Source organism: Salvelinus namaycush, chromosome 4 (assembly GCF_016432855.1).
Source record: "Salvelinus namaycush isolate Seneca chromosome 4, SaNama_1.0, whole genome shotgun sequence".
NCBI classification, from domain to species: domain Eukaryota; kingdom Metazoa; phylum Chordata; class Actinopteri; order Salmoniformes; family Salmonidae; genus Salvelinus; species Salvelinus namaycush.
Window position 1 is genome coordinate 74,864,953 of NC_052310.1, and position 72,089 is coordinate 74,937,041.

Here is a 72,089-nt window from a genome sequence, read left to right on the forward strand (position 1 = left end):
TTCTAGTTCCTCCCAAACCCGGATCCGGGAGCACCCCCACCAGTAAAAAAGCTGACTAGCATAGCCTAGCATAGCGTCACAAGTAAATACTAGCATCTAAATATCATTAAATCACAAGTCCAAGACACCAGATGAAAGATACACTTCTTGTGAATCTAGCCACCATTTCTGATTTTTAAAATGTTTTACAGGGAAGACACAATATGTAAATCTATTAGCTAACCACGTTAGCAAAAGACACAATTTTTCTTACTCCACCATTTTTTCACTCCATCAGTAGCTATCACCAATTCGACCAAATAAAGATATAAATAGCCACTAACCAAGAAAAACTTCATCAGATGACAGTCTGATAACATATTTATTGTATAGCATATGTTTTGTTAGAAAAATGTGCATATTTCAGGTATAAATCATAGTTTACCATTGCAGCCACCATCACAACTCGACTAGAATAACTACAGAGAGCAACGTGTATTACCTAATTACTCATCATAAAACATTTCTTAAAAATACACAGCGTACAGCAATTGAAAGACACAGATCTTGTGAATCCAGACAATATTTCAGATTTTCTAAGTGTTTTACAGCGAAAACACAATATATCGTTATATTAGCATACCACATGTGCAAACATTACCCCAGCATTGATTCAAGGCAAAAAGAGCGATAACGTTATCACCACCAAAATATATACATTTTTTCACTAACCTTCTCAGAATTCTTCAGATGACAGTCCTGTAACATCATATTACACAATACATATAGAGTTTGTTCGAAAATGTGCATATTTAGCGGCACAAATCGTGCTTATACAATGGGAAAAGTTGCCAAGCTGCCCAGAAAAATGTCGGGCGCCATCTTGGAGAGTCACCTAGTCTAATCAATAAATAATCATAAACTTGACAAAAAAATACAGGGTGGACAGCAATTGAAAGACAAATTAGTTCTTAATGCAATCGCTGAATTACATTTTTAAAATTAACGTTGCTGCGCAATACAGGGTCCGATAACGCAAGGCTACATTGCAAGTAATGGCGTTTTATGCATTTGACTATTTTCAACAGAACAACGATTTATCAGCATAAATAGTTCTTACTATTAGCTGAGCTTCCATCAGAATCTTGGGCAAGGTGTCCTTTCTCCGGTCTAATCGTCTTTTGGTCGAAAGATGTCCTCTTGTCCTGTCGAAATGGCCACTAACGTTCGGCATGTACCGGAAAAGTGTCCAACTCTTGAAAGTGCGTCACAAAGAAATGCCAGAAAATCGCAATAAACTGATATAAATTGCTATAAATCGGTTTAAATTAACTACCTTATGATGTCTTTAACACCTATAACGAATAAAAACATGACCGGGGATATAGAACTGGCTAAACCAAAGCTTGGAAGGAGGCCAGTCCGACGTCCATTCTGCGTCGAGCACAAGGCTGAAAAGAAAGGTACTTCCGCTCCAGGGTCTAATATAAGGTCCCAGATTGCGCAATCGACTCCATTCAAATTGTCACCACTTACTGACATCTAGAGGAAGGCGTATGCAGTGTTTGTAGCCCCACAGCGTTCACAGGGACTTATAAACTGACCTGGGAACAGAGGCCGAGATTTCTGAAATCTCACTCCCTGGCAGGAAAAGTGCTGCAGAATGAGTTCTGTTTCACTCAGAGACATAATTCAAACGGTTTTAGAAACTAGAGAGTGTTTTCTATCCAATAGTAATAATAATATGCATATTGTACGAGCAAGAATTGAGTACGAGGCAGTTTAATTTGGAGACCAATTTTTCCAAGATCGAAATAGCACCCCCCATAGGCTCAAGAGGTTTTAACTGACTTGCCTAGTTAAATAAAGGTTAAAAAAAATATATATAATTGTCACGACTTCCGCCAAAGTCGGTCCCTCTCCTTGTTTGGGCGGTGTTCGGCGGTCGACTTCACCGACCTTCTAGCCATCACTGATCCATTTTCCATTGGTTTTGTCTTGTCTTCCTTCACACCTGGTTCCAATCCCATGAATTACATGTTGTGTATTTAATTAACCCTCTGTTTCCCCTCATGTCCTTGTCGGAGATTGTTTGATTGTATGTATGTGCAAGTTATATTTTGGTGTGCGACGGGTTTTGTACCCACTTTTATTATTTTGTATATTTTGGTTTTCGGAGTTTTGTGAGCACTTATTAAACGACTCCGTTTATACCAAATTCATTCTCCTGCGCCTGACTTCCCTGCCACCGACACGCACCTGTTACAAATAATTAATCAATAGTAGCAACACAATGTGGCAAGAAAAGGACCAGAAGAAACACAGGGAGGAGAGGAGCTCAATAAAAGGGACAACCTGAGAAAAGAGAGGACAAGCCAGTAAAGGAGAAGAGGACAACCAAACAAGGGGATACAACAGAATGTTTTCCTTAACCTTGTCAAACATTACAGGAAAAGGCTCCATGCTGTTATCCTTGCCAGAGGTGCTTGCACTAAGTACTAAATGAGGAGTGCCAATAATTATTAAGAAACCTTGAGTTTGGTGAAATGTATTTTGTATTAAATAATTGTATGATTTTGGTTGGTTCTATTGAAACATTAATAAAGTACAATATTTCTCACGTTGGTATTTTGAGTTTCTCTCTGTAATTATATTGTTTATATTTTGTAAGTATTGTTTGTGCATTGCCAGTCAGGGGTGCCAGTAATTTTGGAGCCCACTGTATATTTCCACAGTATGAGGTTGGAATAATACTGTGAAATTGTGTAAATTATGATCATGCCCTTTTAGTGTTAGGGCTGTTTGAAAAGACTGCCTGAAATCTCTTTTAGTGGGATGGAGCTTTTCGCTAGCTACCATGACAAAGACCAAAGCCGGCGGGAGTACCGTTGATGACAGTGATGTCTCTCTATCACATGTGAAGGATCTTTTAAACAAACAAAAACTGTTCTACAAGCAGTTGTTACAACAACAACAAAATAGCTTCAACTGTTTGATCCAAATACAAATAAAATAAAATGTTATTGGTCACATACACATGGTTAGCAGATGTTAATGTGAGTGTAGTGAAATGCTTGTGCTTCTAGTTCCGACAGTACAGTAATATCTAAAGAGTAATCTAGCAATTCCCCAAAAACTACCTAATGCACACAAATCTAAAGGGATGGAATAAGAATATGTACATATAGAGTGATGACCGAGCAGCATAGGCAAGATGCAATAGATGGTATAAGATACAGTATATACATATGAGATAAATAATGTAAGATATGTCAATATTATTAAAGTGGCATTGTCTAAAGTGACTAGTGAGTCTCTATGGAGACAGCAGTCTCTCTGAGTTAGTGATTTCTGTTTAGCAGTCTGATGGTCTTGAGATAGAAGCTGTTTTCCAGTTTCTTGGTCCCAGCTGTGATGCACCTGTACTGACCCCACCTTCTGGATGGTTGCGGGGTAAACAGGCAGTGGCTCGGGTGGTTGTTGTCCTTGATGATCTTTTTGTCCTTCCTGTGATATCGTGGGCTGTAGGTGTCCTGGAGGGCAGGTCGTTTTTACCCCAGTGATGTGTTGTGCAGACGCACCACCCTCTGGAGAGCCTTGCAGTTGAGGGTGGTGCAGTTGCTGTACTAGGTGGTGATACAGCCCGACAAGATGCTTTCAATTGCGCATCTGTAAAAGTTTGTCAGGGTTTTAGGTGACAAGCCAAATTTCTTCAGCCTCCTGAGGTTGAAGAGGCGCTGTTGCACCTTCTTCACCACACTGTCTGTGTGGGAGGACCATTTCAGTCTGTCTGTGATGTGTATGCCGAGGACATACAACTTTCCACCTTCTCCACTACTGTCCCTTCGATGTGGATAGGGGGTGCTTCCTCTGCTGTTTCCTGAAGTCCACGATCATCTGTTTTGTTGACGTTGAGTGAGAGGTTGTTTTCCTGACACCACACTCTGAGTGGCCTCACCTCCTCCCTGTAGGCTGTCTCATCGTTGTTGGTAATCAAGCCCACTACTGTTGTGTCATCTGCAAACTTGATGATTGAGTTGGAAGTGTGCATGGCCATGCAGTCATGGGTGAATAGGGAGTCCAGAAGGGGGCTCAGCACGCACCCTTGTGGGTCCTCAGTGTTGAGGGTCAGTGAAGTGGAGATGATGTTTCCTACCTTCACCACCTGGGGGAGGCCTGTCAGAAAGTCCAGGAACCAATTGCACAGGGCGAGGTTGAGACCCAGGGCCTCCAGCTTAATGATGAGCTTGGAGGTTACTATGGTGTTGAATGCTGAGCTGTAGTCAATGAACAGCATTCTTACATAGGTATTCCTCTTGTCTAGATGGGATAGGGCAGTGTGCAGTGTGATGGCGATTGCATCGTCTGTGGACCTGTTGAGGGGGTATGCAAACTGAAGTGGACCTAGGTTGGCAAGTAAGATGGATTCAACTAATAAAATAATGGATGATTTGACCAGTGAGGTCCAGGACCTGAAGAGCTGTTCATGTCTATTAATGCTCTGTATTATGTCATGTTTCATGTTTGTGTACCCCAGGAAAAGTAGCTGCTGCTTTTGCAACAGCTAATGGGGATCCCAGCTAATACCCTGCCTTGTGACATCACCAGAAGGTAAATTAGTTAATAGACCAATAAGAAAGAGAGTTCCAAACTTCTCTGCCAATGACAGCTAGTTTTTAGTTTTACCATCCCCACTCAGATCACTCACAGACAGTCCTACTGTAGCAAAATTCTAATTTGAGAAATTGCTCTTTGCTGAGAAGCAATTTTTGTTTCTTTTTGACCATTTTAATTGAAAAGAATCACTGTAAGGTACTTAGCTGTTACCCAGAAATGATTTGATTATTAAGATAAAAACGATTGTGGCCTTCAGTCATTTTGGCTTTGTTAATGTTTGTCTCACTACATGACATATGTAACTGCCAAAATAAAGGAAACACCAATAGGGCGTTGGGTCACCACGAGCCAGAACAGCTTCAATGCACCTTGGGCATAGATTCTACAAGTGTCTGGAACTCTATTGGAGGGATGCAACACCCTTCTTCCACAAGAAATTCCATTGTTTGTTATTTTGTTGATGGTGGTGGAAAACGCTGTCTCAGGCGCGCTCCAGAATCTCCCATAAGTGTTCATTTGGGTTGAGATCTGGTGACTGAGACGGCCATGGCATATGGTTTACATTGGTTTCGTTTTCATCAAACCATTTAGTGACCACTCGTGTCCTGTGGATGGGGGCATTGCAATCCTATGAGGGCATAACCATGGTAGCCAAAATACTGGCCTGCCTAGCATTTTCATACAGTACATGACCCTAATCATGATAGGATGTTAATTGCTTAATTAATTCAGGAACCACACCTGTGTGGATGCACAAACTTTCAATATAATTTGTATCCCTCATGTACTCACGTGTGCCCTGAGAAAGAAAGAAAGAAAAAAAGACAGAAGACAAGAGATAAAGAAAGAAATAAAGAAAGGAAGACAGAAAGAAAGAAAGAAATAAAGACAGAAAGAAATAAAGACAGAAAGAAATAAAGAAAGAAAGACAGAAAGAAAGAAAGAAAGAAAGAAAGAGAGAGAGAGAGAAAGAAAGAAAGAAAGAAAGGAAGAAAGAAAGATATGAGTGTATTGATGTGAGCTCAATCTGTGTGTGTGTGAGAGAGAGAGATGAAAAGAGGGTGAATCAGATGTTTCCTTCATCCTGATCCACTGTGCCAGCTGAAGCGAGACAGGTCCTGTAACTACCGCCCCCATCACAGAACCCAGCCCAGAACCCAGACCTACACAGATGTAATGAGCAGTGCTCTGTTGTGTCGACCTGGAAATGTGTGTGTGTGTGTGTGTGTGTGTGTGTGTGTGTGTGTGTGTGTGTGTGTGTGTGTGTGTGTGTGTGTGTGTGTGTGTGTGTGTGTGTGTGTGTGTGTGTGTGTGTGTGTGTGTGTGTGTGTGTGTGTGTGTGTGTGTGTGTGTGGAGAGTTTTGGGGATGGGGGCCTGAAAAGGTTATGTGAGTGCTGTAGCACAAGAAAGTGAGAGCTACTAATAGGCAGTTGGGTCAAAGCAAAAGTACCCTCTTGCTCATTCTTTCACACGCTCTATCTACCTCACCCTCATTCTCAACCCTCTCTTTTCTCTCCTTCCCCACCTTTCTCTCTCTTCTTTCTCTCCCCTCACTTTGCCCTCTCTCTCTCCAAACTGTGTATATTTGGGGTTGTCTATAGGGAGGTAGGGCTCGTTATTAATCTTGCTGCCTCTCTTAGCTTCAGGCATAACACCAGGGCAGTGTGTGTGTGTGTGTGTGTGTGTGTGTGTGTGTGTGTGTGTGTGTGTGTGTGTGTGTGTGTGTGTGTGTGTGTGTGTGTGTGTGTGTGTGTGTGTGTGTGTGTGTGTGTGTGTGTGTGTGTGTGTGTGTGTGTGCGTGCATGAGCATATGCGTCTGTGTGTCAGTGTACGGGAGAGAGAGAGAGCGAGAGACAGAGAGACAGAATGACAGAGAGAGAGAGAGAGCAAGAGAGAGAGATAAGAGAGTATTTTGTCATGATGGATCAGGAGACACACACATTCTTAATGCTCACTCATACAAGACAGACACCTGTGAAAAATGAAGAGTAGAGAAAGAGATAAAGGATAGGAGGGGTCAGTGGAGGAAGAGGGGGGAGAAGGAGAGCGAGAGAAAGGGGGACAGAGAAAGGGAGGTAGAGAGGAGGGAGAAAGAGATGGAGGGACAGAGAGAGGTAAGAGAGAGAGGAGAGAGAGAGAGTGTGACAGACATAGAGAGAGAGAGCAAGAGAAACAGAGGGGAGAGAGAGAGACAGCGAGAGAGAGAGAGAGAGAGAGAGAGGGGAGAGAGAGAGAGAAAGAGAGAAGGGGACAGAGAGAGAGAGAGAGAGAGAGAGAGAGAGAGAGAGAGAGAGAGAGAGAGAGAGAGAGAGAGAGAGAGAGAGAGAGAGAGAGAGAGAGAGAGAGAGAGGCACTGTTCTTCCACAATGCCGATCACCAACGTGCATCAATAATGCCCGTGACAGCACGAGGGGGACGGGTCAGGCAAGCAACCACCGTCACCCTGGTAACCACCACCACTTCCATTGCCACGACAACAATCGCCGTGACACACAGGGGAGTCTCATTCCTCAGTCCTCACCACTGCAGGCAAGCAGCTCTCTGGGTGGAGGCTGAATAGGTCTCCTAAACCACAGGTCAGATATTTTGTAATCCTCCTAATGGTTAAGGGTAGTAGCGGAGTTGGATTGGATCTGATCCTAGATCTGTGGTTATGGGAAACTCCTACTTTTCTTTAGCCGGGACCCAGGGACTGGAGGAGGAGAGGGTCCCAAGGAAGAGAGCAAACTGACTGAGGGCCACTAAAACTGGGCTCCATCTGCATGGGGAGGATGAAACATGGTCAGTCATAGACGATGACGTTTTTTTAGGTAGACCTACACACACTGTATTTAATTAAGCTTACTTTCATGTTAATATTCATTCATCTATTTAATTAATGAATGAATTAAAGGTCGTTTAAATGTTAACGTCCCCGTTGAGCGTTTGTCAGATCTGTAAGTGCCACACAACGTTTCCTGCATCTCAACGAGGCGCTGTGTCTGCCACACATGAACGGTGTGTGTGTGTGTGTGTATTCCTATCGATGAAGGGGAAATGTAGGCAATTTAATGTCAGATAATACAACTTAAACTGCTTTTAAATAGGCTACCTTTTGAATCCAATGTCCTTTCTTGAATGGGCAAATGACAGCCTATTCTGGCCTACAGTGCATTTTAGGGTGAGCGCAATCTCAGGTAAGAGCAGACTGATCGCTAGCAGACAGACCCAGTGACAGGGTAAGAAGGCTTGATTGATTGTCTGTCCGCGTTGGCTGTTGTGACAAACATTTGATTCCACTGTAAAATGGTTATTGTGTAGCCCTAGTCGCGGGAGTGAGGGAGCTACTACCGTCGGCTTTATAAAGAGAGAAAAAGGAACGAGAGAGAGAAGGGAATATCTCTCAGGCAACAGGCAATAAAACCAAATAACAGCCTCTAGATGACAGATTGTGAAGGCGGCGGCCGTTTGCATCGCACATACCATACGGAGGTAATATCATATCTAATAATCATGTTTTTAAAAGAAATCATATTGCGGTTGTTATGAGGACCGGCGCGAAATGTCAGATCTATGTTCGTTTCACACGCCTCTTGATAGGTGTGAAGGGACGAACAGGGGCTCGGGCCCTTGGAGCTCGGAGAGGGATATTTCAGTTCGAGCTGAAAACAAGGAAAGGAGGAGCGGATTGTGGACGGTTAAACAAATCAAATTGTTGTAAGGGAACGGATCTTCGAATTTAACCAATGAGAAGGCAAGTAGTGGTCTTTGTCCCACGTGGGGGTGTGAGTCCCAAACAACACCGACCATGCATTGAAGCTGGTCTGGCCAATCAGGGAAGAATCAGGTGTTAATCTCAGTACGGATTGGTTCCCAGTTTGTACCATTTGTTAACCCGTTACTACCACAGGAATATAGCATAGTAAGCAAATGGTCTTACAGCCTAAACTGAATTATTAGTAGGCTTAATGAAATCCTCTGAATTAATGTGGTTAACTAAACAAACTTAGACACAACAAAATGTCAAAAAATTAAGACAAATTAAATCTGGCCTTACCTTGGTCAAGTCAAACCCAGATGTTTTTCTCCTTACTAGGAAGGAAAGCAGGTGATGAACAAGTAGCCTAAGCAAGTAGGAAAAGGCAAGTACACCAAGAGAGAAACCTGATAGGTGATGGTACAAAATAAGGAAGTTTGCTAGTATTTGAACAGGTTGCCTAATTGAGTGTGTTTTCGTCTCCTATCAAAACAAAGCCAGATTTAGCTTTTTAGGCTATTTCACTTTATCCCTCGCAGTAATCTGTTCACTGTTAAGGGAAGGGACACATATTGATAGGATGTCATTCAGCTTTCTCTATCTCTCTCTCTATGTGTTGCCATTTAATTGCAGTGATGATTTAAGGCAGATAACGACCACCTGTTGACATCTTTGAGTTCACTTATGTTTCTGACAGGCCCCATTAAGGAAGCAGAGGGCAATAAAACAGCAATTAAAAATAGTTGAGAGATTCCTGCCTTCCCTTCCTGAGCCGCTCAGTCACACAGGCACCAAGTCTGACAATCTTTTTATTTTCTCTAAAAACATATTCTGGTTCCTCAGTCAGGCTCTATGTTAGAATAGCTTAATACTGCCTCTTAGTGGATACAAGTGTAACTACAGCTGTTAGACATGGCTTGAGAGAGAGAGAGAGAGAGAGAGAGAGAGAGAGAGACTATTGATATGGTAAGACTGACAGAGGCGAACACATATCTGCTTTCTTCTATCGTGTCTGTCCCAAAAGTGTATCCCCATGGACAGGAGCAGGGTTTAGGAGAGAGGGATAGAGCGAAAGAGGAGGCAGAGGGATCAGGGAAAAATACAGAAAGAGATGGGCTGCTGTCCGTTGGAAAACAGAGAAAGAGATTGAATGGGGAAGAGAAAGAAGGGGGAGTCTAGAAGGGAGGAAGGAGGGAGAAATCAGAGTGTGAAAAGAAAGGAGAAGAATGACGTAACGATGGAGAGATGGTAATCGGCAGAGAGAAGGAGAGTAAGAGACAGAACAACAGAGGGGTTGTGAGAGAGGCATAAAAGGACTGGAAGAATTGGTAAGACTGATAGAGGGATGGGGTAAGGAAGAGAGGGTGAGGCTGTTGGAGAGAAATCAGGGAGGAGAGGGTGAGGCTGAGAGAGAGATAGAGTTAAGGGAGGGTGAGGCTGAGAAAGGGGAAAGGGGAAAGGGATTGACATAGTATGATAATGATAGGGTTGAGAGAGGGATGTAGGGGTAGGGGACGGGAGCACCCTGCAGAACATGGAAATGGTAGAAGAGCACTTTATAGGCTAGAAAAGACTGGGGGCTGTTAACTCTAAAATTGTATTTTTAAACTCTGTCTCACTCCCCGTCTCTGTCTCACTCCCCGTCTCTGTGTCTCTCTCTCTGTCTCTTTCCCCATCTCTGTCTCTCTCCCTGTCTCTGTCTCTCTTTCTGTCTCTCTCTGTCTGTCTCTGTCTCTCTCTGTCTCTCTCTCTGTCTCCCTGTCTCAGTCTCTCTCTCAGTCTCTCTCTATGTCTCTGTCTCTCTCTATGTCTCTCTGTCTCCCTGTCTCTCTCTCCCCGTCCCCATCTCTCTCCCTGTGTCTCTCTACCCGTCTCTCTCCCCGTCCCCATCTCTCTCCCTGTCTCTCTCCACGTCCCAGTCTCTCTCCCCGTCTCTCTCCCCGTCCCCATCTCTCTCTCTGTCTCTCTCCCCGTCCCCGTCTCTCTCCCCTTCTCTCTCCCCACATCTCTCTCCCCGTCTCTCTCTCCGTCTCTCTCTCCGTCTCTCTCTCCGTCTCTCTCCCCGTCTCTCTCCCCGTCCCCGTATCTCTCCCCGTCCCCATCTCTCTCCCCGTCCCCGTCTCTCTCCCCATCTCTCTCCGTCTCTCTCTCCTTCTCTCTCCCCGTCTCTCTCCCCGTCCCCGTCTCTCTCCCCATCTCTCTCCGTCTCTATCTGCTCTGTTCTTTCCTTTCTCATGTTCTCTCATTTTCTCTCCTTTTTCCCTGTAATTTCTCATATCCTCTCTCACCCTCCCTCTACCTTCTCCCTCCTTTCTCTCCTCCTCTTCCTCCCTACATCATCCTCCCTCCCTCTCTCCCTCCAGCCCTCCCTCCTCTCTCCTTGGAGGAGGTGTAATGATAGCTATTTGAGTGTCATCAGAGGAGCACAGTTATGGCTTCTAATGGCTTCTAAAGCACCATTCCAGTTGCCACAGTGAACCTGGCACAGCCGCCATCCCACAATAACATCTGGTTGGCCATCGACAGCCGTTGCCGTGCCAACGGCAGCGAGAGCGACGGAACATCAGAAGACGATGACACCCCCCGGCCACAGAGAAGAGCTGATGACGCATGGGATATGGTCCACATGAGGAGGAAATATAATGGGGAGAATTATAATAATATAGTAAATAGAAGCATACTTTTTATTAAATAATATTTATTGTTATTCAAGTGTGTGTGTGCTTGAGTACGTGTGTGTGTATGCGTGTGTGTGCTTGAGTACGTGTGTGTGTGTGTGTGTGTGTGCTTGAGCACGTGTGTGTGTGTGTGTGTGTGTGTGTGTGTGTGTGTGTGTGTGTGTGTGTGTGTGTGTGTGTGTGTGTGTGTGTGTGTGTGTGTGTGTGTGTGTAACAGGGTTATATTGGTGATTCCCCTTGCCACTTTATTGTTAAGCCAATGGGTTTTTGGTTTTAGTTTTGTCTTGCCTTCACCTACTCAACATGGCATCTTATTGGCTGGTTTGCGTAGCTTGCTTACGAGGGAGGATGTTTCAGTTAGAATCGTTCCAATGAACAAGCACCAAACCAGCGGTAAGTTGTTGGTTGCAAAGCACTTTGTACGTCAAAAGTGATTTTTATACTCCCAAGTGATGATTTAAATGTACAATTTATATCAATTTGTTTGTAAATGTTATTCGAACATCACACATAAGATGCAGCGTTTTTTGGTGAATATTTTTTGTGCATTTTGTTGTAGAGAATTTCCGCTAATACTAGCTAGCAAGTTACTGTGTCTGGTGGGGGGGTTCGTATATTTTGTACAGTGCGTGAGTGCAGAGTTGGATGGTGAGCCGTGCATTGCATGACGTGCAATTTTGTGCTGTTTCTATCAGGTACATTGTTCAAAATATTATATTGTATATTGTAATTGTTGTATTATTTTGGTAACTACATTCCCCAGTGAACAAGCACCAAACCTGTGTGCGTGAGTGCAGAGTTGGATTGTGAGCCATGCACGTGCAATTTTGTGCTGTTTCTATCAGAATAAAGCTCCATGACTGGTGCTACAAGTTGGAGTTTGTGTCGATGATTGATTGTAAACAACGCAAGAAGAGTACTGTTACACGTGGGCGTGTGTGTGTGTGTGTGTGTGTGTGTGTGTGTGTGTGTGTGTGTGTGTGTGTGTGTGTGTGTGTGTGTGTGTGTGTGTGTGTGTGTGTGTGTGTGTGTGTGTGTGTGTGTGTGTGTGTGTGTGTGTGTGCTTCTTCTCCTTGATGAGGGCTCAGGTATGCTAATGTAAGGTTCTGATTTCCAATTCATCTCTGTTATTTCCTAGATAAGGAGTATTGAGTTCACCCTGTGTAGACTAGTCACACACACACAGACACACACACAAGCACTCCAGATCTCCTTACCAAGAGGACCAATTGACTTGTCCAGGAAGGAGAACCCAGCGGCTCTAGAAATAGAACAAAGAAATTGGACATCCCAGTCTGCAACAGCAGATGACTGCTAGTTAGAATCTAGTCTGGTGTATTTCTAGTAGGGCCATTTGTGAATAATGCCATAAGTCGGGCCATTTGTGAATAATGCCATAAGTAGTGCTATTTGTGAATAATGCCATAAGTCAGGCCATTTGTGAATAATGCCATAAGTCGGGCCATTTGTGAATAATGCCATAAGTCGGGCCATTTGTGAATAATGCCATAAGTCGGGCCATTTGTGAATAATGCCATAAGTCGGGCCATTTGTGAATAATGCCATAAATCGGGCCATTTGTGAATAATGCCATAAGTCGGGCCATTTGTGAATAACGCAATAAGTCGGGCCATTTGTGAATAATGCCATAAGTAGTGCTATTTGTCAATGACTCCATAAGTTGGGCCATTTGTGAATAATGCCATAAGTTGGACCATTTGTGAATAATGCCATAAGTGGGGCCATTTGTGAATAATGCCATAAATCGCGCCATTTGTGATTAATGCCATAAGTCGGGCCATTTGTGAATAATGCCATAAGTCGGGCCATTTGTGAATAATGCCATAAGTCAGGCCATTTGTGAATAATGCCACAAGTTGGGCCATTTGTGAATAATGCCATAAGTTGGGCCATTTGTGAATAATGCCATAAGTTGGGCCATTTGTGAATAATGCCATAAGTCGGGCCATTTGTGAATAATGCCATAAGTTGGGCCATTGGTGAATAATGCCATAAGTCGGGCAATTTGTGAATAATGCCATAAGTCGGGCCATTTGTGAATAATGCCAAAAGTTGAGCAATTTGTGTATAATGCCATAAGTCGGGCCATTTGTGAATAATGCCAAAAGTCGGGCCATTTGTGAATAAAGCAATAAGTCGGGCCATTTGTGAATAAAGCAATAAGTCGGGCCATTTGTGAATAATGCCATAAGTCGGGCCATTTGTGAATAATGCCAAAAGTTGAGCAATTTGTGAATAATGCCATAAGTCGGGCCATTTGTGAATAATGCCAAAAGTAGGGCCATTTGTGAATAATGCCGTAAGTCGGGCCATTTGTGAATAATGCCATAAGTCGGGCCATTTGTGAATAATGCCATAAGTAGGGCCATAAGTGAATAATGCCATAAGTCGGGCCATTTGTGAATAATGCCATAAGTCGGGCCATTTGTGAATAATGCCATAAGTAGGGCCATTTGTGAATAATGCCATAAGTAGGGCCATTTGTGAATAATGCCATAAGTAGGGCCATTTGTGAATAATGCCATAAGTCGGGCCATTTGTGAATAATGCCATAAGTTGGGCCATTTGTGAATAATGCCGTAAGTCGGGCCATTTGTGAATAATGCCATAAGTGAATAATGCCCTAGTAGAGGAAACAGATGCTCTCACAGATATTGATAACAACAGTTTGATCTAAATAGACAGATATTACTAAAAAAGATATTGTGAAAACTTCCAGAAACTTCATCTGTTTGTCCATACTTGTAATGGATTCAGGCAATTTGTGTCAAGCCGTCAGTGTGTGTAGCAAGAGCTCCCTCCGCTGGCCTTGTTTGGCGCTGACCTGTGATCTGATCTGCTGTCTCATTGACTGATCACTAGTCCACAGACAGAATGGGGTAACGCAGACATGTCACAGGGGTTATAAAGCTGAAGCATCCTCAGAACGTTTTCTCTCCTATAAATATGATAGTGGGAGCGTAGCCGCTGGAAGTAGGGGTGCAAGGGTGCTGCAGCCCCCCCTGAAAAATCATTAAAACGTTTTTTAAATAAATTCACCCAAAAGTAGTGCACTGGGCCTTTAGTAGTCCTGTATCAGCAGACCGATATAACCTTCTGTAGCTCGGGTAGGACATGCACCTTATCTGCCTATGACATGGTTCATATGATTTGTGCTTCTAGCTCCCTCATAGTGGTATGTGTGTATTTGTCCTATTTCACACATAGACAAGTGTGCTCAGGGATTTGAACTAGCGACCTGTTATTTACTGGCCCAACGCTTTCACCGCTAGGCTACGTACGTGCGTGCGTGCGTGCGTGCGTGCGTGTGTGTGTGCGACTGGTCAGTGGGAGGGGTAACTGGTAGTAGATTAGCCAGGTTGGGATCACTGGGAGAAGAAGGGTTAAGGAATGGACACGCCTCTTTACTCTCCAAATCCACTTTATACACACACAAAGGGCCCTACTCTGATCAACACCTCCTTGTTGGTAAAACAGGGGAGAAAAGATGAAGTGATTATTAGTACTCTCACTAATAGTGTCAGCTGTCAAAGAAGCTTACCGATCGCTGCAGCTGTACACAGCCCATCTGTAAATAGCCCATCCAACCAACAACCTACCTCATCCTCATATTTGTCTTTGTTTTCATGCTCTTTTGCACACCAGTATTTCTACTTGCACATCCTCATATGCACATATATCACTCCAGTGTAAACTGCTAAATTGTAATTACTTCGCCACTATTGGCCTGTTTATTGCCTTACCTCCTTACTTCATTTGCACACACTGTATACAGATTTTTCTATTGTTATTGACTGTACGTTTGTTTATCCCATGTGTAACTCTGTTGTTGTTTTTGTCGCAATGCTTTGCTTTATCTTGGACAGGTCGCAGTTGTAAATGAGAACTTGTTCTCAACTGGCCTACCTGGTTAAATAAAGGTGAAATTTAAAAAAATGTTTAAAAAAAATAGTAGCACCAAGACACACTGTTGCCCTCTCTTTCCTCTCTCCCCCCATCTTTCTTTCTCTCTGTCAACTTTTTCACCTCCCTCCCTCCTTGTTCCATTGCTTTGCTGTAGCGTAAAGATGAAAGGTTCATGTTTGTTCCATGGCTTTGCTGTAGCGTAAAGATGAAAGGTTCATGTTTGTTCCATGGCTTTGCTGTAGCGTAAAGATGAAAGGTTCATGTTTGTTCCATGGCTTTGCTGTAGTGTAAAGATGAAAGGTTCATGTTTGTTCCATGGCTTTGCTGTAGCGTAAAGATGAAAGGTTCATGTTTGTTCCATGGCTTTGCTGTAGCGTAAAGATGAAAGGTTCATGTTTGTTCCATGGCTTTGCTGTAATGTTTAGGTATTTAGGAATTGGAGAAGAAAAAGGATGTCGCGCAGCCCTAGGACCTCACTGTGATCTCAGGGTGGAACCTTTTTAATCCAAAAATGGGCCTGTTTAAGGGACGTGCTGATCAAACGTGCTCCTGGCCAAGAAGGAATCTGGAATGTGAATAAAGGGAGAGGTGAGAAAGGAGAGGAAGAAAAGGAGAAGAAGAACGGAAAAGAGTGAGACCGTGGGAGGCAGAAAGTGACAGATCGTGGGAGGCAGAAAGTGACAGACCGTGGGAGGCAGAAAGTGACAGACCGTGGGAGGCAGAAAGTGACAGACTGTGGGAGGCAGAAAGTGACAGACTGTGGGAGGCAGAAAGTGACAGACCGTGGGAGGCAGAAAGTGACAGACCGTGGGAGGCAGAAAGTGACAGACCGTGGGAGGCAGAAAGTGACAGACTGTGGGAGGCAGAAAGTGACAGACCGTGGGAGGCAGAAAGTGACAGACCGTGGGAGGCAGAAAGTGACACAGCGTGGAAGGCAGAAAGTGACAGACCGTGGGAGGTAGAAAGTGACAGACCGTGGGAGGCAGAAAGTGACAGACCGTGGGAGGAGAAAGTGACAGACCGTGGGAGGCAGAAAGTGACAGACCGTGGGAGGAGAAAGTGACAGAGCGTGGGAGACAGAAAGTGACAGACCGTAGGAGAAGAAAGTGACAGAGCCTGGGAGGCAGAAAGTGACAGACCGTGGGAGGCAGAAAGTGACAGACCGTGGGAGGAGAAAGTAACAGAGCGTGGGAGGCAGAAAGTGACAGACCGTGGGAGGAGAAAGTGACAGACCGTGGGAGGCAGAAAGTGACAGACCGTGGGAGGAGAAAGTGACAGACCGTGGGAGGAGAAAGTGACAGAGCGTGGGAGGAGACGGATCTCATAGACTAATCTCATAGACAGGAACTGGGAGAGACGGAAAGAACAGGGATTTAGAGAAACAGAGAGACTGGCTGAGAGAAAGAGAGAGAGACTGGGGACAGGCAGACAGAGTGAGTGAAGCATAGAGGGAGAGAGTCATTGAGTGAGACAGAGACAAAGGGAATAATTGAGTGGGAGGCAGACATTGAGGGAGAGAGTCATTGAGTGAGACAGAGACAAAGGGAATGATTGAGTGGGAGGCAGACATTGAGGGAGAGAGTCATTGAGTGAGACAGAGACAAAGGGAATGATTGAGTGGGAGGCAGACATTGAGGGAGAGAGTCATTGAGTGAGACAGAGACAAAGGGAATGATTGAGTGGGAGGCAGACATTGAGGGAAAGAGTCATTGAGTGAGACAGAGACAAAGGGAATGATTGAGTGGGAGGCAGACATTGAGGGAGAGAGTCATTGAGTGAGACAGAGACAAAGGGAATGATTGAGTGGGAGGCAGACATTGTGGGAGAGAGAGAAAGAAGAGGGGAAGGATACATTAAGGGAGAAGGGGAGAGGTAGTCTGAAAGAGGGAAGTTGAGAGAAGAGAGGGGCAGAGGGTGACGTCACTAGTTGGATTGCAGTGTTGAGTCCTACTAACTACTATAATCCTGATTAGGGAAAAACCTAAGGGAAAACCCCAGGAGCCCTGAACGACAGAACGAGAAAGAAGGAGTAGAGAGAGAACGACAAGAGTCTCTCAACCACCCAGAGAGAGACAAGAGGAGAGGAGACAGAGACAGAATAAGGATTCTTTTTAATCTGGGAATTAGGAGAGTAGGCATCACAGAAACTACAGAAAAGGAACCACATAACCACAGTAAGTAGATTATTAATCTGTGTAAAAAATGTTTTTTAAAGACTGCAGAGAAGCAGGAATTTGTAGTCCCTGCATTACATAGCTACTTTCTTCATTGATTTCTTCTCATATTTCATTGCCTCATTCTGCCGACCCCTCGTACCTAACCTGTCGCCATACTCTCGTCATTACCCTATAACCGCCCTCTCCCCTTCCTCCCCTCTCCCCCTCTCCAGGTCAGGATGCCCACTAACGGGACAAACTGTCCACTGAAGCTGCAGTTTGGTCTGATCAATCATGAGAGTTGCTACCTCACCGCAGAGGCCTTTGGCTTCAAGGTGAGATACCTCATCTGACACAGCTTAGTCTTACTGTGTTCCTGTCTAGACTGGTGCCAGTCTGGTCTGCTTTAGCCAACTCCTTTGTCCTTTTCATGCCAGAGAAGAGTAGATGCCAAACAAGTTTGTCTAAAGCAGGAAAGAGTTTGAAAGGAGGAAGACAGGAGAAGAGGGTAGGACGGAGGGAGACAAGTGGAGCTATTCCCAGTGCTCTGTTTGACAGTGATCTCTCCTCCATCAGTAGAGCTATTCCCAGTGCTCTGTTTGACAGTGATCTCTCCTCCATCAGTAGAGCTATTCCCAGTGCTCTGTTTGACAGTGATCTCTCCTCCATCAGTAGAGCTATTCCCAGTGCTCTGTTTGACAGTGATCTCTCCTCCATCAGTAGAGCTATTCCCAGTGCTCTGGTTGACAGTGATCTCTCCTCCATCAGTAGAGCTATTCCCAGTGCTCTGTTTGACAGTGATCTCTCCTCCATCTGTAGAGCTATTCCCAGTGCTCTGTTTGACAGTGATCTCTCCTCCATCTGTAGAGCTATTCCCAGTGCTCTGTTTGACAGTGATCTCTCCTCCATCAGTAGAGCTATTCCCAGTGCTCTGTTTGACAGTGATCTCTCCTCCATCAGTAGAGCTATTCCCAGTGCTCTGTTTGACAGTGATCTCTCCTCCATCAGTAGAGCTATTCCCAGTGCTCTGTTTGACAGTGATCTCTCCTCCATCAGTAGAGCTATTCCCAGTGCTCTGTTTGACAGTGATCTCTCCTCCATCTGTAGAGCTATTCCCAGTGCTCTGTTTGACAGTGATCTCTCCTCCATCTGTAGAGCTATTCCCAGTGCTCTGTTTGACAGTGATCTCTCCTCCATCAGTAGAGCTATTCCCAGTGCTCTGTTTGACAGTGATCTCTCCTCCATCAGTAGAGCTATTCCCAGTGCTCTGTTTGACAGTGATCTCTCCTCCATCAGTAGAGCTATTCCCAGTGCTCTGTTTGACAGTGATCTCTCCTCCATCAGTAGAGCTATTCCCAGTGTTCTGTTTGACAGTGATGGCTCCTCCATCTGTAGAGCTATTCCCAGTGCTCTGTTTGACAGTGATCTCTCCTCCATCAGTAGAGCTATTCCCAGTGCTCTGTTTGACAGTGATCTCTCCTCCATCTGTAGAGCTATTCCCAGTGCTCTGTTTGACAGTGATCTCTCCTCCATCAGTAGAGCTATTCCCAGTGCTCTGTTTGACAGTGATCTCTCCTCCATCAGTAGAGCTATTCCCAGTGCTCTGTTTGACAGTGATCTCTCCTCCATCAGTAGAGCTATTCCCAGTGCTCTGTTTGACAGTGATCTCTCCTCCATCTGTAGAGCTATTCCCAGTGCTCTGTTTGACAGTGATCTCTCCTCCATCAGTAGAGCTATTCCCAGTGCTCTGTTTGACAGTGATCTCTCCTCCATCAGTAGAGCTATTCCCAGTGCTCTGTTTGACAGTGATCTCTCCTCCATCAGGTGAATGCATCGGCCCCCAGTCTGAAGAGGAAGCAGGTGTGGACGTTAGAGCAGGACTCCCAGGTCCCCCAGGTGGTTTACTTCCGCAGCCATCGGGGCCGATACCTGGCCTCCGACAAGGATGGCAAGGTCACCTGCGAGGCCGAGGTCCAGAACACAGACTGCCGCTTCCTGATTGTTGCCCAATCAGACGGCCGCTGGGCACTGCAGTCTGAACCCTATCTGAGGTTCTTTGGAGGCTCCTGGGACAACCTGTCCTGCTTCACCCAGGTGATCACAGAGGCGGAGCTGTGGGCAGTACACCTGGCGCTCCACCCGCAGGCCAACCTGCTCAGTATGGCCCGCAAGCGCTACGCCCACCTGTCACCCCGCAACGGCGAGATCACCGTGGACCGGAAAATTCCGTGGGGCGTGGCAGCGCTCTTGACGCTAGTCTACCTGGATGGGAAGTACCGGCTCAAGACCTGTGACAGCCGTTACCTAGTCAACGATGGGAAGCTGTCAGCGGAGAGCGGTAGGGGCACAGGGTACACACTGGAGCTGAAGTGTGGGAAGCTGGCATTTAAGGACTGTGAGGGGAAGTACCTGAGTCCCATGGGCCCCACGGGGACACTGAGGTCTGGCAGGTGCAGCAAGCCGGGGAAGGACGAGCTGTTTGACCTGGAGGAGAGCCACCCTCAGGTGGTGCTGATGGCAGCCAACAGTAAATATGTGTCTATACGGCAAGGTAAGACATACACCACATACACAGTAGAGGAAACACAGTATGAACATGTGCATCACACACACATAAATATACAGTACACACCTCTTACATTGTCTTTCTGTTTTTAGTTTTTCACTCTCTCTCTCCTCTCTAAAACTACTCTTACAACTGCTACTACTTCAACTACTGCTACTGCTACTACTACTCCCACATAATTCTTGTACCACGTAATACCTACTGTGGTAACTGAGCTTTCAGATGTACAGGAAATACATTAGTGGCCGTATTGAATATGCATGGACCCATACCACTGCCACTCGATAGGGATGTTTGACAGCCGATAGGGACTGTTCCATAATTATGGGTAATGTAGTTTTCAGGTTCCTTATCTTGTCATATTGCCTGAGGTTGGATGTTTCCTCGAAGAACAGATGAACACAGTTGATATGGTGTCGGGTGTGTGTGTGTGCGTGCGAGTGTGCATGCGTTGATTGATTGTTCTGTTTCTAACATTCTATTATTGTGTTGTTATAGGGCTTTTAGTAGTAAAATTCCACTGCTTCCTTACAGTAGCTTAAAGGAATATTTTAGGATGTTGGCAATGAAGCCCTTTATATACTTCCCCAGAGTCAGATGAACTCATAGATACCATTTTTATGTCTCTGCATCCAGTATGAAGGAAGTTAGAGGTAGTTTCGTGAGCCAATGCTAACTAGCAGTTACATAAACTTCCAGTCATTGCGCTAACGCTAGTTAGCAACTTCCTTCAAACTGCATGCAGAGACTTTATAAATGGTATCCACGAGTTCATCTGACTCTGGGGAAGTAGATATCCTGAAGTATCCCTTTAACTTTAGAGTGCTTTTGAAACCCACTGCAGAATAATGTCTCTTTCCCATTGCCCGAGCGACAAACAACTGCATTATCATAGACCCGGTAGCTGATTCCAGAATCTGCCATGTTATTAGTATCTCATCTCTTAAAATCGAGATTGAATCTAGAGTAAATCTATTCCAAGAATCTAGAGCAGTAGTATTATTCAAAATCGGGGTCGCGACCCAAACTGCAGTGGGGTCGCCAAATAATTAAAATAAATGTAGGAACAAAAAATTAAGCGCACACACACTATATATATACAAAGGTATGTGGACACGCCTTCAAATTAGTGGATTAGTCTATTTCAACCACACCTGTCATAGGATGCCATCTTTCCAACAAGTCAGTTCGTCAAATTACTGTAAACTGTAAGTTCTGTTTTTGTGAAGTGGAAACATCTAGGAGCAATAACGGCTCAACCACGAAATGGTAGGCTACACAAGCTCACAGAACGGGACCACCAAGAGCTGAAGCACGTAACTCGTAAAAATTGTCTGTCCTCGGTTGCAACACTCACTACCGAGTTCCAAACTGCCTCTGGAAGCAACATCAGCACAAGAACTGTTAGTCGGGGGGTTCATGAAATGAGTTTCCATGGCCAAGCAGCCGCACACAAGCCTAAGATCACCATGCGCAATGCCAAGCATCGACTGGAGTGGTGTAAAGCTCGCTGCCATTAGACTCAGAGCAGTGGAAAAGCATTCTCTGGAGTGATTAATAACTTTTTCCCATCTGGCAGTCCAACAGACGAATCTGGGTTTGGCGGATGCCAGGAGAACACTACCTGCCTCAATGCATAGTGGCAACTGTAAAGTTTGGTGGAGGAGGAATAATGGTCTGGGGCTGTTTTTCATGTTTCAGGCTAGTTAGTTCCAGTGAAGTCAAATCTTAATGCTACAGCATACAATGACAATCTAGACGATTCTGTGCTGCCAACTTTGTGGTAACAGTTTGAGGAAGGCCCTTTCCTGTATCAGCATGACAATGACCACATGCACAAAGCGAGGTCCATACAGAAATGGTTTGTCGAGATCGGTGTGTGTAACGGATTTCCTCTTCGTCTGAGGAGGAGTAGCAAGGATCGGACCAATGTGCAGCGTGGTAAGTGTCCATAATGAGAATATTTAATAAATCAACAGAACACTGAACAAAATAACAAAAGTACAAACAAACAACCGAAACAGTCCCGTATGGTACTAACACAGGAAACAACCACCCACAAAACACAATAGAAAACAGGCTACCTAAATATGGCTCCCAATCAGAGACAACGACTGACACCTGCCTCTGATTGAGAACCATACTAGGCCCAACACATAGAAATCTACCAACAGAACAAAACATAGAAAAACAACATAGAATGCCCACCCCAACTCACGCCCTGACCAACTAAAATAAAGACATAAAAAAAGGAACTAAGGTCAGAACGTGACAGTGTGGAAGAACTTGACTGGCCTGCACACAGCCCTGACCTCAAACCCATCAAACACCTTTGGGATGAATTGGAACACCGACTGCGAGCCAGGCCTTATCGCCTAACATCAGTGCCCAACCTGACTAATGCTCTTGTGGCTGAATGGAAGCAAGTCCTCAGAGCAATGTTCCAACATCTAGTGGAAAGCCTTCCCAGAAGAGTGGAGGCTGTTATAGCAGCAAAGAGGGGACCAACTACATATTAATGCCCATGATATTGGAATGAGATGTTCGACGAGCAGGTGTCCACATACTTTTAGTCATGTAGTGTATTATTGTATGGGACAATACATACCCGGCCGGTACGAGAGGGAGAAGGGCCCATCTGGCTTGGCTGGAGTTGAGGCGCTTGGCGATGCGGAGATACTCCAGGTTCTTGTGGTCAGTCCACACAATGAACAGATGTTCCGCCCCCTCCAGCCAGTGCCTCCATTCCTCCAACGCTATCTTCACTGCGAGAAGCTCCCAATTCCCCACATCGTAGTTCCTTTCCGTGGCGTTGAGGCGATTGGAGAAGAAGGTGCAGGGATGTAGCTTGAGGTCAAGGGCAGAACGCTGGGACAGGACAGCCCCCCACTCCGACGTCCGAAGAACCGGTCTCCACCACGAACTGAGATGGATCCGGAGGAACCAGGATGGGAGCTGTGGTGAAGCGATGTTTGAGGTCCTGGAACGCCCGGTCAGCAGCTGTGGACCACATGAACGGAACCTTTGGCGTGGTGAGTGCTGACAAGGGGGAAGCCATGGTGCTGTAACCCCGGATAAAGCGGAGATAGAAATTGGCGAACCCCAGGAAATGTTGCAGCTGCACCCTGGACGTAGGCTGAGGTACACTCCATCACTGCTCTCACCTTCCCGGAATCCATCTGGATACTCCCAGCAAAGATGATGTAACCCAGAAAAGGTGATGGTGGAGCGATGGAACTCGCACTTCTCTGCCTTCACAAACAGCTGATTCTCCAGAAGGCGTTGAAGGACCTGCTGGACGTGGAGCACATGTTCTTGAGGGGAGTGGGAGAAGACGAGGATGTCATCAATGTAGACGAAGACGAACCGGTTCAACATGTTGCGGAGAACATCATTCACCGGAGCCTGGAACACAGCGTTTGTGAGGCCAAAGGGCATTACCAGATACTCGTAGTGGCCACTGGCCGTGTTGAAGGCGGTCTTCCACTCATCCTCCTCTCGTATCCGCACCAGGTGGTAGGCGTTCCGGAAATCCAGCTTGGAAAACACGGTGGCCCCCTGGAGCGGATCGAAGGCCGAGGAGATGAGTGGTAGCGGGTAACGGTTCTTAACCGTAATGTCGTTGAGTCAAGAGGTCGACCGATTATGATTTTTCAACGTCGATACCGATAACGATTATTGGAGGACCAAAAAAAGCCGATACCGATTAATCGGACGATTTTTATATATATATTTGCAATAATGACAATTACAACAATACTGAATGAACAATGAACACTTTTATTTTAACTTAATATAATACAACAATAAAATCAATTACTCTCAAATAAATAATGAAACATGTTCAATTTAGTTGAAATAATGCAAAAACAAATTGTTGGAGAACAAAGTAAAAGTGCAATATGTGCAAGTGCAATATGTGCCATGTAAAAAAAGGTTTAAGTTCCTTGCTCAGAACATGAGAACATATGAAAGCTGGTGGTCCCTTTTAACATGAGTCTTCAATATTCCCAGGTAAGACATTTTAGTTTGTAGTTATTATAGGACTATTTCTCTCTATACCATTTGTATTTCATATACCTTTGACTATTTGATGTTCTAATAGGTACTTTAGTATTGCCAGCCTAATCTCGGGAGTTGATAGGCTTGAAGTCATAAACAGCGCAATGCTTGAAGCATTGCGAAGAGCTGCTGGCAAACGCAGTAAAGTGCTGTTTGAATGAATGCTTACGAGCCTGCTGCTGCCTACCACCGCTCAGTCAGACTGCTCTATCAAATCATAGACTTAATTATAATATAATAACATACAGAAATACGAGCCTTAGGTCATTAATATGGTCAAATATGGTCAAATATGGTCCGGCAACAATCATTTCGAAAACAAAACGTTTAGTCTTTCAGTGAAGTACGGAACCGTTCTGTATTTTATCTAACGGGTGGCATCCAAGTCTAAATATTGCTGTTACATTGCACAACCTTCAATGTTATGTCATAATTACGTACAATTCTGGCAAATTAGTTCGCAACGAGCCAGGCGGCCCAAACTGTCTCTGCGTGCAATGAACGCAAGAGAAGTGACACAATTTCCCTAGCTTTTTGCCACTATAGGGGGTGCTGTTTTGCATTAGCATAATTTGCTCTACAGATTAAACGGCTTCCTACTCAATTCTTGCTCGTACAATATGCATATTATTATTATTATTGGATAGAAAACACTCTCTAGTTTCTATAGCCGTTGGAATTTTGTCTCTGAGTGGAACAGAACTCCTTCTACAGCACTTTTCATGACAGGGAGTCAGATTTCAGACATCTTGGCCCCTGATCTGGGGTCGGTTTAAAGGTCCCTGTAAATGCTATGGAGAAACAGACACTGCTTACGTCTTCCCCTGGGTGTCAGTACGTGGTGACGCTTTGAATGGAGTCGATTGCGCAATCAGGGCCTGTATAAAACAGCAAATACCGGAAGTAGCTTCCCTTTGCTGCCTGCGCCTGACGCACGAAGGACGTCGGACTCGCCTCCTTCCAACCTGTTGTTTAGCCAGTAATATTTCTCCGGTCATGTTTTTACTCGTTATAGGTGTTAAAAACATCATAAGGTAGTTAATTTAAACCGTTTTATAGCAATTTATATCCGTTTAGGGCGATTTTATGGCATTTCTGTGTAATACACTTTGAAGCGCTGGGCACGTTTCCAGTTCATGCCGAACGTTAGTGGGCATTTCCACATGGCAAGAGGACAGCTTTCGACCAAAAGACGATTAGACCCAAGAAAGGATTCATTGCCCAAGATTCTGATGGAAGAACAGCTCATAGTAAGAACAATTTATGATGATAAATCGTGTTTCTGTCGAAAAATGTTAAACGCTTATGCCGCCATTTTGTTTTGTATAGCTTCGCTTGGCGCAACCTGTATTGAAAAGTAAGGATAATTTAAAAAATGTAATTCAGCGATTGTATTAAGAATTAAATTGTCTATCAATCGCTGTCCACCCTGTATTTTTTAGTCAAGTTTATGAGTATTTATGTATAAGACTAGATCACTGTCTAATATGGCGCACGACATTTTCTGACCAGCTGGGCTACTTTTCTCATTGTCTAACCATGATTTTGGTGGCTAAATATGCACATTTTCGAACAAACTCTATATGTATGTTGTAATATGATGTTACAGGAGTGTCATCGGAAGAATTCTGAGAAGGTTAGTGAAAAAATTAATATATTTTGGCGATGATAACGATATCGCTCTCTTTGGCTTGAATCAATGGTCGGGTAACGTTTGCATATGTGGTATGCTAATATAACGATTTATTGTGTTTTCGCTGTAAAACACTTAGAACATCTGAAATATTGTCTGAATTCACAAGATCTGTGTCTTTCCATTGCTGTGAGTTGTGTATTTTTAAGAAATGTTTTATGATTAGTAATTAGGTAATACACGTTGCTCTGTGTATTTATTCTAGTCAAGTTGTGATGGTGGGTGCAATTGTAAACTAGGATTTATACCTGAAATATGCACATTTTTCTAACAAAACCTATCCTATACAATAAATATGTTATCAGACTGTCATCTGATGAGGTTTTTTCTTGGTTAGTGGCTATCAATATCTTTATTTGGCCGAATTGGTGATAGCACCTGATGGAGTAAGAAACTGATGGAGTTAGGAAAGTGCTGTCTTTTGCTAACGTGGTTAGCTAATAGATTTACATATTTTGTCTTCCCTGTAAAACATTTTAAAAATCTGAAATGGTGCCTTTATTCACAAGATCTGTATCTTTCATTTGGTGTCTTGGACTTGTGATTTAATGATATTTAGATGCTACTATTTAATTGTGACGCTATGCTAGTGATGCTAATCAGTGTGGGGGGGGTGGGGGGTGATCCCGGATCCGGGGTTGAGAGGCGGTAAAAGTTAATATTGCCTGCTAACATGAATTTCTTTTAACTAAATATGCAGGTTTAAAAATATATACTTGTATTGATTTTAAGAAAGGCATTGATGTTTATGGTTAGGTACACATTGGTGCAACGACATTGCTTTTTTTGCGAATGCGCTTGTTAAATAACCGTTTGGCGAAGTAGGCTGTGATGCAATGATAAATTAACAGGCACCGCATCGATTATTTGCAACGCAGGACAAGCTAGATAAACTAGTAATATCATCAACCATGTGTAGTTAACTAGTGATTATGTTAAGATTGATTGTTTTTTTATAAGATACGTTTAATGCTAGCTAGCACCTTACCTTGGCTCCTAGCTGCACTCGCAAAACAGGTAGTCAGCCTGCCACGCAGTCTCCTCGTGGAGTGCAATGTAATTGGCCATAATCGGTGTCCAGAAATGGCAATTACCGATTGTGTAACGCTTGTCGTGGTTGGAAGAAGAGGAGGACCAATGCGCAGCGTGGTAAGTGTCCATTTTGATTTAATAAGATTCACTGAACACTGAACAAAACAATAAACGACAAACGAACACTCCTGTACCGTGAAGCAAAATACAGAACAGAAAAATAATCACCCACAAAACACAATGAAAAACAGGGTACCTAAATATGGCTCCCAATCAGACAACGACTGACACCTGCCTCTGATTGAGAACCATACTAGGCCAAACACATAGAAAAGGACAATAGAACAAAACATAGAAGAAACAACATAGAATGCCCACCCCAAATCACGCCCTGACCAAACTAAAATAAAGACATAACAAAGGAACTAAGGTCAGAACGTGACAGATTGTTATGAAAACTTGAAATCAGCCCTAATTAATCGGCCATTACGATTAATCGGTCAACCTCTAGTTGAGTCCCCGGTAGTCAATACACGGGCTCAGGATCTTGTCCTTTTTCTCCACGAAGAAGAAGCCTGCGCCGGCGGGAGAAAAAGAGGGACGGATAAATCCAGCAGCTAGGGAGTCCCCAATGTAGGTATCCATAGCCTTAGTCTCCGGTCCCGACAGAGAGTACAGATGTCCCCGGGGCGGCGTGGTGCTAGGGGGAAGGTCAATCTCACAGTCATATAGTCGGTGCGGCAGAAGCGACGTGGCCCGGGCCTTGCTGAACACCTCCCGAGGTCCTGGTACTCCGTAGGAATGGTGGAGAGGTCAGGGGGACCTTCCGAGCCCCCAGGAAGATATCACAGGGAAGATTGTGGTGACTTCAGGCAATGGGCGTGGCAGAACGGGCTCCAGCCCATGATGGCACCAGTATACCAGTTAATGAGGGGATTGTGTCATTGGAGCCAGGAGAATCCCAATACCACAGGAATCCGAGAGGTCCTTGATGAGCAGGAACTGAATAGCCTCTCTATGGTTCCCTGACACCCGTAAGTGAATGGGAGTGGTGTTGTGGGTGACTTGGGCCTCTAGAGCGCCCGTCCAGCGCTCTAACATCCATGGGAATGGAGAGGGGCTGAGTGGGGATGTTCAGCTTGGACGCCAGGGTAGCGTCCCAAAAAACTATTGTCGGCCCCAGAGTCAATGAGAACCCGGAGAGATTTGGACTGGTCTGCCCACAGCAGAATGGCATGAAAATGGGTGGGAGCAGTGGAAGCAGGAACGTTCTCCATATGGCCCACCAGAGTCCTTGCTCCTGCCGGTGAACCTGGCTTCTTTAGAGGACAAGAGGGCACAAAATGACCAAGAGTCGCGCAAAACAGACAACTGTTCATGTCGATCCTGTATTGCCGTTCCGCTGGTGACAGCCCAGCTCTACCTAGTGGCATAGGCTCAGGAAGTGGTGACTCGGACATTTTCGGCAGCCCTCGGGGCATGTCGGGAAGCCTCAGGTCCTCTCGGCAACGAGACCATCAGGAGCTTTCAGGTTGACTCGGAGGCAAGGTGGGATCCCTGGGCGTGCGAGCAAAATCGAATTCCCTCTCCCTCCGTCGTTCCTGTAGTCGCCCATCGATTCGGATGGTCAAAGCGATGAGGGAATCGAGATCCATAGGTAACTCCCGAGCAGCAAGCTCGTCCTTGACCTCCTCCGAGACGCCTTGCAGGAACATATCAAACAGTGCTTCCTGGTTCCAACCACTCTCCGCTGCCAACATGCGGAAATCCACCGCATAGTCAGCCATACTGCAGGCACCCTGCTGAAGCTAGATTAGACTTTGGGCAGCTTCTCTCCCGGAGAAAGGGGCGTAAAAAACCTTCTTCACCTCTGCCACGAATCCCTCCTGACTAATGCATATGACCGGCTGCTGTTCCAATACAGCAGTAGCCCAGGTGATAGCCCTCCCGGACATCAGCATGATGAGATAGGTTATCTTGGAGCCATCCGAGGGGAAGGAGGAGGGCTGAAGCTCGAAAATGAGGGCACACTGAGCTAGAAACGCCCGACAGGTGCTCGACTCTCCATTGAAGCGTTCCGGGGGGGAAAACGGGGCTGCCGAGAAGGTGGAGTGGCACTGCCAGCAGCTGGGTTACTGAGGTTTTACTGAGGGGCTGTGGGGTACCACCGTGGTAGGCTAACCCCCAGACAACCCACGGAATTGCTCCAGCAAACCGTCCAATGCCTGGTCATGGTGTTCGGCCAACGTTTGGACCCCCTCCATAAGGCCACGAAGCAGTTCCTCGTGCCTCCCTATGGTGGCTCCTTGGGAGGAGATGGCGTCGCGCAGCTGGCCCGGGTCTGCTGGGTCAGTCATGGCCAGTTAGTACAATCAGGTATCAAGGTAGACCCAGATGCAGACTGTGGGAAGTAACAATGTTTATTACAGCAACAGGGGCAAAGGTGCAGGACGGCTGGCAGGCTCAGGGTCAGGTCAGGCAGAGGTCGGTAATCCAGAGGTGGGGCAAAGGTACAGGATGGCAGTCAGGCTCAGGGTCAGGGGCAGGCAGCGTGGTCAGGTGGGTGGGTGCAGGGTCAGGACAGGCAAGGGTCAAAAACCAGGAGGATGAGAAAAGAGAGACTGGGGAAAAGCAGGAGCTGACACAAAAACGCTGGTTGGCTTGACAAAAAGACGAACTGGCAACAGACAAACAGAGAACACAGGTATAAATACACAGGGGATAATGGGGAAGATGGGCGACACCTGGAGGGGGTGGAGACAGCACAAAGACAGGTGAAACAGATCAGGGTGTGACAGTGTCATTAGTCCCCCGCTGAAGTTTGAATACCACTGATCTGATGTTCAGTGTACAGTCTGTGTGTTTGATGCTGGGGTCTTTGGCCCATGACACTTGCTCTGAGGTAAAGATGCGGGGTAGTGTTACTCCAACCTGAGGGTTGGAACTGTACCTGTGGTTCATTATTCCTGGTTAGTGCTACGATCTGCAACAACCAAATGGCTGAGTGAGACGAGCAGAAAGGGATGACCTCGAGGCCTGAGGACTATAGGAAACATCAGGGAAGATATGCCGATGACCAGTGGTGTAGTGGAGGGTAAACGCAAATGAACGCAGTTTACACACCTTTTTTTTGCCGGGACAGTTTACCTACCTGTTGCAGAATAATGCATAAAAAATATAGGGAGTGTTACTTTTTTTTACCGCAACCGCAATCAGAGTTTACCCACCTTTTTACCCACATGTTTACCCACCTGTTGTTTACCCACCTGTTGATTACCCACCTGTTTACCCACATGTTTACCCACCTGTTTACCCACCTGTTTACCCACATGTTTACCTACCTGTTTACCCACATGTTCACCCACCTGTTGTTAACCCACCTGTTGTTTACCCACCTGTTTACCCACATGTTTACCCACCTGTTTACCCACCTGTTTACCCACCTGTTTACCCACCTGTTTACCCACATGTTTACCCACCTGTTGTTTACCCACCTGTTGTTTACCCACCTGTTTACCCACATGTTTACCCACATGTTTACCCACCTGTTGTTTACCCACCTGTTTACCCACATGTTTACCCACATGTTTACCCACCTGTTGTTTACCCACCTGTTTACCCACCTGTTGTTTACCCACCTGTTGTTTACCCACCTGTTTACCCACATGTTTACCCACCTGTTGTTTACCCACCTGTTGTTTACCCACCTGTTTACCCACCTGTTTACCCACATGTTTACCCACCTGTTTACCCACATGTTTACCCACCTGTTGTTTACCCACCTGTTTACCCACCTGTTGTATTCCCACTACATCTCTCTACCCCCAAGCCATAAGACTCCTGAACAGCTAATCAAAGGGCTACCCAGACCCCTCTTTTACACCACTGCTATTCTCTGTTTATTATCTATGCATAGTCACTTTAACTCTACCTACATGTACATATTACCTCAATACCCCGCACATTGACTGCACCGGTACACCTTGTATATAGCCTCGCTTGTTATTTTACTGCTGCTGTTTAATTATTTGTTACTTTTATTTTATATTTTCTACTTATCTATTTATCTACTTATCTACTTATCTTATCTAATCTATCTTTTACTTAACACTTATTTTTTTAAATGTTAAAGTCTTAAAGTCTTTACAGTCTTAAAGCATTGTTGGTTAAGGGCTTGTAAGTAAGCATTTCGCTGTAAGGTCTACAACTGTTGTATTTGGCGCATGTGACAAATAACATTTGATTTGATTTACTAGTGCTGATAGACACTCATACGGGGTACACACAAGCTTTCTCGCTCGCAGACACACACATAAAAACTCACACATACACACTTTCCCTCCCTCTCCATCTTATACCTACAAACATGTACTACACACACACTCTTTCACAAACACAAGCTTTCTCTCTCTCTTTCTCTCCAACACACACTGTATTGGTGAGTGGTGAGGTGCAGAGTGTGTTAAATCATTTATAGCGCCAGGGCGGTTGATCACTGAAGGCGGGGAGTCTGTTTTCAGAAATCCAAGCCCTGCTCTAATTCAAGCTCTGGGTCTCTGGCCCACACCACACCGGGAACACAGCCGGTAGCAACTCAGCCCACAAATCAGAAAGTCAGCTGGGTCAGTCAGTCAGCCACAGACCCCAACCCAGTAATGGAGATAAAGGAGGTTGAGAGGGGGACCCAGGGAGAGAACTGGGAAGAGAATAAAGGAGGAGAGGGAATGGCAAGGGAGGAAAAAAGGGGGCATGGTGAGGGGGGAGAGAAAGGGGAAAGGTGAGGGTTAGAAAAGGAGAGACTGTAGGGGAAAGCAAGGGAGAGGGTGGGGAGAGAGGGATAGACTGTATGCATAGGAGAGAGAACAGAGAGGAGGAGGAGAGAGAGAGAGAGAGAGAGGAGGAGAGAGAGAACAGAGAGGAGGCGAGATAGCAGAGAGGAGGAGAGAGAGCAGAGAGGAGGAGAAAAAGAGCAGAGAGGAGGAGAGAGAGCAGAGAGGAGAAGAGGTAGCAGAGAGGTGGAGAGAGAGATAGCAGAGAGGTGGAGAGAGAGATAGCAGAGAGGAGGAGAGAGAGAACAGAGAGGAGGAGGAGAGAGAGAGCAGAGAATAGGAGAGAGAAAGAGAGCAGAGAGGAGGAGAGAGAGAACAGAGGAGATGAGAGAACGCAAAGAGGAGGAGAGAGAAAGCAGAGAGGAGAGAGAGAACAGAGGAGAGAGAGAACAGAGAGGAGGAGAGAGAGAACAGAGAGGAGGAGAGAGAGAACAGAGGAGGAGAGAGAGCAGAGAGGATGAGGAGATAGCAGATGAAGAGAGAGAGTAGAGAGGAGGAGAGAAAGAGCAGAGAGGAGAAGGAGGAGAGAGAGCAGAGAAGAGGAGAGAGAGAGAGCAGAGAGGAGGAGAGCAAGAACAGAGGAAGAGATGGAGGAGAGAGCAGAGAGGAGGAGGAGATAGCAGAGAGGAGAGAGAGAGCAGAGGGGGAGAGAGAACAGAGAGGAGGAGAGAGAGAACAGAGAGGAGGAGAGAGAGAACAGAGGAGGAGAGAGAGCAGAGAGGAGGAGGAGATAGCAGAGGAGGAGAGAGAGAGCAGAGAGGAGGATAGAGAGAACAGAGAGGAGGAGAGAGAGATAGCAGAGAGGAGGAGAGAGAGAAGAGAGGAGGAGAGGGACGAGGAGAGAGGTAGCAGAGAGGAGGAGAGAGAGATAGCAGAGAGGAGAGAGAGAACAGAGAGGAGTAGAGAAAGAGCAGAGGAGGAGAGAGAGAACAAAGTAGGAGAGAGAGAGCAGAGGAGAGAGAGAGAACAAAGTAGGAGAGAGAGAGCAGAGGAGGAGAGGAGAGAGAGAACAAAGTAGGAGAGCGAGAACAAAGGAGGAGAGAGAGAACAAAGGAGGAGAGAGAGCAGAGGAGGAGAGAGAGCAGAGAGGAGGAGAGAGAGCAGAGAGGAGGAGAGAGAGCAGAGAGGAGGAGAGAGAGCAGAGGAGGAGAGAGAGCAGAGGAGGAGAGAGAGCAGAGAGGAGGAGAGAGAGCAGAGGAGGAGAGAGAGCAGAGAGGAGGAGAGAGAGAACAAAGGAGGAGAGAGAGCAGAGAGGAGGAGAGAGAGAACAAAGGAGGAGAGAGAGCAGAGGAGGAGAGAGAGAACAAAGGAGGAGAGAGAGAAAAGAGGAGGAGAGATAGCAGAGAGGAGGAGATCGCAGAGAGGAGGAGAGAAAGAGCAGAGAGCTATCTCTCTCTCTCAGAAACTGACTTAATACTTCTCTCTCTCTTCAATCCAACTCCTCTCTTTTGGCTTCTCTCTCCTGCCTTCCCTCTCTCTTTCTGTTAACGTGGTGTGTGTGCATCAAATCTGTTATCATGTCTGTCATCACCTCTCTTTCCTCCCTGGGGTACACTGATCTGCTCTGGCCGGAAAATGAAAGAGAGACGAACGCTCAAATACACACACACACACACACACACACACACACACACACACACACACACACACACACACACACACACACACACACACACACACACACACACACACACACACACACACACACACACACACACACACACACACACACACACACACAATCCTAGCACAGTCTGATAGACAGATGAAGGATGCAGTGAAATAAATAAAGTGAAAAAAAAGAGAATGGCAGACATGGAGGAGAGCAAGTGAGAAAGATACAAAGGGGAGAGAGGGATGGAGAGAGGAATGGAGAGAGGAAGAGGGGGACAGTGGGCCACCTTACCATAGATAACGGGTGGCAGAGAAACTCTCTGATGGATTAGTCGGTCCTGATCCAGTTTAGGGTGGGCAGGCAGGTGGACGGGCTTCCAGGAAGGCCAACACCAGGAAAGTGGAGATGGGTCTGGGGTCTGTTCCCAACCTTACACTAGACTAGTGCAGCACAAGGGGATGTGTGAAATGGCTAGTGGTTTTCAAACCTCTCCTCAGGGACACCCAGCTGTTCCATTTGAACTATTCCATGGCTAGCACACTTGATTCAACTTGTCAACTAATAATCAAGCCCTTGAGGAGGTGAATCAGGTCGGCTAGTTCAGGATTACAACAAAATTGCTAAACGTCTGGGTATCCCCTAGTAAAGGTGTGAAACCACTGCTCTGGGCTGTGTAGCAGTCAGTGTGCAACACCAGGCCACAATCTAAATGGCAGCATCTGGTATGCTGGACTAACCGTGGTGTCAGCAATGTCTTTCAAGATATCAGATAGGTATATCATCTTCTATTAATGGCCTCTGATTCCTGTCTTCTTCCTCTCTCATTCTGTCCTCCTTTCTCTCCTCTTTATCTCTAGATTGGCTGTAGTGTGATCACAGCTGAGCTCCGTAAACTGTTATGGTGATGGTGTGCTGTGAAATGGACAATAAAGCGTGACGCACTGCTGAGATGAGAATCCGATCAAACAAACCATTCCTGGTGATAAGATAGAGAGGTTTTTACACTCCTATACTGGGGGATAGGCTTATAGTTGCTTTAGAAACCTCAGTGTAACTTAGGAGGACCCAAGTGTATGAGACTGGTTAATCAAGTGAAGGGGCTGGCAGAATCTGCCTAAATCAAATCACATTTTATTTGTCACATGCGCCGAATACAACAGGTGTAACCTTTACAGTTAAGTGTGTGCATGCCTGTGTCCGTTGGTGTGCATGCAAATTAAAGCTTGCGTGTCGGTGGTTGGTGGTTGGTGTGGAAGCATCGGCCTCCCCCACTGAGCATGGACCAAACAATCTGCTCTTTTTTGCTTATTCTTTTTTTCCCTTCCCTCTTTCATTTGGGGATTGGATGGATTGGCAGATTGGCACTCCAAAGCTGCTTAGAGCATGGCCCCACTGGGATAGATAGAGACGGGAGGAGGAGTGGACGGGGGATAGATAGAGACGGGAGGAGGAGTGGACAGGGATAGATAGAGACGGGAGGAGGAGTGGACGGGGATAGATAGAGACGGGAGGAGGAGTGGACGGGGATAGATAGAGACGGGAGGAGGAGTGGACGGGGGATAGATAGAGACGGGAGGAGGAGTGGACGGGGGATAGATAGAGACGGGAGGAGGAGTGGACGGGGGATAGATAGAGACGGGAGGAGGAGTGGACGGGGGATAGATAGAGACGGGAAGAGGAGTGGACGGGGGATAGATAGAGAAGGAGTGGACGGGGATAGATAGAGACGGGAGGAGGAGTGGACGGGGATAGATAGAGACGGGAGGAGGAGTGGACGGGGGATAGATAGAGACGGGAGGAGGAGTGGACGGGGGATAGATAGAGACGGGAGGAGGAGTGGACGGGGGATAGATAGAGACGGGAGGAGTGGACGGGGATAGATAGAGACGGGAGGAGGAGTGGACGGGGGATAGATAGAGACGGGAGGAGGAGTGGACGGGGATAGATAGAGACGGGAGGAGGAGTGGACGGGGGATAGATAGAGAAGGAGTGGACGGGGGATAGATAGAGACGGGAGGAGGAGTGGACGGGGATAGATAGAGACGGGAGGAGGAGTGGACGGGGGATAGATAGAGACGGGAGGAGGAGTGGACGGGGGATAGATAGAGACGGGAGGAGGAGTGGACGGGGATAGATAGAGACGGGAGGAGGAGTGGACGGGGGATAGATAGAGACGGGAGGAGGAGTGGACGGGGGATAGATAGAGAAGGAGTGGACGGGGGATAGATAGAGACGGGAGGAGGAGTGGACGGGGATAGATAGAGACGGGAGGAGGAGTGGACGGGGGATAGATAGAGACGGGAGGAGGAGTGGACGGGGGATAGATAGAGACGGGAGGAGGAGTGGACGGGGGATAGATAGAGACGGGAGGAGGAGTGGACGGGGGATAGATAGAGACGGGAGGAGGAGTGGACGGGGGATAGATAGAGACGGGAGGAGGAGTGGACGGGGGATAGATAGAGACGGGAGGAGGAGTGGACGGGGGATAGATAGAGACGGGAGGAGGAGTGGACGGGGATAGATAGAGACGGGAGGAGGAGTGGACGGGGGATAGATAGAGAAGGAGTGGACGGGGGATAGATAGAGACGGGAGGAGGAGTGGACGGGGGATAGATAGAGAAGGAGTGGACGGGGGATAGATAGAGACGGGAGGAGGAGTGGACGGGGGATAGATAGAGACGGGAGGAGTGGACGGGGATAGATAGAGACGGGAGGAGGAGTGGACGGGGATAGATAGAGACGGGAGGAGGAGTGGACGGGGGATAGATAGAGACGAGAGGAGGAGTGGACGGGGATAGATAGAGACGGGAGGAGGAGTGGACGGGGATAGATAGAGACGGGAGGAGGAGTGGACGGGGGATAGATAGAGACGGGAGGAGGAGTGGACGGGGGATAGATAGAGACGGGAGGAGGAGTGGACGGGGGATAGATAGAGACGGGAGGAGGAGTGGACGGGGGATAGATAGAGACGGGAGGAGGAGTGGACGGGGATAGATAGAGACGGGAGGAGGAGTGGACGGGGATAGATAGAGACGGGAGGAGGAGTGGACGGGGGATAGATAGAGACGGGAGGAGGAATGGACGGGGATAGATAGAGACGGGAGGAGGAGTGGACGGGGGATAGATAGAGACGGGAGGAGGAGTGGACGGGGGATAGATAGAGACGGGAGGAGGAGTGGACGGGGGATAGATGGGTAAGGGATCTGTGTCATTAAAGGATTAACAAAATGATTTAGGGATATTCTGGGATAAGTCTAATGTTGGCATGAGCCCTCCACAATCTGTTTCACCAGGGCTTAGTTGTGGTGTTGTGCTATTGTTTGTTTCCTAATACAAACCACAACATGGATACCACGAAAAAGACTAACATTTTGTGTTGAACATTAATTAATTAATGAGTTAATTGGTTACAGCATGGCCAAATCAAACTGCCTGTTTTGGTCACAAAGGGCTAGTGATGTGTGTGTGTGTGTGCGTGCGTGTGTGTGTGTGTGTGTAGCATATGCGTGCCTTTGTCTATCAAAACGTGAAACTAATGCCCCATGTATATAGAGTCACCTCATATTCTGTGCATATAGTGTTGTTTACTCACTGTGTATGTATGTACTGTATTCTCAACATAGCTCATCCTAACATACCTTCTATTGTACATATCATTCTCTTTTCCAGATTCTATACTGTCTATACACACCATGTATTACAATTTCTCTCAAATGTTGTGCACAAATTTGTTTACATCCCTGTTAGTGAGCAGTTCTCATTTGCTAAAATAATCCATCCACCTGACAGTTGTGGAATATCAAGAAGCTGATTAAACAAGATGATCATTACACAGGGGAACCTTATGCTGGGACAATAAAATTCGACTCTAAAATCAGCTATTTTGTCACACACACAATGCCACAGATGTCTCAAGTTTTGAGGGAGCGTGCAATAGGCATGCTGACTGCAGGAATGTCCACCAGAGCTGTTGCCAGATAATTGAATGTTTATTTCTCTACCATAAGCCACCTCAAACATTGTTTTGGAGAACTTGGCAGTACGTCCAACCCGGCCTCACAACCACAGACCACGTGTGTGGCATTGTGTGAGCAAGTGGTTTGCTGATGTCAACGTTGTGAACAGAGTGCCCCATGGTGGGGTTATGATATGGGCAGGCATAAGCTACCGACAACAACCAAATAGCATTTTTTATCGATGGCAATTTGAACGCACAGAGATAACATGACGAGATCCTGAGGCCCATTGTTGTGCCATTTATCTGCAGCCAACACCAAGTTTCAGCATGAAACTGTCACGGCCGTCATAGGGAGGAGACCAAGGCGCAGCGTGATAAGCGTACATTCTTCTTTATTTAAAGAATGAACACTGAACAAAACGAACAAAATAACAAAACAAACCATGAAGTTAATATGGCTAGTGCAGACAGGCAACTAAACATAGAATAAGAACCCACAAAACCAAAAGGGAAAATGGCAACCTAAATATCCCCAATCAGAGACAACGATAAACAGCTGCCTCTGATTGGGAACCAATTCAGGCCACCATAGACATACATATACCTAGACTCACAAAACCCCTAGACATACAAAAAATCCTAGACAATACAAAACAAGCATACCCACCCTCGTCACACCCTGACCTAACCAAAATAATAAAGAAAACAGAGATAACTAAGGTCAGACGTGACAGAAACATATAGTGGGGCGGCAGGTAGCCTAGTGGTTAGAGCGTTGGGCCAGTAACCAAAAGGTTGATAGATCAAATCCCCGAGCTGACAAGGGAAAAAATCTGTCATTCTGCCCATGAACAAGGCAGTTAACCCACTGTTCCTAGGCCATGATTGTAAATAAGAATTTGTTATTAACTGACTTGCCTAGGAAAATCAAATCAAAAATAATGTGAAAGGATCTGTACACAATTCCTGGAAGCTGAAAATGTCCTAGTTCTTCCATGGCCTGCATACTCACCAGACATGTCACCCATTGAGCATGTTTGGGATGCTCTGGATCAACATGTACAACAGCATGTTCCAGCAACTTTGCAAAGCCATTAAAGAGGAGTGGGACCACAATCAACAGCCTGATCAACTCTATGCAAAGGAGATGTGCCATGCTGCATGAGGGAAATGGTGGTCACACCAGATACTGACTGGTTTTCTGACCCACACCCCTATATATTTTTTTAAGGTATCTTTGACCAAGTCTATATTCCCAGTCATGCGAAATCCATAGATTAGGGCCTAATTAATGTATTTTAATTGACGGATTTCCCTATATGAACTGTAACTCAGTAAAATCTTTGAAATGGTTGCATGTTGCATTTATATTTTGTTTCAGTATGTAATTCATGTTAATGCTATTAGCATTTGGCATAATGGACAGAGGTTTTTAACAGTATAGTGGGTCATCCACACGTGTGTGTTTAAGAGTAAGAGTGTGTGCCCATAGATTTCAGACAGCCTGTAATGACGGCCTTTTAGGCCTAGGCGTCCCGCTAGCGGGACAACTTCCGGTGAATCTGGAGGGCACGCAATTCAAATAAATAATCATAAAAATTATGGACATTAAACATTTAGGTACATATAAGTTTCTTATATCAGTTGAAAGCTTAAATTCTTTTTAATCTAACTGCACTGTCCGATTTACAGTAGCTATTACAGAGAAAACATGCCATGCGATTGTTTGAGGACGGCGCCCCACAAAATATTTTTCCACCGGCACAGGTTTCATAAATTTACAAATAGCGATTAAATATTCACTTACTTTTTGAAAATATTCCTCTGATTTGTCATCCAAAAGGTCCCAGCTATAACATGTGTTGTTGTTTTGTTTGATAAAATCCTTCTTTACATCCCAAAAAGTCTGTTTAGTTGGCGCCATCGATTTGAGTAATCCACTCGTTCAACATGCAGAGAAAGGAATCCAAAAATCTACCCCTAAATTTTGTTTCAACAAGTCAAAATAAGTTTCTATTTACTCCTCAGATACCCTAAAATGTAATCAAACTATAATATTTCTTACGGAAAAAAGTATGTTCAATAGGAAACCGATTTTAGCAGGTGCGTCCTGTCTTCATGGCGCACGCAAACACGAATTTCCAAGGCTGTGTCCCTGTGCTAAAACTGATATTTCTTATTTGTTTTTGAAATTACAAGCCTGGAACCTTGAACATAGACTACTGACACCCTGTGGAAGCCATAGGAATTGCATCCAGGGAGCTAATTTTCTAAATGACCTTATACTTGCCATTCTAAGAGGATGGTCTCTCAAAAAAAATCTGGTTGGTTTTTCTTTGGATTTTCTACTATCATATCTATTGTGTTATATTCTCCTACATTATTTTAACATTTCTACAAACTTCAAAGTGTTTTCTTTCCAATGGTACCAATTATATGTATATCCTGGCTTCAAGGCATGAGCAACAGGCAGTTTACTTTGGGCATGTCATTCAGGCGGATATTTAGAAAAAAGGTGCCTAGCCCTAAGAATTAGGGTATCAATGAAACTTTCAGTTGGATTGATTTCGGACTGAACATATCATGAAAGGAACTTAACTGATGTCGCACCTCTGGCCCCTCCCAGGAGTGAGCATCTCGGCCAATCAGGAGGACGAGACGGACCTGGAGACGTTCCAGATGGAGATAGACAAGGAGAGCAGGAAGTGTCTGTTCCGGACTAATGAGGGGAAATACTGGGCCCTTGTGGCCCATGGAGGCATCCAGACTACAGCCACGGAGAGGTAACCCTAACCCTATCTCCAGCTGCAACCCTAACCCTAGCTCCAGCTGCAACCCAAACCCTAGCTCCAGACGCAACCCTAACCCTAGCTCCAGCTGCAACCCTAACCCTAGCTCCAGACGCAACCCTAACCCTAGCTCCAGCTGCAACCCTAACCATATCTCCAGCTCCAGCTGCAACCCAAACCCTAGCTCCAGACTAAACCCTAACCCTAGCTCCAGCTGCAAATCTAACCCTATCTCCAGCTGCAACCCTAACTCTATCTTCAGCTGCAACCCCAACTCTAGCTCCAGACTCAACCCTAACCCTAGCTCCAGACTCAACCCCAACTCTAGCTCCAGCCTCAACCCTAACCCTAGCTCCAGACTCAACCCTAACCCTAGCTCCAGACTCAACCCTAACCCTAGCTCCAGACTCAACCCTAACACCTATCTCTAGACTCAACCCTAACCCTAGCTCCAGACTCAACCCTAACCCTAGCTCCAGACTCAACCCTAACCCTAGCTCCAGACTCAACCCTAACCCTAGCTCCAGACTCAACCCTAACCCTAGCTCCAGACTCAACACTAACCCTATCTCCAGACTCAACCCTAACCCTATCTCCTGACTCAACCCTAACCCTAGCTCCAGACTCAACCCTAACCCTAGCTCCAGACTCAACCCTAACCCTAGCACCAGACTCAACCCTAACCCTAGCTCCTGACTCAACCCTAACCCTAGCTCCAGACTCAACCCTAACCCTAGCTTCAGCTGCAACCCTAACCCTAGCTCCAGACTCATCCCTAACCCTAGCTCCAGCCTCAACCCTAACCCTAGCTCCAGACTCAACCCTAACCCTATCTCCAGCTGCAACCCCAACTCTAGCTCCAGACTCAACCATAACTCTAGCTCCAGCTGCAACCCCAACTCTAGCTCCAGACTCAACCCTAACTCTAGCTCCAGCTGCAACCCCAACTCTAGCTCCAGACTCAAACCTAACCCTAGCTCCCGCTGCAACCCCAACTCTAGCCTGAATCTCTGAAACCCAGAACTAAAATAATTGCGTCAGATGCTGGATAAGGATCTGAGGAAGATGCATGAGATAAGATACTAACCAGACTAGTGAAGTCTCCACCCCTCTAAAGAGGAACTCACAGCCAAAGCACGGGCCAAATGTCCCATCCCCTTCCGACATGAGAAAGATGCAAACACCAGTGAAATAGTGATTTGTCCAAATGATCAGTGACAGAAAAATCAGCAGACTGAAAACGAAGTTCCTTGTCACTGGTCACGTCTGTTGACAGACGCTACGATACTATCCTATGCTACGTGAGTCTGTCAACAGTCTGTCCATGAGATTACCCTAGCTTTAACCCTAACCCCCTCTCCAGCCACAATCCTAACCCCCTCTCCAACCACAATCCTAACCCCCTCTCCAACCACAACCCTAACCCCCTCTCCAGTCACAACCCTAACCCTCTCTCCAGCCACAATCCTAACCCCCTCTCCAGCCACAATCCTAACCCCCTCTCCAACCACAACCCTAACCCCCTCTCCAGTCACAACCCTAACCCTCTCTCCAGCCACAATCCTAACCCCCTCTCCAACCACAACCCTAACCCCCTCTCCAATCACAATCCTAACCCCCTCTCCAACCACAACCCTAACCCCCTCTCCAACCACAACCCTAACCCCCTCTCCAACCACAACCCTAAACCCCTCTCCAATCACAATCCTAACCCCCTCTCCAACCACAACCCTAACCCCCTCTCCAACCACAATCCTAACCCCCTCTCCAACCACAACCCTAACCCCCTCTCCAATCACAATCCTAACCCCCTCTCCAATCACAATCCTAACCCCCTCTCCAATCACAATCCTAACCCCCTCTCCAACCACAACCCTAACCCCCTCTCCAATCACAATCCTAACCCCCTCTCCAGCCACAACCCTAACCCTTTTTTCTCCAGGTCTGCCAACACAATGTTTGCAGTGGAGTGGATGGGCCGCAGGGTGGCACTACAAGCCAGTAACGGGAAATACATCTGCGCCAAGAAGAACGGCCAACTAGCAGCCGTCAGCGACACCGTAGGTCAGTGTGTGTGTTTGTGTGTGTGTGTGTGAAAGTGGTTGAGTGGGTTCCATGCTTCTTATATTCTTTAAACCTAAGATCCCTATCCATCATTTCTACCTCTTTTTCCCTCCTCCTTCCCTCTCGTTCCCCTCTTTCTCCTCCCTGATCAGGTGAGGATGAGAAGTTGGTTCTGAAGCTGATAAACCGCCCCATGCTGATCCTGCGAGGGGAGAATGGCTTCATCTGCCACCATAAGAACTCCAACATGCTGGATGCCAACAGATCAGTCTATGACATCTTCACACTGCACTTCAGTGACGGGGCCTACCACATCAAAGGTGAGGTTATGATATACACATTATAGCTTACTGCATAGAATTCAATGTGTTTTCTTTCTATAAATAATGAAGAATTTCCGTGCAACTTCTAATTTTTAATCTATTGTTTTCTGCTTTAATCTGTCTTGATGTGTAAAGGCCTTTCGTATAGTGCTGCCAGTTCAATGTTGTCTCTCTCTCTCTCGCCCCCTGTAGGTGAGGGAGGGAGGTTCTGGTATGTGAACAGCAGTGGTCTGGTGTGTTCAGACGGAGAGACACCAGATGACTTCTCTTTTGAGTTCCTGGAGCACGGACGCATCTCCATCCGAGACAAGAACGGCAGATACCTGCGAGGCCAGGGGGGAACGCTGAAGGGAGATGGGGCTACCCCGGACAGCTCTGCCCTCTGGGAGTACTGATCCAAGACTATATGGGGACCACTCTCCTACCCTGCTGGATGTAGAGGTTACCCCCAAGTACAGCTCAAGGATCAGATTGGGGCAGATTACCACATTACCCTAACCCCAATGTCCTAAGCTTAATGAATAGATTGGTACCAGTAGTTAGTGGCAACTTCTGCCCTCTCCCATACAGCCCTTTCTGGCCCTGTCTCACACCACTCAACCTACTCCTGGCATTCCAGCCACAGGAGAGGGCACAAAGAGGTAACAATGACTATTTTCATAGGGGAGGCGGGGAAGGCAGAAGAGGGAGTAAGGGGTTCCATGTTTTCAGTTAAGAAAGAGGGGATGTTTGGTGGAGTCAACACTGTTCAGTGACTCAACGCCACAGTCCAAACATAGTTATGCATTATAGGCCTATGAGCATTTTACTATGTGTTTTTTAATCAACATGTTACTAGTAAAAGTCAAGGTTCAGGGTAACTATCATACTCACACACAGAGGCGTAGTCATGGCTTGGGTTTTCATTTTGTAACATTGTTTTGGCTACAACACTATTCATGATACGGCAGAAATTAAACTACTAATATTTTCATTGTCCACACAGAGGAGCAAAAATGGCTTAGGTTTCCCATTTTGAAGTTTCTTCTGGTTTCTACTGGTCCTCTGAAGCTCAGTTGGTAGAGCTTGACGTTTGCTACGTAAGGATAGTGAATTCGATTGCAGGGACCACCCATGTGTAAAATGTATGCACACATGACTAAATCGCTTTGGATAAAAGCATCTGCTAAATGGCATTTATATTATTATTATATATTATGATATATTATTATTATTTTACTACAGCGGCTACAAATACTACTATCTGCCCACTACTACAAATAGCTATAGAGCCGCTCTGGTGTAAAACCAAGGGGCCTTAAACCAATTATCTATTGCACCCTCTCCCCATCCTTCCTCTCTTCCACCCCTCTCACTCTCTACTCTGTGGTTTTCCCAATCCTTCCTCTCTTCCACCTTTCACTCTCTACTCTGTGGTTTCCCAATCCTTCCTCTCTTCCACCCTTCTCTCTACTGTGTGGTTTCCCAATCCTTCCTCTCTTCCACTTTTCACTCTCTACTCTGTGGTTTCCCAATCCTTCCTTTCCTCTCTTCCACCCACTTTCTTCCCTGTTGTTTTGCCAATTCTGACTTTTGTAAGTGACTGACAGTTTAGAGATGTGTAATAATGAACTCAGAAAGTCATCAACTCATCGTAGCCGAGTCATTGTTAGCGGATAGCTTCCTTATCATCATAGCGTTGTCAAAGGATACTCACATTAGCAAGCACGATCGGCGGCTGCATCTCAAATGTCACCCTATTCCCAACGTAGGGCAGCAGAACTACTTCAGACCACAGACACATAGGTTAATGGCTTGGTCATAAGTTATAGGCCTCTATATGTGAAATAGGAGTGTGATGGGTGTCATTTGAGATTAGTACAGGCTCCCTTGCAAACCAACCTTACAGTAACAAGACTACACGGTCATCTAGAAAGAGTATAGTGCTAGTAATCTACAACATTTGCTTAATTCCTTTGTAATATTTATTTATTTACTCTTTCTGAAACGTTTTGAAAAAAATGATTAAAATTCTCTCTGTGTAAAATATATGTTTCGTGTGTGGATAATGTGTTGTCAGTGAAGTGACGATCTTCAAACCAATTGTTTCAATTTTACAGGTAGGCTACATTATAATGCACACAAAACACATGTAAAATGTACAACAGCACTTGGTATGTACACATTTGCAAACATGACTTGACCATTCAACATTAACAGAAATAAATGCTGTTGGGGTACAGAAACAGTAGAGGGAGACAAATAGTCATTCATTTCTCCTTTACAGGAGAGATGTTGGAGTGTATTGCCGATAAAGATGAGGAGCATATGTGAGATGATACCAGTGTCAGAGATTGTTATGGATGAGGAGCGTATGTGGGATGGTACCGGAATCAGAGAATGTTATGGATGAGGGGCGTATGTGGGATGGTACCGGAATCAGAGAATGTTATGGATGAGGGGCGTATGTGGGATGGTACCGGAATCAGAGAATGTTATGGATGAGGGGCATATGTGGGATGGTACCGGAATCAGAGAATGTTATGGATGGGGGGCGTATGTGGGATGGTACCGGAATCAGAGAATGTTATGGATGAGGGGCGTATGTGGGATGGTACCGGAATCAGAGAATGTTATGGATGAGGGGCGTATGTGGGATGGTACCAGTGTCAGAGGATGAAGATGTTATGAATGAGGAGTGTATGTTGGATGGTACTGGTGTCAGAGGATGTTATGGATGAGGAACATATGTTGGATGGTACCGGTGTCAGAGGATGAGGATGTTATGGATGAGGAGCGTATGTGGGATGGTACCTGAGGATGAAGAGCGTGCAGCACCAGTCAAAAGTTTGGACACACCTACTCATTCAAGGGTTTTTCTTTATTTTTACTATTTTCTACATTGTAGAATAATAGTGAAGACATCAAAATTATGGAATCATGTAGTAACTAAAAAAGCATTAATCAAATCAAAATATATTTGAGATTCTTCAAAGTAGCCACCCTTTGCCTTGATGACAGCTTTGCACACTCTTGGCATTCTCTCAACCAGCTTCACCTGGAATGCTTTTCCAACAGTCTTGGAGTTCCCACATATGCTGAGCACTTGTTGGCTGCTTTTCCTTCACTCTGCGGTCCAACTCATCCCAAAACATCTCAATTGGGTTGAGGTCTTGTGATTGTGGAGGCCAGATCCTCTGATGTGTAGTCCACACACTGCTGTCATGGAAGAGCACTGCACCTCCACGACCTCCTTAACCTCCTTCAAACTGGTGTGCTCTACAGTTACCTCAACAGCTGGAGCCTCCCTCTGAGAGACAACGCCACCAGCTGCATTGTGCCTGTAACACACACACACACACAATCCGTAGTAAAACAAACCTGACAACAAAGATTGGTCACAGAAAATATTGGGTGAGCTGAACACACACATATACACCTTTACCTGAGGCGTTGTGTGAGGGGCCCAGCCAGGGTGATGACCCTGCAGACATTTAGGCTGACAGGACAGCATACTCCCTGGGTCTATCCATGGCCTGACCCTGGTCTTGCCTCTCACAGTGGCCTACCATCAGTCTCTCATGGGCTTGGAGCTGCCTCTCGCTCCCCTGGGAGATCCAGGGCTAGAGTATCTGAGCCGGTGCTATAGTACAGGCCTTTCCTGCCTGCGCACACACACACCACAGGCCGCGACACACACCCCTCCGTGAAGCTTGCTACCTTACTCCTCCCCTCACAGGTCCTGACCAGCACCACCCTGCCCCGTCGGCCCACTGCTACCAAACACTGAGGACCACCATTTGTCCTGGCTAAGGTTACAATAAAAGTGATTGGCTGCTCCGGGCTGTGTAGTACTCTGACACGAAGGCCTGGTCATCCCGGAAGACGTAAGGGGAGGGAGCAGAGACGCCCATCAAGCAGGCCGCAAAGGATCATAGGGGAGTTTATGAGGGCAGCGTCGACGCCGAAGAGGAGCTTGAAGAGGAGAGGCTCCAGGAGAAAATGGCCAATGGCCAAGTGAGGATGATGATAATGATGAAAATGGTGGTTTTGTTGTTGTTGAAGATGTTGGTGCATCACTGCTGTAAACGCAAGCCAACACAGGTTGCATGACCACTCCTGCGCTGTCATTTTCCTCTGAGTCATCATGGTGACCAACAGTAATGACAGATAGACTAAACTCCAGTCAGTTTCCGTTGGTCAGCAGCGTTATAGAAAGTGAACCCCCAGACTGCATCTCGCAGGGAGACGGACCCTCCACCTCGATCAGAGAACACACACCCTTGTCTCTGGCTGCCAGCGAATTAGACGACATTTTGAATAGAGCAGTGCCAGGGGACTGGTCAGCTGGGGGAGTGGGAGACCTAAGGAGAGATAACAAGGGGGAGAGGTTTATCAGATATACATTTAATTTTTGCATGATCAGTCTGAGTAGTTCAAATGAAGAGGTTCATAACTGGGGTGCAGAGTTGGTAGATCGACACAGTACAACCCATCACTCTCACAGACAGCACAGACACACTGCTTGTCCTCACTCAGCACCAAATGATCCACTGGACTAAGGAACTGATGGACAGCATAGAATAACAGACAAGAACCAACCAAAGAGGAGTGTTTCGTGTCCATTAAGAATATCACATATAGCTGACAGCCAGGTTCAAACCCTTACTACAACTTCAGTTTTCATCAATACTCAGTTCACCTGCTGTTCACCTCAGTGTTCATCAATACTCAGTTCACCTGCTGTTCACCTCAGTGTTCATCAATACTCAGTTCACCTGCTGTTCACCTCAGTGTTCATCAATACTCAGTTCCTTGTCATGTTACCTGCTGCTATTCATGTCAGTGTTAATAAATAATCAGTTAATTGTATTACCTCCTATTCACCTCAGTTTATCATAATCAGTTAACCTGCTATTCACCCGTGTGTAAACAGTGTTCATTAATAATCAGTTCCTTGTCGTATAATCACCTTTAGTAAATTGAAGTGGGCGAAGTGTAAGGTTTGAGATTCAGCCTGACGTCAGTTTCAGCTCTTGTGTGTTGAAGAAATACAGCTCGTCGCGCCCAGTACAAATCAACACATCTGCTCCAGACCAGATCATTTTAGCAGCTGTATCCGTTGAAAGACATCCGAACTCAGCCAAAGTCTCAACAGCACATCTCGCCGATAGCTGTAAGAATAACTGGCCAGAACCAAGGTAGAATCGGAACACAGTACGACGCTTTTCAAGTAATTTATTTGCTACAAAGTTATGCCCATAATAACTATCTGAAGGTAGTTTCGGTGTTGTAGCTTGCTAGAAATGCATCAGCCAGTTATTGACGGCTGCAAAAAAAAGCGAATGTTGTTTCTGACAAATCAGCGTCCAAAACTACATTACCCAAGCACCAAGACAGACGTATAATGTCATGACGCTGTAAGCCACCCACCAATCATAACATCGCAGACAAACGTCCGCCGAAATTTCAAAAACATTTTCGTGTGCTTCGGGTGTTGCTATCGTGAGTTTTTTTGCTAGCTATTTTAAACTATTAGTTGAACGCGTTATGGATCCCTTTAGTGAAGACCATACGAAAATGTACTTTTATGAAACCAGATTGAATACCTACGTGGGGTGGCCGTTCGAAGAGGGCTGTGCTTGCACTCCAGAGAACGTAAGTTAGTTAACGAAACAAACTGGCTAATGTTAGCTAGCTCGGCTATGACTTTCAGAAATGCACGTAACGTTAGTAGCTAACTACACAAAGTTGTCCATTATTTGGTGATTCACTTTTCTCAGTTAGGTTACACAAAATTATACGTATGCAATGGTTTCACTCTGGTCTAATCTACTAGCGAAAACGTTACCACGATTAAGTTACTTTGTTGCTGTGCATTCCAGATGGCCAAAGCTGGATTCATCCACACACCAACAGAGAACAGCCCGGACATAGCCAAGTGCTTCTTCTGTCTCAAAGAACTGGAGGGCTGGGAGCCAGATGATGACCCAGAGTGAGTTAGTTGTAAGACAATGATCATGGCTAAAGAAGCCTGTATTGGTTAATTGGGTCCTTTATTGTTATTTACTAGGCTCGCATGGTAAGGGTTTAAGCTAATTAGCTAGCTACTACAACATTCATAGACGCTAACGTTACTTACTTTTAGCACATATTGAAGATATCTTATTCCCGGGCTTTTATTAAGAGACCCAACGCTTGGTCTGAAAGTGAACACGTCTTTGGAAACACAAGGAACGTAGTTATAGTTCATATCAGCGAGAGGTTATTTTCCGAAAACAAAAGGTTAAATGACTATGCACCTTTTAGGGTTAGCGTTTCCACAAGGCCATATGTCCATCGCAGCGGAAGAAAGAGGTGACCGCCTTTACTAATTAGCCATCTAGCGTGCACCGAACACCTGTGTGTAACCGAAGGACTACATTAAAATGGTGTAAGACCCCAATGGCGCTGCCCATGCTAAAACGGCCTTTTGGTCACCAGAGGCCTCTATCATTATCTATGGCTACAACTGTGATAAGGACAGTTAAAACAGAAAGTGTGTATTTTACATTTGTGAAATTATTTTCATATGAAAGTGAAGGGTTGTATGTTTCTAGAACTGTATTGCAGTTTAGTTTATTGGTCTTTCAGCAATACCGGTTCTTAAACAGTTGTCATTAAACACGGCATTACTTTTCTGTTACCATAATAAGTATCCATGTTAAATAAATTCAACACATTTTAAACTGCTAAAAATGTCTGCCAGAGCCAGTTTACCTCTGAAAATAACACAAGGTCCTTGGACCCCGACCTTAAGCAGTAATGGCAGGCCAGACTACGCTCATTAAGCATACATTCTTGGGATAGCTAACTACATACTCTGAAGAGGTCTGTGTGTAACTACAAGGTTGCTTCTTAAAGCCTGATTCATCAGCCGGTGATCGCTAGGTAACACTAACATACCGTCTGAGATATAGCAATACAATCATTTGAAAAGGGTCCTTTTTTTAGGACCTCCGCGAGACATAATGTTGATTAAAATAACATTTGAACTCTACTGGTTGTCTAGTAGTTTCTTTATTTTAGACAAAATATCACCTGATTCATGCATGTATTGACATGTTTGCATGTTTCAGTTGCTAGAAATCTGAACACATTACCGCCTAACTATCACCAGATAATGAATCGGTCTATGGGTAATGAATGTCTAGCCTCTGCCCAGTGGGTGAAGACTGGGAGCCGAGGCTAGTTCAAGCTCAGATCTTGCTGTTCCTCCTCAATTGCTATACTAGAAATAGGATACAATTTAGTATTGTTGTTTCTATTGATCCCATTGCTAGTGTTTTCTCCTCATCATGGCATGACTCTTGTTTCAGGAAGGAGCATAAGTCTCATTCACCCAGCTGCAACTTCATCTCCCTGAAGAAGAGTGTGAATGACCTGACTGTGGAAGAGTTCCTCAAACTCCAGAAAGAGAAGCAGAAATTCCACATTGTAAGTTGAAATTCCACATTGTACGTTGAGCTAGGACTAGGTCTTTGGAAATCCCTGTAACAATTATACCTTTGGCCAATATTGATAACTAAGTAGGTTTAGTGCTTCTCCAATTGTGTGATTTACTGTATATGGGTAGAACAAGAATATCAACAATTACATATTTTATCAACTTTTATTTAATCAGGGGATCCCAATTGAGACCAGGGTCTCATTTTTAATAGTGCCCTGAGGACATAAAATAAAAGATAAAACTACAAGATACAATAACAAATGCATTACATTAGAACGTCACAGACATCATAAACATTTATTAAAGTCAATCAAAACAATTGCACACCTGTGAACTCATTTCTCATCTTGGTTTTAAACTGCCCTAGTGGTACCAGGGAATCCAAATGTAGTGAATTTTGTAATTGATTCCAAAAAGGGGGAGCATTAAACTAAAAGTGGATTTACCTAGTTTGGTGGAGACCTGAGGAATTTCAAGAGTTAACCAACCCTGTGAATGGGTTTGGTATCAAGTTTTATACTTTAACAACAAAGTTAGGTAAGTCAGAAGCTTGTATAGTAGAGCTTTGTAAACAAAAGGGGAGTAATGAAGTGATCTCCAGGACTTTAATGAGGACCAACCTACCTTTTGATGCAGTGATGTGTATTAAAACTAATAGGAGCACATTAAGCCTGGTTTTGCTGCAGATAAAACACTCCATCCCAGGTCTCTACTAGTGCTGAGAATCCATCAGGGGATGTGTGAAAAATTATGAATATACCAGAATGAAATGTCTTCTATTTTCCTATCACAGAAAAAGTATTGCAATGAGGCCATCACTAAGTTTGAGGAGGCGGCAAAAAGCAGAAGAGGTGAGATCATCAAGACTGCCATGGATGAAGAGTGACGTGGAGAGACTAGACCTGTTTGAGTACTTTATAAATGTTCTGCTCTGGAGTAATCACTGGTAGTGCAGTAGCCTAGTGTACATATTCTGTCTGCATTAGCTAGGTGTTTTTAGCAATAAATATTTTATTTCGCTATTTGACTCTTGTGATCTATTTGTCATGTATTGTGCTAATTTGATTGAACATATAAACTGGGTATGTGAGAATCTACTGGTAAACCTGCTAGCATATTGTAGTGAATGGTGGGGTAGGGAAGCTAGCCCGGGTTGCTGGCATGAAAGGCAAACACCCTACACATCGCAGGTCGCTATAATATTTGTGTTTGACACCAGTTGTGCATAATGGCCATGCGCAAAGGGAGACACTTGTGCGCCTGGAGCCCATAAAATAAGAGGACCCACCTGCTATGTACTCTGCCGCTGCTTGGAAATGTTATTCCTCAACGGTAGTGGTCAACCTGCTTCACGCCTCATCCTCGTAACGTTATTAAATCTCTTGAGCGGTGAACTAGATACACGGTGAAAGAGCGTCATCCTGGAGATATGGGAATAAAGATTCCCAGTGGAGATTTTGAGTAGTTGTGATATTTTACTACTAACTTCACTATAATCTGAATTACTTTAGCCTTTTACTGGCATTAACCCCTCTAGTCAACAACATAAATAGTGTAGGAATAGGGCGTTACCAGTCCCTATATCCGTGGAGAGTTGAATCGAGGCGCACGTGTTTTTGTTATCTCTGAGCAAATACCTTACATCAATCAGGCGAGATGAAGCTGTCCTTTGGTTTTCTGGTGATCACTGCGGGCATCTTCGGTATCCTCAGCTTTGCGTTCCTGGCGGCAGCGATTGGGAGCGACTACTGGTACATTATTAAGGTGAACAGAACCAACCAGACCAATACAGAGGTTTTGGGTTCCCAAAACGAAGGTATGTGTGTATTTTGTCATTTGAAACCAATGCCTTGCTTAGATTGATGACTTTATAGTATCAGGTAGGCCTATTTGTTATCTGACATCTTTCCTGTAGCAAGACAGTTTTATGGTCACAATGAAAACGGAATAATGAATTATCCATCTTTCCAGGTCAAAAGGTGTATTCTTTCACATTTAACTCCTCCAGCTACTCTGAACCTGAGATGCACATGTTGAGTGAGTTACCTGTCCATTATCACCTTAATACATAACCATTGTAAAATAAAACACTAACAGCTATTGTTATTTTGGGACATTTTGAATAGATTATGTTATTGATGAAGCCTCTATCTGTGTGTCAAGTATGCTCCTATAGTTGGAATGTTGTGTGTTTTCCCCAGACATGCACAGTGCGAGTGTGGTCTTCCCTCCTAGCCTGGTCCTTCTACTGTTTGTAGACATCTGTGGCTTGATCAGTTCCCTGACCCGGAGCCCCGCCCTCCTCACTGGCACCGTCTCCAATCTCTTCTTCTACAGTAAGTGTGGCCTCCATCATCATCATCTCTCGGTCTTAGGGCCCAAACACCAAGTCTTAGTTCTGCCATGCCAACTTCTTGTTACTCATTGTCATGTTCGGCATGACAAGAAGTTGACATTATGGCACACAAGTAGATCTGGGATAAGGGGAAGGATACCTAACACCTACAGGCCCAAGTCCAAAATTCACTCCTATGCAACATACTACCATCCATATAGCCTTTTAAAGCAGCGTTAACCAACTTCAGTCCTCCACTACCCCCAACAGCCCAACTCCAGTCCCCCAGTACCCCCAATAGCCCAGCTCCTGTCCTCCACTCCAGTAACCCCGGTAGCCCCACTCCAGTACCCCCGGTAGCCTCACTCCAGTAGCCCAACTCCAGTACCCGCGGTAGCCCAACTCCAGTCCTCCAGTACCCCAATAGCCCAGCTCCTGTCCCCCACTCCAGTAACCCCGGTAGCCCCACTCCAGTACCCCCGGTAGCCTCACTCCAGTAGCCCAACTCCAGTACCCGCGGTAGCCCAACTCCAGTCCTCCAGTACCCTAATAGCCCAGCTCCAGTCCCCCCCTCCAGTAACCCCGGTAGCCCCACACCAGTGCCCCCGGTAGCCCCACTCCAGTACCCCCGGTAGCCCCACTCCAGTACCCCCGGTAGCCCAACTCCAGTACCCGCGGTAGCCCAACTCCAGTCCTCCAGTACCCTAATAGCCCAGCTCCAGTCCCCCCCTCCAGTAACCCCGGTAGCCCCACTCCAGTACCCCCGGTAGCCTCACTCCAGTAGCCCAACTCCAGTACCCGCGGTAGCCCAACTCCAGTCCTCCAGTACCCTAATAGCCCAACTCCAGTACCCCCAACAGCCCAACTCCTGTCCCCCACTACCTCCAGTAGCCCAACTCCAGTCCCCCCTTGTAGGCCAACTCCAGTAACCCTGGTGAGAGAGAGAGCAAATGGAGAGAGAGAATGGATAGATGAGGGTATATAGACAGACATTTTATTTCACCTTTGTTTAACCAGGTAGGCCAGTTGAGAACAAGTTCTCATTTACAACTGCGACCTGGCCAAGATAAAGCAAAGCAGTGCGACAAAAACAACACAGAGCTACACATGGGATAAACAAATGTACAGTCAATAACACAATAGAAAAATCTGTGTACAGTGTGTGCAAATAAAGTAAGGAGGTAAGGCGATAAATAGGCCATAGTGGCGAAGTAATTAAAATTTAGCAGTTTACACTGCAGTGATAGATGTGCAGATGTGGAAGTGCAAGTAGAAATACTGGTGTGCAAAAGAGCAGGAAAACAAACATACATATGGGAATGAGGTAGGTAGTTGGATGGGCTATTTACAGATGGGCTGTGTACAGCTGCAGCGATCGGTAAGCTGTTCTGACAGCTGATGCTTAAAGGTAGTGAGAGAGATATAAGTCTCCAACTTCAGTGATTTTTGCAATTCGTTCCAGTCATTGGCAGCAAAGAACAGGAAGGAAAGGCGGCCAAAGGAAGTGTTGGCTTTGGGGATGACCAGTGAAATATTCCTGCTGGAGCGCGTGCTACTGGTGGGTGTTGCTATGGTGACCAATGAGCTAAGGCGGAGCTTTACCTAGCAAAGACTTATAGATGACCTGGAGCCAGTGGGTTTGGCGACAAATATGCAGTGAGGACCAGCCAACGAGAGCATACAGGTTGCAGTAGTGAATGGTATATGGGGCTTTGGTGACAAAATGGATGGCACTGTGATAGACTGCATCCAATTTGCTGAGTTAGAGTGTTGGAGGCTATTTTGTAAATGACATCGCCGAAGTCAAGGATCGGCAAGATAGTCGGTTTTTCGAGGGTATGTTTGGCAGCATGAGTGAAGGAGGCTTTGTTGCGAAATAGGAAGCCGATTCTAGATTTTATTTTGGATTGGAGATGCTTAATATGAGTCTGGAAGGAGAGTTTACAGTCTAGCCAGACACCTAGGTATTTATAGTTGTCCACATATTCTAAGTCAGAACCGTCTAGAGTAGTGATGCTAGTCGGGCAGGCGGGTCGGTTGAAGAGCATGCATCCAGTTGCTGCGGGTGTGCAGAGCTTTTGGCCGGGGTTGGGGTAGCCAGATGGAAAGCATTGTCCAGCCGTAGAGAAATGCTTATTGAAATTCTCTATTATCGTGGATTTATCAGTGGTGACAGTGTTTCCTAGCCTCAGTGCAGTGGGCAGCTGGGAGGAGGTGCTCTTATTCTCCATGGACTTTACAGTGTCCCAAAACATGGAGAGGTGAGGGTGTGGAGAGGTGAGGGTGTGGAGAGGTGAGGTTACGGAGAGGTGAGGTTACGGAGAGGTGAGGTTACGGAGAGGTGAGGTTACGGAGAGGTGAGGGTATGGAGAGAGAGAGATGGAAAGGTGAGGGTATGGAGAGAGAGAGATGGAAAGATGAGTGTATGGAGAGGGAGTGAGAGAGAAATGGAGAGATGAGGGTTTGGAGAGAGAGACGGATGGATGGAGAGATGAAGGTATGGAGAGAGGGATGAGAGATGAGGATATGGAGAGAGAGATGGAGAAATGAGGATATGGAGAGAGATGGACAGATGAGGGTATGGAGAGAGATGGACAGTTGAGGGTATGGAGAGAGATGGACAGATGAGGGTATGGAGAGAGATGGACAGATGAGGGTATGGAGAGAGATGGACAGATGAGGGTATGGAGAGAGATGGACAGATGAGGGTATGGAGAGAGATGGACAGATGAGGGTATGGAGAGAGATGGAGAGAGATGGAGAGATGAGGGTATGGAGAGATGAGGGTATGGAGAGATGAGGGTATGGGGAGGTGAGGGTATGGAGAGAGTTGAGGGGATGGTGAGAGGGATGCAGAGATGAGGGGATGAAGAGAGAGATTGAGAGATCAGGGTATGGAGAGGGAGTGAGAGAGAAATGGAGAGATGAGGGTTTGGAGAGAGATGGAGAGGTGAGAGTATGGAGAGAGAGACAGATGGATGGAGAGATGAGGGTATTGAGATAGAGATGAGGGTATGAAGAGAGAGAGGGATGGAGAGATGAAGGTATGGAGAGAGAGGGATGAGAGATGAGGATATGGAGAGAGAGATGGGGAGATGAGGGTATGGAGAGAGATGGGGAGATGAGGGTATGGAGAGGTGAGGGTATGGAGAGAGATGGAGAGGTGAGGGTATGGAGAGAGATGGAGAGGTGAGGGTATGGAGAGAGATGGAGAAATGAGGGTATGGAGAGATGAGGGTATGGAGAGAGAAATGGTGAGGGCATGGAGATAGAGAGATGGAGAAGTGAGGGTATGGAGAGAGATGAGGGTATGGTGAGAGAGAGATGGAGAGATGCGGGTATGGAGAGAGAGATGGAAAGATGAGGGTGTATGGAGATAGATGGATGATGACACAGTTCATTGCTTATTATCTTTATGGAGAGGCACTGGGAGCTGGAGTTATAAAGACCTTCACTTTTACCACTAATCGGTCTTTTGACCAATCAGATCTGATCTTTTGCCCGTCATCGGGCAAAAGATCAGATTGGGCTACCTGTGTAAACACAACCAGAGTTGAACATAAATGAATTGGACATCACTCTGGAAAATGTCCTATTCATTGTTGATGGACTGTATTACAAGGATTCCTTATCTTTAAAAGAATAGTGACTTGATGTAGAGCGTTGTGTACTGTTTTTATCCAATTAAGAGTGACCAATGCAGCGACTCCAGCCCGTCTAATGCTCAGCTCCTGACCAATGTGTGTCGCCTTAGAATTAGTGGATCGGACATTCTAGATTCTACTAATTCTAACTCTATGGCGTGTCCCTCCCTACTGCTGCCATTCTCGCCCTGTGACCCTGCCAGTCAGGCCTAGAATAACCCTGATAAAGAAAGTCTTGTGATGCAAGAGAACAGAGTTAACTAAATCTTCGTGCCTTTAGCCCTAATCAACAGCACATGGCAAAGTGGGAAATGGGATCAAGGCTGGAATTTGATTTCACTTTCTATCTCTGTGAATTTGGTTTGTATGTGTGCCGTGTGTCTTTCTTTCTCAGCTGTGGTCACTCTCCGTGTTACACTATTGTGTGGTGCCTTCTCTCATCCTTCTCTCTCGCTTCATTTCGCTCTTCTGTCTTCTCTCTCTCTCGCTTTATATCGCTTTTCTGTCTTCTCGCTCGCTTTATATCGCTTTTCTGTCTTCTCGCTCGCTTTATATCGCTCTTCTGTCTTCTCTCTCTCGCTTTGTCGCTCTTCTGTCTTCTCTCGCTTTATATCGCTCTTCTGTCTTCTCTCTTGCTTTATATCGCTCTTCTGTCTTCTCTCTCGCTTTATATCGCTCTTCTGTCTTCTCTCTCGCTTTATATCGCTCTTCTGTCTTCTCTCTCACTCGCTTTATATCGCTCTTCTCTCTCTCTCGCTTTATATCGCTCTTCTGTCTTCTCTCTTTCGCTTTATATCGCTCTTCTGTCTTCTCTCTCGCTCATTTCATACCACTCTTCTGTCTTCTCTCTCCTGTCTTTTGCACATTTACATTTAAGTCATTTAGCAGACGCTCTTATCCAGAGCGACTTACAAGTTGGTGCATTCACCTTATGATATCCAGTGGAACAACCACTTTACAATAGTGCATCTAACTCTTTTAAGGGGGGGGGGGGGGGGGGGGGGTTAGAAGGATTACTTTATCCTATCCTAGGTATTCCTTAAAGAGGTGGTGTTTCAGGTGTTTCCGGAAGGTGGTGATTGACTCCGCTGTCCTGGCGTCGTGAGGGAGTTTGTTCCACCATTGGGGTGCCAGAGCAGTGTGCTGCACGCTCTCGCTATTGCTCTTCTGTCTTCTCTCTTTATATCGCTCTTCTGTCTTCTCTCTCGCTCGCTTCATATCTCTCTCTTTATATCGCTCTTCTGTCTTCTCTCTTTATATCACTCTTCTGTCTTCTCTCTTTATATCGCTCTTCTGTCTTCTCTCGCTCGCTTTATATCGCTCTTCTGTCTTCTCTCTCGCTCGCTTCATATCTCTTCTGTCTTCTCTCTCGCTCGCTTCATATCTATCTTCTGTCTTCTCTCTTGCTCGCTTTATATTGCTCTACTCGCTTCTCTCTCACTCGCTTTATACCGCTCTTCTGTCTTCTCTCGCTCGCTTTATATCGCTCTTCTGTCTTCTCTCTCGCTCGCTTCATATCGCTCTTCTGTCTTCTCTCGCTCGCTTTATATCGCTCTTCTGTCTTCTCTCTCGCTCGCTTTATATCGCTCTTCTCGCTTCTCTCTCTCGCTTCATATCGCTCTTCTGTCTTCTCTCGCTCGCTTTATATCGCTCTTCTGTCTTCTCTCTCGCTCGCTTTATATCGCTCTTCTCGCTTCTCTCTCTCTCGCTTCATATCGCTCTTCTGTCTTCTCTCACTCGCTTTATCGCTTTTCTGTCTTCTCTCTTGCTTTATATCGCTCTTCTGTCTTCTCTCTCGCTCGCTTCATATCGCTCTTCTGTCTTCTCTCTTGCTCGCTTTATATTGCTCTTCTCGCTTCTCTCTCGCTCGCTTTATACCGCTCTTCTGTCTCCTCTCTCTTGCTTTATATCGCTCTTCTGTCTTCTCTCTCGCTCGCTTTGTATCGCTCTTCTGTCTTCTCGCTCGCTTCGTACCACTCTTCTGTCTCCTCTCTCGCTCGCTTTATATCGCTCTTCTCTATTTCGCACGCTCTCACTATCGCCCTTCTGTCTTCTCTCTTCATATCGCTCTTCTGTTTTAGGGACCGAGTAGCGCATTGGTCTAAGGCACTCTGCATCGCAGTGCTAGAGACGTCACTACAGACCCGTGTTCGATCCCGGGCGGTATCACAACCGGCCGTTATCGGGAGTCCCATTGGGCTGTGCACAATTGGCCCAGCGTCATCCGGGTTAGGGGAGGGTTTGGCAGGGGTAGGCCGTCATTGTAAATAAGAATTTGTTCTTAACTGACTTGCCTAGTTCAATAAAAATAACAAATTGCTCTCTTTATATCGCTCTTTTGTCTTCTCGCTCTCTTTATATCGCTCTTCTGTCTTCTCTCTTTATATCGCTCTTCTGTCTTCTCCCTGTCATTCTCATCTTTGATTTGATCTTCAATTCCTCAATCAAGCATGTTTTCTTGTAAATGTCAATTTACTGGAAAACTTGTCTCTTTGTGTGAGAGTGTTGTATCATCTGCCAAATGCTCAATATAACAAATTCCTTGGGCTTAATAAAAAACAGAAATAAACACAACCCTTAGTGTGAGCTTAGAGCTTAAGTCCCCAAAGCACAAACATCCCTGGGTCGCTCCTCTTTTCAGTTCACTGCAGCTAGCGACTGGAACGAGCTGCAACAAACACTCAAACTGGACAATTGTATCTCAATCTCTTCATTCAAAGACTCAATCATGGACACTCTTACTGACCGTTGGGGCTGCTTTGTGTGATGTATTGTTGTCTCTACCTTCTTGCCCTTTGTGCGGTTGTCTGTGCCCAATAATGTTTGTACCATGTTTAGTGTTGCTACCATGCTGTGTTGCTGCCTTGCTATGTTGTTGCCTTAGGTCTCTCTTTATGTAGTGTTGTGATGTCTCTCTTGTTGTGATGTGTGTGTTGTCCTATATTTATTTTTTATTTTTAATCCCAATCTCAGTCCCCTCAGGAGGCCTTTAGCCTTTTGGTAGGGTGTCATTTTAAATAAGAGTTTGTTATTAACTGACTTGCCTGGTTAAATAAATAAAATAAAATTAGGGCTAAGAGGGCGAGTGCCACATGACACAAAGGTCTTTTCAATCCCCTCAGGAAGAGTCAGAGGGGGACTCAGAGGGGCTCAGGGCCAGACTGAGCCAAATACTTTTACAGCAGTGTGGTAATAATAGATGTATTTTATATTGCGCTTTTATACAGAATCTCAATCGCTTTAAAAAACAAACAAAAACAAATTCAGGGAGTTGGCATTTGATGAGATGGTCTTCCACAGCTAGATGATGATGTAGTTCAGGACAGGAGGAGCTTGAGTGGAGGTGGCGTTGATGGTCCAGCCAGGTAGGGAGAAACATCAGTCAGACAGGCCTGCCCGCAGCTCTTTGTCAGGTTGTCTCTGAACTGCACAGCTAGGTAGACTGGAACATCCACCACTAAAAGTGTAGCACCCACCTGGGTGATGCTTCGGTAGGTATAAACGCCTGAGCGACCACCTCATCAGTAATCAAGAACTCCTACGAGATGAGTCTCTGTCATTCGGTTTCAATGTCAACAGGGAATATCCAGAACTTGTTTATTTGAATGTCCTGTTCATTTCTGTTAACGAACATCGTTGTCTCTAACATCTCAGCCCAAAATCATTAACCAATCATTGTACAGGCTGATAAGCAGTTGATTATATTCCCTGTGGTGCTGTCTGGGTATTTCTCCTCTTTGGTAGTAATTCTGATCACTTTAATATTTCAGTCCTGTGTGAATAAACCATCTGTGTAATTACACGCAGACACCCCTTCCACTCCTTCCAGTCTCTCTGCTCATGATACCCTTGGTTGATATAGGGATAAAGAAAAACTACCCCCACCTAGCCCCCCTGCCAGCAAGATGTGGTGATTTGGGCTGCTTGTGCAGGGAGCCGGGTACAAAAATGTTCTAGTTTATTGACTTTGCCTAGTCTTCTCAGCCGGAACCAAAGACCAGTTTCGCCAATGCAACATAATGGGACTCTGAGAGCTCTTAAACTTTGATGTCATCCGATGGTGCCTGCGTCAGTCTACGTCTTGTTTCTCCCATTCTCTCATTCTGATATGTGGGTTTTATAGTTTTGCTATTGTATTCATGTCTAGTCTGCCTAGATTCCATTAAAGATTAAACAAAATACAACATCAAAAGGCTCCTCTTTCCCTCGCTGTCCTTTTTGAGCCTAAGCTTTTATGTGTAAGATGCTGTCTAAGTGGCTGTGACATCTTTATCCTTCATTGAAGGGATCCTGTAAAGTGCTCTCCAAGCCAGGTGTACTGCATAAGAGCGTGTACATACTTTGTGCGTATGTGAACCAGAATGTTTCATCTCCCTCTCCAACTCCTTGTGTGCACATTTGGTATATTAGCAATGCCTTACTGTTAGTGTGTGTCAGATTCAGTGTTTAATAGTCATATGTACAGGGTTGTAGTTGTGGTTGCAGGGTACAGTGAAACCTTAGGCTTCGAGCTCCAACATGCAGGACTAGTGAAATAATTTTAAAAAACGATATAAATGGCACTATATACATAACTATAGCAGTAATTAATAAAGTACTGTCCTTTGGGGTGTAGGCAGAGTATAGACTGTTGACCATGCCTCAGGACTACCTGGCCGGATGACCCCTCGCGGTCCCTAGTCCACCTGGTCGTGCTGCTGACCCAGTTTCTGCTGTTCTGCCTGCGGCCATGGAATCTTGACCTGTTCACTGGACCCTCCCCCGCGCATGCTGTCTCGACCTCTGAATGCTCGGCTATGAAAAGCCAACTGACATTAACTCCCGAGGTGCTGATCTCAAATCAAAATCACCCTCTACAACCACTGTGATTATTATTTGACCCTGCTGGTCTTCTATGGACATCCTGAAGAACAATCTGGCCTTAAGAGCCGTGTACTCTTATAATCTCCACCTGACACAGCCAGAAGAGGACTGGCCACCCCTTAGAGCCTGGTTCCTCTCTAGGTTTCTTCCTAGGTTCCTACCTTTCGAGGGAGTTGTTCCTAGCCACTATGCCTCTACATCTGCATTGCTTGCTGTTTGGGGTATTATGCTCAGTTTCTGTATAAGCACTTTGTGACAACTGCTGTTGTAAAAGGGCTCTATAAATAAATTGTATTGATTGAGGGGTGGGGTAATGACCATAGGGGGAGCAGCATGACCATTGAGGGGGGTATGGGGACCAAGTCCAATAAAACAAAATCTTAATAAAGTAATATACATATTAAGAACTGCGACAGTGATGAATGTTGTTGGAGTGGGGGGGCAGAGTAAAGGTCTGTTACAGAGGGCAGCAAGAGAGAGAATGTCCATAGGGGGAGCAGCAGGTAAGGTAGTGACTGTTGAGGGTGCGGGGGGGAATGTTCATAGGGGGAGTAGCGGGGGAGGGAGGAGCAGATAGCTGACTAGTGGTGGCTATTTAGGAGCCTGATGGTCTGGGGGTAGAAGATATTGGCCAGTCTCAGTTTTTGCTATGATGCTCCTGTACTGGTTATAACATCTACAGAAAATACAGAAATGGCAATGGTGGAGGTGTTGCTGTTTATATTCAGAACCACATTCCTGTACAGATTAGAGAGGATCTCATGTTAAATACGGTTGAAGTAATATGGCTACAGGTTAATCTGCCTCACCTGAAGTCCATTCTGGTGGGAAGCTGCTATAGACCACCAAGTGCTTACAGTCAGTATCTGGATAACGTGAAATGCTTGATAATGTATGTGATATCAACAGAGGTATATTTTGTGGGTGATTTCAATATTGACTGGCTTTGATCAAGCTGCCACTCAAGCAAAGTTCTAAAGGCTGGGCCTAATATAGTGTATAGGAGGTCATACAAGAAGTGCTGTGGTGATTCCTGTGTTGTTGATTTAAATATTTGTTGTTCTGTGGTGTGTAATGAGGTGTAACTGACAGTTAGACTTACAGGTTATGTCGTTGTTTTGTGTTTGAATTGTGTAACTGACAGTTAGACTTACAGGTTATGTCGTTGTTTTGTGTTTGAATTGTTTACGTGTCCGCTGTGCAGGGAAATGATAAGACAAGCGGAACTACGTAGCTAATAACTGTTGTAACGGGGATTCTTATTGTAGCAACACACTTTTGGAGGGAAGGCAATCCCGCGCTGTGTTAGCTAAGTTTTCATGTCATCGGGTGTAGTTCATAAAGTTTGAAGCGTATATGTTAGGATGGTAACGTTATAATAATTAAGGATGAAGCGTGAATTCATGCCAGGAATAATAAGTGTGAAGTTTGATTTCCTCCCTTCTGTAATAAGCAGCCAATGAGGTATTTTTCCTTTATTCATGTGTTTAATCTAATACTGTTATAGCGCCGGCTAAACTGTTTATGTATGTAAGCACTTCAGAGTTATACCAAGCTAATAAGTCACTCGTAAGATAAGGTTGTAAGAGTATGCTTAACTGTATTTTTCATTTACTTTATAGTTCTCACGGAAGGTGATAATTCTGACTAATCTACAGAATAAAGCCGGCAGTTAAAATCAAGGAACGGTTGTGCTCGTGGTTACTGGAGGGAGCTACAGTGAGAACTCAATGCTCTTCACGAGCAAGAGAGAAAGAAGAATCTTACCCAGCTGTAAAACGTCTACAAGATTCCCAAATCCTGGTAGACCCTGTCATCTGCCAGATAAGAGTTTTGCACCTACCTGCAACCTAAGAAGAAAATCTCCACATAAGGAAGCATCGTGAGGCAACATAAGGTCAAGACTAACAGGAAAGTCAGACACGCAAGTACAAGTCAAGGTGTTTGAAGGTGGTCCTAGCCTTGTGAACAGCTAATAAGAGACTTTAAGATTACAATTCGTAAGGACTGGAAATAGTTGTGTATTTCAAGAGGCTGGTATTATGCATTTGTTCTTTCTATCTTAATGTATCGCTGGTATGTGTATTACTGGAAAAATATTCTTTGATACTTACTAAAAAAAAATATATATATAAAAAAGGGATATATATATAGTTACAAAACATTAAGGGTCAGCGTACACCTATTAATTCTATTTTCACCTGTAAGTTAATAGTGTAATTGTTTGGTAAGGTGTTTGTTCAAGCCTTTGTTACAAGCATTATACATGTTTATACCACGTACTAAGGTTTAAATTACAGTGAATTAGAGTATAAATCACCTACTCACTTATCCAAACCTTACCTAGAATTGATTTGATTTAGAATGTCAGAAAGAGGTAGTTTCACTAAAGGTGATAGAGATGGGGTAGGTCAAGTTGAGCAGCTGCAGCAACACCTCGCAAACTTCAAGCCTTCATCAGAACAAACAGAGCAGCAGGAAGAGGCCCAGACTGGTGTGGAGTCACTTCTGCCAGCGAATGATGATACAGAGGCTGCTAATGAGATATCACAACAAGAGCCACGAAAAGGTGAGAGGGTTAACTGAAAAGGGCAGAGAACTGCGCGACGAAAGGTGGAGACAGCTCGAACATCGTTTCAGGGTCAGCTATGAGAAGTGGAAGGCTCTGGTAAAGGAAGCAAAACTGTTACTGACAGGCTGTTGCTCTGAAGACCTACTAGAAGACCTCTTAAACAAGATCAGTCATACCTCTACAGAACTAAACCTTGTCTATGTAAATTTGCGTCAAATCGACATTCCCGACAACGATATAAGACGCAGAGTTGATACTTGTGAAGCAGTTACAATGTCTATTATCAAGACTGTAAGGTGTCATTTAAAAGGCAGGGAAGAAGGTCAAAGTAACCAGATAGAACTGAACTGGAAGGACAGCAATTCCTTGTGCGTGTCCGAACTCTCACATAAGTCAAGTCTCAACTATCAGCCCTCAAGTGCTTCCTCCCAGTCTCAAAGCAACTCAAAGCTCAACTCCAGACGCTCAAGCGTGTCATCTGTCAAGAGACAAGAGGCTGCGGCGGAAGTTGCTGCTAACCAAGCAGCTTTAGAAGTAATGGTTAAGCAAGAACGCCAACTAGAAGAGCTTCAGAGACTCGAAGATGAAGATAAGAAGAGGACAGCGGAGCAAGAAGCTGAGGCTGTGAAACGCAGCTTAGAAGAAGCTAGGCTGCGAGTCAAGTTAGAGGTAGAAAATGCTGCCAGACGAAGGATGCTAGAAGACAAGCGTAGAGAGTTAGAGCGCCTAGAAGTGCTCAAGAAACTAAATGCTGCCAAGGCGCGGATGCAAGTGTATGAGCAAGATGAAAACTCAGAGGACGAGAAGAGAGAACTACTCTCTAACTGCAAATCTGTGAAAGAAGTCATGCACAGAAGTGGGTCATTTCACAGTCTCTCACCACAACATGTTGTGACAAGCACACAACAAGAAGATGGCACCAAGACCATGTTCAGGTTACTAGCGGAATCAATCAGTGAAAGCCGCCTCCCCATACCAGAACCAGTAACATTCAATGGAGAACCACTCTCGTTCACTGACTGGAAGGTCTCTTTTCAGACTCTGATAGACAGGAAGAACATACCAGCAACTGAGAAGATATATTACTTAAGAAAATATGTCGGTGGGCCTGCCAAGAAAGCCATCGAAAGTTACTTTATGTTAGGAACAGAGTCAGCCTACCATGCTGCGTGGACCATTCTTGAAGAAAGGTACGGAAACAAATTCCTCATCGCCAAGTCCTTCAGAGATAAGCTCAATGCATGGCCTAAGATAGGATCCAAGGACAGTCTTGAACTTAGAGACCTTGTAGACTTTCTTCGCAGCTGTGAGGCTGCTATGTCTCAGAATAAGGGCCTGGAGGTGCTTAATGACTGTAATGAAAACCAAAAGATCCTCGCTAAACTTCCAGATTGGCTAACTTCAAGATGGAATAGAAAGGTCGTAGACATCTTAGAAGAAACTGAGACCTTTCCAAGCTTCAGTCAGTTTGTGAAGTTTCTCACGAGAGAAGCAAAGATCGCTTGCAATCCTGTAACATCCCTTCATGCTTTGCAATCAAGAGAAGATGGAAAACCTAAGACACCAAGGATTCAAAGCCCCGGAGCAAGGGTGTTAGCAACTAACTCTGATGAGAAAGATACTGTTACTAGTTGTGTCTTCTGTGAGAAGTCAGGTCACAGTCTCCACAAATGCTGTAAGTTCATGGATAAGCCCACCACAGAGCGACAAAAGTTTGTTCAAGAGAATAAATTGTGCTTTGGCTGTTTAAGGCCTGGGCATCACTCGAAAGATTGTGATAACAGGAACACCTGCGACACGTGTCAGAGGAGGCATCCATCCTGCCTGCACGAAGATCGTACTAAAGAAAGGTTAAGGGATAGGAAGACAGAGCCCCCACAAGATAAGGGGACAAGAGCGTCAAGTGAGGCCATATCCAACAGAGTCGTAAGGGACATTAACAACACTCACACCTCCACAATCATTCCAGTATGGGTGTCAACCACAAGCGAGCCAGATCGTGAAGTTCTTGTGTATGCACTTCTTGACACCCAGAGCGACACCTCCTTTATCCTTGAAGAGACAACAAACGCTCTCAATACAAGGAAGGAGCCAGTCCAACTGAAACTCTCTACAATGGCTTCAAGGAATACCATTGTGCCCTGCCAGAAGCTGTTTGGTTTGCAGGTTAGAGGGTTTTACTTGGAGAAGAAAATCCCTCTGCCAACGACTTACTCGAGAGAGTTTATTCCTGCAAACAGAGATCATATTCCTACTCCAGAGACTGCAAGAGCATGGTCTCATCTTGAACACATTGCAGAGGAGATTGCTCCTCAACAGAGCTGTGATGTCGGTCTCTTAATTGGCTACAACTGCTCCCAGGCTCTCCTTCCAAGAGAAATTGTGTCTGGTAAGGAAAATCAGCCTTTTGCTCAGAGAACAGACCTTGGCTGGAGCATAGTCGGCTATGGAAACCCATGTATCGACCATGGCGATGCTATTGGAGTGAGTCATCGGGTTATCGTTAGACAGGTGATGCCAAGCCTTCAATCTTCTTCCAACGTCACAAATCAAGTACACTATGTTAGTAGAACACGCGTAAGAGAGGTAATCACAGCACTGGACATTATCAAGACGCTTGAATCCGACTTCAACGAGAGAACTGCAGAAGAGGACCTCATATCTCAAGAGGATATCCGGTTCCTGACAAAAATGAAAGCGGGAATCAGACGCAAGGACAATGGACATTATGAGATGCCGCTGCCGTTTAAGGAAGAAAGACCCAACCTGCCGAACAATAAAACATGTGCAGTTCACCGTCTCAAGTGCCTGGAAAGGAGGCTAAGGAGAGACAAGCAGTACTACAAGGACTACACAGCATTCATGGAAGAGACCATAGCTTGTGGAGATGCTGAGAAGGTCTCCAAAGAGGAAATTAACAAGCATCCAGCATGGTACATCCCGCACCATGGGGTTTATCACCCACAAAAGCCTGGGAAGATACGAGTCATCTTTGACTGCTCAGCTAAGTTTCGAGAGACGTCCTTGAATGACCATCTCCTTACCGGTCCAGAGTTGACAAACACATTGCTGGGGGTCCTTTGTCGTTTTCGTAAGGGTCCAGTTGCAATCATGTGTGATGTAGAGCGCATGTTCCACCAGTTTCATGTGAAAGCAGAAGACCAAGATTATCTACGGTTCCTTTGGTGGGAGAACGGAGATCTAGAGTCTCAACCCTCAGTGTATCGTATGAAGGTCCATTTGTTCGGCGCAGCTTCATCTCCTGGTTGCGCCAACTATGGTCTCAAACATCTTGCTGCCGAAGAACGAGGAAGCTTCAGCGAGAAGTATATCCAGTTCATAGAAAGGAACTTTTATGTTGATGATGGGGTGACGAGCGTATCGTCTGAAGCTGAAGCGGCCCAGCTGGTGAAAGAAGCAAGAGAGCTTTGCAGCATCGGCAAACTCCGGTTGCACAAGTTTATCTCTAACAGCAAGGAAGTTATAGCCACAATTCCCAAGGAAGAACGTGCCGAGGGTGCCAAAGACCTGGATATGGCTCTGGGTGAACCACACATGGAGAGAGCGCTTGGTGTACTGTGGTGTGTCGCATCAGACGAGATCCAGTTTAGAGTAGTTGTCAAGGAACGCCCACTCACAAGAAGAGGAGTATTGTCTACAGTAGCCTCTGTATATGATCCGCTTGGGTTTGTGGCACCCTTTGTCCTGGCAGGGAAGCAGATCGTGCAGCAGATGTGTCGTGACAAGATCGACTGGGATGACCCCCTTCCAGATGACCTACGTTCCCAGTGGGAATTCTGGCTCCAATGTCTACAAATCTTGTCTGAAGTAAGGATTCAACGAGCCTACTTGCCATCAAGTTTCAAGGAGGTGCAGAGTTATGAGCTCCATCACTTCTCCGACGCTAGTACCTCAGGTTATGGAGAGTGCTCATACCTCAGAACAATCAACACAGACAGAAATGGAATAAAGACAGAAGAAACGCAAGGATTAATGACATTGTCATCTTGCAAGATGATACTGCACCACGCAACCAGTGGAAATTGGCAAAAGTTACAGAAGTGTACCCGAGACAGGATGGCCGGGTGAGAAGATTCAAGTTACTGATCAGCGACTCCTGGATGAGAGAGGTAAACGCATCACCAAACCCACCTATCTGGAGAGGCCCATCCATAAGACAGTCCTGGAAGCCGATCAAGAAACCTGCAGACCCCTTTCACAGAAATCACCGGTGATTGGTGGGAGTGTAACTGACAGTTAGACTTACAGGTTATGTCGTTGTTTTGTGTTTGAATTGTGTAACTGACAGTTAGACTTACAGGTTATGTCGTTGTTTTGTGTTTGAATTGTTTACGTGTCCGCTGTGCAGGGAAATGATAAGACAAGCGGAACTACGTAGCTAATAACTGTTGTAACGGGGATTCTTATTGTAGCAACACACTTTTGGAGGGAAGGCAATCCCGCGCTGTGTTAGCTAAGTTTTCATGTCATCGGGTGTAGTTCATAAAGTTTGAAGCGTATATGTTAGGATGGTAACGTTATAATAATTAAGGATGAAGCGTGAATTCATGCCAGGAATAATAAGTGTGAAGTTTGATTTCCTCCCTTCTGTAATAAGCAGCCAATGAGGTATTTTTCCTTTATTCATGTGTTTAATCTAATACTGTTATAGCGCCGGCTAAACTGTTTATGTATGTAAGCACTTCAGAGTTATACCAAGCTAATAAGTCACTCGTAAGATAAGGTTGTAAGAGTATGCTTAACTGTATTTTTCATTTACTTTATAGTTCTCACGGAAGGTGATAATTCTGACTAATCTACAGAATAAAGCCGCCAGTTAAAATCAAGGAACGGTTGTGCTCGTGGTTACTGGAGGGAGCTACTTGTGCTCGTGGTTACTGGAGGGAGCTACATGAGGAGCAGCCAGATGCTGCACTTGACACATTTATGAAATTGCTTATCCCAGTTACTAATAAGCATGCACTCATTAATGCAATGACAGTAAAAACTGTTAAATTCCCATGGATTGATGAGGAATTGAAAAATGTTATGGTTGAGAGGGATGAGAAAAAAGGAATGGCAAATAAGTCTGGCCTCACAACCGTTTGGCAAACGTATTGCAAATTGAGAAATCATAAGAATTAAAATATGAAACTAAACTATGAAACAAAGAAAATTGACATAAAGAATGATAGTAATCAGAGGGCTGATATAAATACTATGCATGCCAGTCTCTCTTGGCTAAGAGTTGAGGAGAGACTGACTGCATAACTTATTATTTTTATAAGAAACATTGATGTGTTGTTAATCCCAAATTGTTTGCATAGTCAATTCACACACAGCTCTGACACACACACACAAATCCCACCAGACATGACACCAGGGGTGTCAGTCCCCAAATCCAGAACAAATTCAAGAAAACGCACAGTATTATTTAGAGCCCTAATTGCATGGAACTTCCTTCCATCTCATATTGCTAAAATAAACAGCAAACCTGGTTTCAAAAAACAGATAAAGCAACAACTCGCAGGCACAATGCCTCTCCCCTATTTGACCTAGATAGTTTGTGTGTATGCATTGATATGTAGGCTACGTTTGCCTTTAAAAATGTTGTATGTAGTTCTGTCTTTGAGCTGTTCTTGCCTATTGATGTTCTGTATTATGTCATTCTGTATTATGTTTGATGTTTTGTGTGGACCCCAGGAAGAGTAACTGCTGCTTTTGCAACAGCTAATGGGGATCCTAATAAAATACAAATACCAAAATACCAATAGTAAAAAGCTTTGGAGCACTTTAAATGTAAAATGGTAAAACGACAAAACTCAGCTCCATCATTCATTGAATCAAATGGCTCATTCATCACAAAACCCACTGATATTGACAATTACTTGAATTATGTTTTCATTGGCAAGATTAGCAAACTTAGGCATGACATGCCAGCAACAAATGCTGACACTACACATCCAAGTTTAACTGATCAAATTATGAATGACAAGCATTGTGGAAGAGGTGAAAAAAGAATTGTTGTCTATCAACAATGACAGGCCACCGGGGTCTGACAACTTGGATGGAAAATTACTGAGGATAATAGTGGACAATATTGCCACTCCTATTTGCCATGTCTTCATTCTAAACCTAATAGAAAGTGTGTGTGTGCCCTCAGGCCTGGAGGGAAGCAAAAGTAATGCCGATACCCAAGAATATTAAAGCCCCCTTTACTGACTCAAATAGCTGACAAATCAGTCTGTTACCAACACTTAGTAAACCTTTGGGGAAAAAATGGTGTTTGACCAGATAAAATCCTAACAGACTTTCAGTAGGCTTATAGGGAAGTACTATCAACAAGCACTTCACTTACACAAATGACTGATGATTGGCTTAGAGAAATGTTTGATAAAAACATTGTGGGAGCTGTTTTGTTAGACTTCAGTGCTACTTTTGACAATATCGATCATAGTCCTGCTGATGGAAAAACAAATGTGTTATGGCTTTACACCCCCTGCTATATTGTGGATAAAGAGTTACCTGTCTAACAGAACACAGAGGGTGATCTTTAATGGAAGCCTCTCCAACATAATCCAGGTAGAATCAGGAACTTATTGTAACAGTAGGGGTGTTAACCCTGGTGTCCTGGCTAAATTCCCAATCTGGCCTTCATACCATCATGGCCACCTAATCATCCCCAGTTTACAATTGGCTCATTCATCTTCTCTCCCCTGTAACTATTCCCCAGGTTGTTGCTGTAAATGAGAATGTGTTCTCAGTCAACTTACTCCCAGCTGGTGTTGCTGACAAGCTTCAAAGTGAGCATCAACTACTCCTAGCTGGTGTTGCTGACAAGCTTCAAAGTGAGCATCAACTACTCCCAGCTGGTGTTGCTGACAAGCTTCAAAGTGAGCATCAACTACTCCCAGCTGGTGTTGCTGACAAGCTTCAAAGTGAGCATCAACTACTCCCAGCTGGTGTTGCTGACAAGCTTCAAAGTGAGCATCAACTACTCCCAGCTGGTGTTGCTGACAAGCTTCAAAGTGAGCATCAACTACTCTCAGCTGGTGTTGCTGACAAGCTTCAAAGTGAGCATCAACTACTCTCAGCTGGTGTTGCTGACAAGCTTCAAAGTGAGCATCAACTACTCTCAGCTGGTGTTGCTGACAAGCTTCAAAGTGAGCATCAACTACTCTCAGCTGGTGTTGCTGACAAGCTTCAAAGTGAGCATCAACTACTCTCAGCTGGTGTTGCTGACAAGCTTCAAAGTGAGCATCAACTACTCTCAGCTGGTGTTGCTGACAAGCTTCAAAGTGAGCATCAACTACTCCCAGCTGGTGTTGCTGACAAGCTTCAAAGTGAGCATCAACTACTCTCAGCTGGTGTTGCTGACAAGCTTCAAAGTGAGCATCAACTACTCCCAGCTGGTGTTGCTGACAAGCTTCAAAGTGAGCCCCAGCTACATCAATTACTCCCAGCTGGTGTGTGTGTTTATTTATGGTGTGTGTGTTTCCTCAGGTGTCCTGACCCTCTCCGGTGTCAGCCTGTACACCAGCTACTCCCAGCAGGCGCTGGCAGAGACCGAGAGTCTGGTGGGGGCTGAGCGTCTGGCCCAGGTGGTCAGCACCCCATTCGAGCTGGTCCCTGGGCCTGGCCTGGCTCTCCTTCTGCCTGGAGGTCCTCACTGGCCTGCTGCTGGCTGCCCACCCCGCCACCCTCCAGAGCGGCTCACGGGCCACGGCTGGCCCTCTATGTCCTAACCCAAGAGCCAGGCCCTACAGAAGTGTCACAAGAACTGTACCTTCAATTTTCTAATTATTTTTATGTGCTCATCTCTGGCACCACAAATTAATTTCCCTCTGGAGAAATAAAGTTCTTTATTACATATTTTTTCATCCTAAATGCAGTATGTGGTTTATAGTCTGTGGGTAAAACAGCTGTCATTTAATGCCATCTTGTGGTCTGATAAGTCACTACATTTCAATTGACAAAGGCCCTCAAATACGAAATTGCTTATTGTGGTCCTATAATGTAGGATGAGAAATGAAACACCAGAATTACAGGCCTCAACCATGTCAGTCTGAATGGCTGTTAGCTGTCACTGGGTTGCATTTTAGAATGTTGGCAAGTGAAGGGCTATATGAATAGATGTCCTCAAAGCAAAAGCCATAGTAGAAATGCCCAGAGCAGACTGAAGGTGCATCTCAATAGTCTGAAGAGGCTCCATGTCCCTTCATCTGCACATTGAAAGTAGTTGAGAGCAACGAAGTGGACATGTCAGTGGACGTTAGTGTTCACCTGATGATTGAAGGGGCAAGAACTAAAGACCCTTTATTTTACTTTGTCACCGTCAGTTGTTACTGTGGAAACCACAACATCCACCCGCATAAGAGAAAATAAAAAGACAAGGGCCTGGATTCAATCCAATCAGCAGTACACTACCGTTCAAAAGTTTGGGGTCACTTAGAAATGTCCTTGTTTTGAAAGAAAAGCAAAACATTTTGTCCAGTAAAATAACATCAAATTGATCAGAAATACAGTGTAGACATTGTTAATGTTTTAAATTACTATTGTAGCTGGAAATTGCAATTTTTTTTATGGAATATCTACATAGGCGAACAGAGGCCCATTATCAGCAACCATCACTCCTGTGTTCCAATGGCACGTTGTGTTAGCTAATCCAAGTTTATCATTTTAAAAGGCTAATTGATCATTAGAAAACTATTTTGCAAATTTGTTAGCACAGATGAAAACTGTTGTGCTAATTAAAGAAGCAATAAAACTGGCCTTTAGACTAGTTGAGTATCTGGAGCATCAGCATTTGTGGGTTTGATTACAATCTCAAAATGGCCAGAAACAAATAACTTTCTTCTGAAACTTATCAGTCTATTCTTGTTGTCCACATTTCCACGTTAAGTATTTCTTTACTTATCTATTGTTTACCTAATACCTATTTTTTTACTTAAAAATTACACTGTTGGTAATTGCCAAGAACCTGAAGATCTCGTACAACGCTGTGTATTACTCCCTTCACAGAACAGCGCAAACTTTCTAAACAGAATAGAAAGAGGAGTGGGAGGCCCCGGTGCACAACTGAGCAAGCGGACAAGTACATTAGAGTGTCTAGTTTGAGAAACAGACGCCTCACAAGTCCTCAACTGGCAGCTTAATTAAATAGTACCCGCAAAACACCAGTC

At 45.3% G+C, this 72,089-nt stretch overlaps 2 protein-coding genes across 2 annotated transcripts; both read left to right on the forward strand.

Moving 5' to 3' along the window:
* Window positions 1-17,333: 17,333 nt before the first annotated feature.
* On the forward strand, window positions 17,334-42,420 carry LOC120045724 (fascin-2-like). The gene is made up of 6 exons (XM_038990663.1): window positions 17,334-17,429; window positions 18,919-19,645; window positions 39,476-39,632; window positions 41,581-41,702; window positions 41,855-42,022; window positions 42,218-42,420. The coding sequence occupies exons 1-6, from the start codon at window positions 17,334-17,336 to the stop codon at window positions 42,418-42,420; spliced, it is 1,473 nt and encodes a 490-aa protein (XP_038846591.1).
* A 5,041-nt stretch (window positions 42,421-47,461) lies between these two features.
* On the forward strand, window positions 47,462-50,515 carry birc5a (baculoviral IAP repeat containing 5a). Its single transcript, XM_038990664.1, has 4 exons — window positions 47,462-47,662; window positions 47,890-47,999; window positions 49,363-49,480; window positions 50,287-50,515. Exons 1-4 carry the CDS (start codon window positions 47,555-47,557, stop codon window positions 50,377-50,379), a joined length of 429 nt encoding a protein of 142 aa, XP_038846592.1. The 5' UTR covers window positions 47,462-47,554; the 3' UTR covers window positions 50,380-50,515.
* Window positions 50,516-72,089: the final 21,574 nt, after the last annotated feature.

Bases quoted from the DNA above. Each gene is read 5' to 3' on its own strand.
- birc5a (XM_038990664.1), top strand. From the start codon at position 47,555: ATGGATCCCTTTAGTGAAGACCATACGAAAATGTACTTTTATGAAACC. The intron at 47,663-47,889 runs GTAAGTTAGTTA...TGTGCATTCCAG, and splicing joins GTGCTTGCACTCCAGAGAAC to ATGGCCAAAGCTGGATTCAT. The intron at 48,000-49,362 runs GTGAGTTAGTTG...CTCTTGTTTCAG, and splicing joins GAGCCAGATGATGACCCAGA to GAAGGAGCATAAGTCTCATT.
- LOC120045724 (XM_038990663.1), top strand. From the start codon at position 17,334: ATGCCCACTAACGGGACAAACTGTCCACTGAAGCTGCAGTTTGGTCTG. The intron at 39,633-41,580 runs GTAACCCTAACC...TTTTTTCTCCAG, and splicing joins CAGACTACAGCCACGGAGAG to GTCTGCCAACACAATGTTTG. The intron at 41,703-41,854 runs GTCAGTGTGTGT...CTCCCTGATCAG, and splicing joins AGCCGTCAGCGACACCGTAG to GTGAGGATGAGAAGTTGGTT.